At 46.1% G+C, this 72,089-nt stretch overlaps 2 long non-coding RNA genes across 2 annotated transcripts in view; one reads left to right on the top strand and one right to left on the bottom strand.

Annotated features, from left to right (window-relative positions):
- The first annotated feature begins 26,113 nt into the window (after positions 1 to 26,113).
- On the top strand, positions 26,114 to 34,725 carry LOC140844855 (uncharacterized). The gene is made up of 3 exons (XR_012123333.1): positions 26,114 to 26,196; positions 27,546 to 27,682; positions 34,591 to 34,725. It is a non-coding gene; the product is annotated as an uncharacterized lncRNA (long non-coding RNA).
- Positions 34,726 to 64,116: 29,391 nt separating this feature from the next.
- The window catches only part of LOC118970831 (uncharacterized), a 14,602-nt gene continuing 6,629 nt past the window's right edge, over positions 64,117 to 72,089 (bottom strand). The window contains exons 2-3 of the long non-coding RNA XR_005058980.2: positions 66,640 to 66,719; positions 64,117 to 65,107 (exon numbers count right to left, since the gene is read on the bottom strand). This is a non-coding gene — a long non-coding RNA (uncharacterized lncRNA). The remainder of the gene's footprint in view (positions 65,108 to 66,639; positions 66,720 to 72,089) is intronic.

Below are 72,089 nucleotides of genomic sequence, written 5' to 3'. Positions count from 1 at the left end.
TGCACACCTATGTTCAGTGCAGCATTATTTACAGTAGCAAAGATATGGAAGCAACCCAAATGCCCATCGATAGATGAATGGATAAAGAAGGTGTGGCACGTATACACAACAGAATATTGCTTAACCATAAAAAAGAAGAGGATCTTGCCATTTGCAACAACATGGGTGGACCTAGAGGGTATCATGCTAAGTGAAATAAGTCACATAGAGGAAAACAAATACCATATGATTTCACTTACATGTGGAATCTAAAAGACGAAGAAGTAGGCCCGCAGATGAAATAACAGACTGGTTAGCCTAGAGAAGGAGGTGGGGGAATGGGTGAAATTGGGGAAGGGGATAAAGAGGCACAGCTGCAAATTGTAAAGTAAGTTAGACACAGGAAGTAGAAGAACAACATACAGAATTTAACCAATAATATTGTAATATCTTGGTATGGTAATGGGGTAACTACAGCTACTATGGCAAACATCTAGTAATGTATACCATTATCCAGCAACTATGTTGTACATCTGAAACCAACATAATATTGTATATCAACTTTATTGCAATAAGAATAAATGAATTAAATTAAAAATAAAAAGACCCTCTGCCTGATGCCTTTCAGAGACTCCACTTTTGGTGTTTTTATCCCCAATTTCATTACCATTACCCTAATGTAAGCAATAAGCCATAAGTGACACCAATATAATCTAATCGCATGAGTCTGATCTAATGGGATCCATGCCAACTGCTCATTCTACCTGGGCACATCATTACCCATTTTTCCACAAAGACAGTGCTTTAGGAGATGTGTGCCATATAAAATGCAAGAACGGACAATTTTCTCCAAGGATCTGACATTATCCACAGACCACAGAAAAATTCCCGTAACAATTACAGTATAAGCATCACAAGGGTGGTGCGAATCATGCCCGGTTCCAGGGAGAGGCACCACACAGCTCAAGCAGGAGTTTGCTGACAGCCCAAATCCTGAAGCAGGCTGCTGGCTCGGGAGACTGTCCGCCGGGCTTCCAGGGAGGCCTCACTCAGTGAGACACCGCTGAGCTCCTGGGGAACTGGGTTCTCGAAGACAGGCTGCTGCCCCCACCTCCCCCTGAGGGCCCCCACCCCCTGAGGGCCCCCACCTCCTGAGGGCCATCCTGCCGCGCTCCCGCAGATGGGAAGTGTGGGCTCACAAAGGCCATGTTTCCCTCTGCTCTGGATGCCAGGAGGCAGACCAGCTTCCAGAGAAACTGCCCTAACAGACACCACGAGAGGTGCCTGGGAGGACCAGCGGGCGGGTGGGGGGAACCCAAGGGTCCCTCTGCCCTGTCTCCTGCGCCCAGGAGAACGTGCCTGCAGTAGGACAGGATTTAAGGATTTGAGGAGGTGGAGTAGCAGCGTGACTCATCCTGATTCAGCTCCCCAGCTATTCAGAGAAAGTTCTGCAGGGCCGAAAGCAAAGCCAGATTGCGAAAGAGTTGAGTGGGAGACCGGAAAGAGGATGGCCACCTTCCCTTTTCAGACGTGCTTTTTATGAAAGGACAGGAGGAAAGGGTGGGCTGAAGCTGTCTGTAAGGTGGGAAGGAATGAAGGACACTGAGGGGCAGCTGAGCTGGTGAGCAGCCGATGCCACGGGTCCTGCAGGGGCCAGGAGTCCAGGCCCAGGAGGAGGGCATTGCCCTGGAAACCGCGATCTGGGTAAAGCCTGCAGAGCTGTGCAGTGAGAGACCTGGGCGACCATACCCGCAGCTACTGAGTCAGAGGAGAGAGGAGGCCACGCTGCAAGAGTGGAAGGACTCAGCTGGCCACCAACTAGCCTGCCCTAAATAACTAGCAGCTTATTTAGCCTTTCTGGGCCTCCGTTCCCTCCTTAGCGAGTGAGTACCTCACAGCTGGCGCAGGGTTCCAATGAGGTTAGTCAATAAACAAAGAGCTCGTGAGACCTAAGCACTCGGCAGGGCATGGTTCTCCGCCGCCCCCTGGGGGTTTGGCCTTTGCGTGGAGTCGGAGGTGACTGCTTCCGGCTACTTGATGAGTTGAGGACCTTCCGATGCTGGTAGGGAGGCAGCCATCCAGTTACCACACTGATATTGTCTGGAGGGCGCTGGCTGCACAACCGACTGCTTGGGGGCTGCGTAAATCGATTGCATTTTGTTCAATCCTTTGCATTTCTCACGAGGCTCCCACCTGCTGGCCTGGATCCCAGGGATACCAGCTGCCAGGCCCCTGGAAGGCCCTTGGGCTCACTTCCACTCATGCGTGGGGTTCCTCCTGCCCCTGCTTTGCCATCAAGGCTATGTTGAGGTGAGACAGGCGCTCGGCTGTGCCGGTCCGGCCCTGTCTGCTGTACCCCCCAAGGCCTGCCCCCCCACTTGCTGCTGAGCCCTCAGCGGCACTTCATCGCTCAGCCTCTGCTCCTCAACCGGAACCAGCTTCCCAGCACAGGATGACTGCTGGGTGGAAGCCTGTGCTCGCAGTGCTGCAAGGCCATCTCCCCCAGGGCTGCAGGGGGCCTGGCCACTCCTCCGTCTCAGGGACAGGCTGATTTCCCTCCCTTTGAGTCTGGGCCAGGGTGCGATTTACTCCCGGCCATCAGAATGGGCCAAAGTGATGCCGATTACCTGGGGGTCAGCTCTGAAAAAATGATGCCACGCACTTTGCTGGTTGGGTCACTCCTCACAGGCCCAGGGCCAAGGTCTAGGCTCAAGCTGGCTCCAGTGGCACACAGCTTCTGCGCTTGGAGTGGCACCTTCTGTCACCACGCAGGGATCGGAGATGAAAGGCCACTCCGGGTGCTCCCTGCTCCTGCGAGCAAGCTCCCTGCATGAGCAGTCGCGCCTCTCAGAGAAGCTATGCAATACATTTTGTAGAATAAACGGCATGAATTTTAACTTCCTAATTCACAGTCATATCTGGTAAGGGATATATTCCTTTTATAACTTTTCTTTTTCAGAGATGTCCTGGCTTTCCACACCAATTTTTTTCAACACATAAAACCTAGAATTAGTTGGTCGAATCTCGGAAATTCTGTTGGGCTAGTGACTGGATCCCGTCTAACACAGATGAGGATAAGTAACATTGTCTATAATGTTGGGTTTCTGGTCTGCATCTCTTCTTGTCAGATTTTTCTTTTAATACCCATCAGCAGTTTATATATCATTTTCTTCATATAATCTTGTAATTTCTTATTTATCTTACACCTAATTATTCTTCTTCTGTCACTGCTGTGAATAAAATACTCCTTAGTATTTTCTGCCTGGGTTTTGAGCTCAGTAGTGAGCTATTGACTTTTTTGCCTATAACCGTTAGTTGAAACAAGCACACGTAGGGGCTGTAATCACAACACATTCGGTCTTGTCCCTTTACTCTCCATTTAACTGGGGAAGCTTCCCTTTGGCTGTGAATAAAAACCTGTGTGTTAAGAACTCACTCTTCTTGGAAGGCAGCCATGTGGCTGCTTTTAGTACAAAGCATAGTCTAATTCAGAATTCAGAGTAACCAGGACACTGACCTTGGTTAGAGGTCATCTCCATCCCTTGTCTGAGAATTCTAAATAGAAGGGCACATAGGCCATTCTTGACACACGTTTTTCAATTTGAAAGGAATGCTTTTAGCATTTCTCCATCTAGGAAGACATTTGTTCTATACTTTTCAAAGATAATACTTCACCATGCCAAGGAAATTTTCTGTTCCGAATATTTGAGTTAAAAAAAAAAATCATGATTGGGTATTTCCTCTTATCACGAGTTTTTCTGAATTTGCTGAAATTATATTGCTTTCTCTTTTGACTGATTTATGTAAAATTATATCAAGAACTTTTATAATATCAAGCCATCCTTGCATAACTGGTATACCTGCAAACTAAATGTGTTGCACCATCTTTATATATACTGAGTTCTGTCTTCCAATATTTTGTATCTACATGCATGAATTACATAGGCCCAAATATTCCTTTTCTGTGATGTCTTTGACTTATATTAGTTTCAGATTATGATGACTTTGTAGAATGAGTTTGGAAGTCATACCTCTTTTTCTATCGTCTGACAAAATTTACATAAAATTAAAATGACCTGTTCCTTAATAGTTGGGTAGAATTAGCCTGGGACAACATGGGACTGATGTGTTAAAATTTAAACTAGGGGAGCTTTTTGATGCAGCAATCCCAATTTTAGTAATCTATTCTATGAACATAAAAAGAACACCATATAAAGTTTTGTGCATAAGGATACTTTCCAACATTTATTTCAAGAGAAAACAAATGGAAACAATTTAAATGTTTGAGTAGTGAAATGGTTAACTCAAATTTATAAGACAACTATTGTAAAAGATTCACTTAACTCTCAATATGTGGATCTAGAAAGATGTCCAAATACGTTGTCAAGTAAAACAAGTAATGTTGCTGCAAATTAAAAAAGAAAGAAAAGGGGGTGGTCTGCCCCTCACATGTTAATCTATGTTGGCATGTGTTTAAGCAAAGAGCATTAAATTTATGCATGCATTTTGCCTGAGAGGATTAGCAGAGTGGATTAGTTAAGACCACACGCTCTGGAGCCAGTCATTAATGTTGAAATCCCATCACTGGCACGTAGTAAATGTGGCCTTGAGCAATTTACTAACTTCTCTGTGCCTGTTTCCTCACCTGTGGGAGGCACAGGGATGAGCATAGTGCCTAAGAATGTCATTTTATGGATTAAATGAATTAAGCTATATTTCTGGCAAAGGGTAAGCACCCACAAATAGTCATACTTATTATTATTGAAGCAATATTACTCAAGTTATTTATTATTATTTAAGTACTATTAAGTATTATTATTTTAAAAGATTGATGGGAGGAGGGGGTGGCTGGCTATTAACCATTTTTTAAACACATTACTGTAGTTTTTGAATAATTTCAATGAATGTGATTTACTTTTGTAACTGAAAAAAAATTAAATGGAAAGAAAAGTGGCCACTAACTGTATCAGGTATGAGAATGCTTTCTGGGAACAGCTGAATCTGTAGGCAGGCAGATAAACCTGGGGTAGCTTCGATGTTTCTCAAAACAAAGCATTAAAATGAGTCACAGCCTCTCCCTTAGCTTTTTATCATTCCTAAGTTGGAATTTGTATCATTCTTATCAAAAACCATCAGCATTATCATGCTCACTTCCTGGCACAGTAATTAGGAGCCCATAAAAATGAGCATTTCCCTTTCCTAAATGCTTGGCTCTGGAATGTCAGCCCTGAGCCACAATTCCTGACTTCAGGGTGACATGGCTTTTGGGACATGGCGATTGAAGTCAGAGCCCCGTGGCCTTGCCAAGTCACTGTAGCAGACGAACCTCCGTTTGGAGAATTCCTTCCCTGTGGGGGCTGCTGTGGAGAGTCTGCCCAGGAGATGATACACGCGCAGGCCTTCGCAAAGTGTCTGGCAAAGTGTCTTCCTCACTCGTAGGTGAGGAAGATGATGATGGTGGCTGATTCTCAGGATTGAAGTGGCATCCCCCAAAGTGGTAGATACAGCTACATAAAATTGTTGGTGAGAAGAGAATCCTAGAATAAAACTCCAGAAAAGAGTTATTAGAGTTTCACTTGAGCCCAGGTTTAGGACAGCTGCCTGGAAACACAGTCCTTGCAAAGACGCCAAGTGCCCCCGAGAGGAGAGCTTCCTTACAGGGTTATACACACTTTCTAACAAAGGATACAAGTCACCATGTCAACAGCCACCTTCTGCAGATCGGCACTTGCAGAGGTTGGTGAACAGGCTGTTTCTTTGATCATTACCTAGGCTCGAGGTGATTCAGTAAAACTGCTCAGACACTAGGCAGGTGTACAGTGCCTGCCCACAGGCCATAAATCAGGCCTTTGTGTCTAATGACCCAAGCGTGGAGGCCAGGCACTTCTCAGAAGCACATATTCTTAGCATTTCTTGACAGAATCTAAAACCTTCATAGTTCAAAAACATTCTCAACAAGACGAAAAGGCAAAGAAAAAAGAAAAAAGTGACTCAACGAAGCACTTGAGCATCTCAATCTCGGTAGAAAAAAATGCAAAATAAATACGAATAGAAGAAAATACAACTGGCTGACAAAAGCAATAGCGGTGACTCACCGCCACTCTCCAAACATCCGAATTGGGGGAATTTTCCTGAAATTTACTGATCTCTCGGCAGTTCCTTGCTTTCCGCTCTCTGAAGAGGACCCACTTTTAGAGAAGTCATTAGACCTCCCCCCCTTTGCCCTTTGGGAGCCAGAATTCTGCAGGAGGAGATCATCATCCCCTGCTCCTAAATGTGAGACTCCCCATACAGGGCCCACTCCAGGGAGGGTCTCTCTTGGCCATCTGTCCGTCCATCTGTCCAGCCTGTACTGCTCAGATGCAGAGAAGGATGCCGCTGAATTCTTCATCCAGCCCTTGGGTTGTTGGCCTTCCCATGAAGCTGCTCCTCCATTTTCATCTCTAGTAAGAACAGAGGTGATATTTTGGCTCTGTTTGCTCTGACTTCTGAAACTATTGGACTGAGAACAGGGCAAAGAACAGCTGTTTATTGGGCCCATCAGAGATCTCAGCCATACATGTGGGAGATGCCCAACTTGATAAATAATCAAATGCGCAGGTGGCCCCCGCCTGGCCACCTGTTCTGGCAGAGCCCTCCGAGGCTGGGCGGTGGCTGTCAGGAGCTTTCAGACCGGGGTCCTTTCACTGGCGGTTTCACCTCCGGGACTCCGCCCAGGACAGCGGTTTCTGGGCCAGCTTTCCCTTATCACATTGTTCAAAAGAGTCAACTTCAAAGCGGTCGATACACCCACCGCGGGAGAATGGCAGCGTCAGATGGACCGGCCTCAGAGGGACCGTAATAAGCCATTAAAAAGCAAGTCTAGGAAACGTTTCATAACATGCCTGTAATGTAATGTTAAGCAACGAAGTGAACCGAACATTATTAGCTAAGAATAAATCCAATTATATACTTAAGATTTGGAAGGAGATGGTACAAACTCAAGTGGGATTTATATCTCAGGTGTTGGATTGCAGGTGATTTCTTTTTACGCTTCTGTATTTTTCCACATTCTCTACATCATCTTCAAGGTGAACATACTTTATTAAAAAGAAAAATGGTGAAACAGTCTAAAATTAGCCCAGTATGAAATGGAGGCTAATAAAGGCTGAAGAAATGGAGAAGGTAGGGCAGTTGGCCTGGGCTGGTCGCTGGGGCCTGCCAGGGAGAAGGATGTCCTACACAAAAGGGGCTGCCTGTCCTAGGAGGAGAGGACAGTGCTCCGGGGGGGGGAGCTGGCCTGGGGGGACGGGGGCCCGGGCAGCCCCTGGCAGGGAGGAGAGGGCCCCCGGCCCCTTTTAGGGCAGGATGGTGCCCAGAGCCGGAGACACACAGCTCTCTGTCTCCAGGGTCAGGACCCACCTGCTAGAACGCTTTGTTCTGCTTTTGCCCTGCTGAGGACCCCCTCACCCTCTCCGTGTCCCGTGGGCCCACAGCCCCCCACTCCCCCCACAGGGTTCTGCCAAGCAGCTGGGCCTCAGAGAGGAACTTCCCCTTCTAGCCAGAAGGCGGCGCTCTGGTCCAGGGCAGGCTGCGGAAACTCCAGAGATGCCCTTTCAAGTCCTCATTTTCTCTTTCCTGTAACCTGCGGAATCCACGTAGGGACTGTGGGGCTGATGAGACCCTCCTCACAGGCTTCCGATGGGATTAAATCCAGCAGTTACACACCAGTGCTTGTCACCTGAAAAAAAGCTGCAGCTACAAGGGGTTATCGTTGCCTCGGTGCCTTCTCTGAGCTCTGAACTCTTGCTGATGCCCACGTCCCCACCCTTCCACTTCCCGAAGGTGGGCTGGCGTCGGTCTAGCTGAGGACCCTCGCCTTGTCTGTGACCCCTGCCCCGTCCTGCTCCTGCCCTGGGGGCTCTGGGGCCGGCTCCTTGCAAAAGCCTGCTGGACTCTGTTCCTGACTCAGTTTGACCGCTAGGCTGGGTTCTGGCACCTCTCACAGTAGAGGAAGGACGGCCTTTGGCCCCTGGTCCAGGTGCTCACGGGCTCAGGGATCAGCATCGTGAACCACGGCTACTATGACAGCAAATTGGGGTCAGGACCACGGAGAGGCGGTGTTTGCTCTCACGGAAGTAATTTCAGGATTAGTAGGTCAGTAGGTGAAGATCTTCCGGGCAGGTGGCCGCTTGGTGCCCTACAGTTAGCATGTGACATGCTGTACAGTTGGCAAGACGAGCCTCCCTGACCTCACCCTAATGGTGACTGCACGCGGTCAGCTCTGAAGCCAGGTGTGTGACCAGTCGGCAAACCTCATGCCCTGGACACCTTAGGAGGAAGTGGAGCCAGAGTGTGGACACTCCCAAACTCCTAAGACACTGGCAAGGTCACCAAGCCCAACTGCTCCCCGGTATGAACCCCTGGTTCCCAGGTGCCTGAGGCTGCTGCATGCGGGCCCTTCAGGTGGGGCTGACCTGCAGGTGCCCCGCACATACAGCTGGAGGGTGGCCTGCAGAGGGAGGAGCCCAGAGGCTGGGTGGGCACACACAGTCAGGTCACAGAAGCCATGCGTGCCATACTGGATTTTATCCGGAGGTGCTTGGGAGTCACCAAAGGCATTAAGCAACAGAGTGATGCTGTAACGGGGTCACTCTGGCTGTCTGCAGAAAAGGGCCAAAGAGAGGACAGTGTGGGAGGCTGTGCGATGGCTCTAAAGAGGGGTGGGCGGCTGCAGTGAGACAGTAATACAGGCACAGGGAACCGAGAAATGAGATTTGTGCAGCCAGCACTGCAGAGTGCCTCCTGTGGGTCAGATGCCTGGGGAAGGAAGACGTCTGGGCAAGGAGGGCTTGTACGCACTGCAAGATGCATGGAGACCAGAGACACCCTGGCAGATGTCAGGGGGAGAGGGGAGCCTGGACGGACACTCTCTCTGTGCCACCAGCTCCCGCCCTGTCCCCACCTCCATCTCACTGGCTAAGATAACAAGCACACATGGGGCTGTTTCCACCATCCATCAGCCAGCCCTGTGCCTCTACAGCTGTTGACAGCCATCCAGGGACTGTTCTGATGAAACCATAATCCTCTCTGCGCGGCCTGGACTGAACCGTACCAAGGTAAGCAACAGCCTGCTGCTCTGGGGCACAGAGCACTCGGAAATGAGTCATTTTTCTCTCCTTTGAAACAATGGCAAACTTCTACAGGCAGAACAAACCACATCCGGAGCAGAAGTGATAATATTCAGAGGAGCAGGAGAGAATAAGCACGGTGGCCCTCTCGCAATTTGGAGCCATGAATAAGAGGTGTGTTTACTTTGAAATTGCGACTGAAAAAAGACAAGTTGCGAGGACAGCAGCAGAGCGGCCGTCTCCCCTCCTTGGGGCTCCTCTGCAGAAGGAAATACAGGTAATGAACCATTTCCCAGGCGCTGCATGTAAATCCAAGTTTTCCTTTTGCTATTACCATGTGAAAGATCCTCAGTGAGGAAGATGAATCATTCAGGATTTTTTTTTTTAGCTTTTTATTTTGAGATCATTGCAGATTCACCTGCAGTTGTAAGAAATAACACAGAGAGATCCCCTAAACCTTGGGAAGCTCCCCCACAGGTAGCATTCTGCATGACTATAGTATGGCGTCACAACCAGGAAATTGACTTTGCTGCAATGACTCAGTTTTGAATGACTTTCAAAGAGAGATATTGTCACTTTTGAAAATATAGAAGTATAAAACTTACATATTTTAAAAAAATTTTAATTAAATTACAAGATAACCAGACAGGGAGAATATGCTTTTACAGTAATCCTAGCAAGGAGTTTATGTCCATAAAGTGGGCATTTTACCATTTATAAGAAAAACATTAAGTGGTCCTTAAAAATATTTTGATGGCCTGCAGAATTATAGCCAAGATGACTACAAACACTAATATCTAAGGAATTTATGAGGCAGCAGTACGTGAACTTATTTATTGAGACAGGTTTTGAGGTATGACTGTTTATGTCCGTCCTAAAGTGCTTCACCATTTTCTCTTACACCCAGGAACTCCCCAGGTCCTTCTAGTATTACATTTAATATCTTGTGTCTTTTAATGGATTCATTCTTTCAACAGATATTCATTGATCATCTCTTATGGCCAATTATTTTTCTAAGGTTAGATGAATAAGAATACCAGAAGAGCCATTTGAGGACTGACATTCTCATTGGTCCCTCCATGTCATCTCAACCGTAATTCCCCTTGTTTAGGATTCACTGTAGAAGCTTGTGTTTCCATCGGCCTCCGTACAGTCTCCCCACCCAACACCCCAGTTCATTTTCTGCACTGTTGATCTTTCCCACAGACACATCTGATGATGTGACATTTGTGCTTGAAATCCATCCAATGTCCCCATCACTCCACCCCCCTCTGTGCGGAACCAATCCTCAATGCCCTTGCGGTCCCTACTTTCCCATCCGCATACAGCCATCCCTTAGGCAGGAAGACAGACATGAGCGGCCAGAGAAGGGAAGGATTAGGCTCAAGAACAAGAAACTCCAACTGCTCAGCGGGGGGGGGGTCCCGCGTGAAGACAACAAAGGCAGGGAGATAACCTCCTGCCTGCGGGACCCGACCAAACCGTCCCAACCGGGTCCCAAGCGGGCACAATCGAACAAAACTAAGAACAGCCCAAACCATACCTCATCATAATCTCATTAAAATGGAATTACAGTTCTGCCCTCCTCCCCATGGGCTTTTCTGTGTGCGTTTTGGGAAGACGTGTGCACCAAGAGGAATGGGTATGTAACTAGAGCTGCCAATCAAATGACCTCACCCTGTCAATCAAAGAAGTGTCTCCGGCTACGTCGTGATAAATAGACCCTCCCCTAAAAGTTTGGGGCCTTTGTCTACCTTGACTCTAGCCCGCTCCTCCCTTGGAGTGTATTCGGAATAAAACTCTCACTCTGCTTTGCAACTGTGTCTTTGCCTTTTGATTCTTTGTTGCTGTGGGGACAAGAACTGTGGGGAACAGACGTGACCTGTGCCACATCCGCCTCCTTACCCACCCTCGCGACTGGCTCAGGCTTCCCTGCTTTGCTTGTGGTCGTCCCCGGACTGAGGATCTCCCGTGGCTTTTCGGCCAGAAAGTGTTCTGCTCATTAATCGTCTAGTCTGAGCATGACCTTTTCTGCCGAATGAGGGAAAGTAAATTCCATTTAGTGGGAGATTTCATTTACTCGCCAAATAACTACCCATTGATTGGGTTAATGTGCTGCCAACCGGATTTATTATGAGCAAAGAGGTGTTTTTGTTTCACATTGTGTCTTCACACCTTTGGTTCGGTGGCAGCGTGGATGGCAACAGTGATTCCTGGAGTGGTGCATGGAATATACTCAGCATTTTCTGTTTGTTTTATTAATCTCTCTCTCTCTTTTTTTTTTTTTTTTTTTTGCTTAAAATAAAAGTCATCTGAGAATTAGAAAAGTGTATAAAGGACAGAGCACCAAATATGACTGTATAACACTGCGAGATTTAGGTATATTTTCTTCACTTTTCGTAGTATTTTTATTTACTTTACACAGTTTTTACATATATACCTTTTAAACTCTAGTGTTTTTTTCATCTTAAAACATATTAAAATGTTTGAAGATTTTGACGCTGTGCTACTGTGACATGCAGATAATTTCAGAGTTGAGAACAATCAAGGCCCAAAAGACTCAGAAAGAAACTTTGACCTCCCACCCCCAAACGCATAAAAATCTTTAGGGAGAATAAAAGCTCCAGGAAGAGAGCTGTCACCTTAGACAGCATATTATAATGTAAACTAGGGGTGCTGACTGGGAGGGATGTGGCTAAGTCTGTTAAAATTCCTCTTGTGTTCCCTCATTGTTACTCTGTGGCCCAGGGAATATTTAATTATCAACACTTAATCTTTTCGTATTTCTGTGAGTTGCTTGGCTTTTCCTTTGAAGCCGCAGGCCCCCTGCCCCTTCTCCTTGGTTCAGAGTGACAACTATGCCTCAGTCTCCCTGAGGGTCTTTGGAACCCATGTGTATGGCTCCCTCATATGTATGTAATTAAACTCTGTTTTTTTCTTATTAATCTGTCTCATGTCAGTTAGTTTGATTCTTAGACCAACTAGAAGAGCATCTAGGGTTAGAGGAAATTTTTTCTTCCCCAAAACACTTAAATCTTTTGTCAATCTTGTTTATTAAAAAAAATCTTTTTCAGTTTGTTTCTTGGCTTTCATTTATTTTGTGATGTTTGCAAAAGAACTTTTATATAAATTCGCATCTACCCCTTTTTGATGCCTTCCATTGGTTTCTAACCTGGAAAGTCCTTTCTGCATCCAGAACACTAGGATTTGTTTTCTGTCACTTTCTTTTTTTTATCTTTTAAAAATAACTGGGCTCTGATCAATCTGCAGTTTGTTTTAGTGTGTGCTAAAGTTAGAAGTGGATGTTTCCCCAAATATCTTGCCAGTTATTGTATCATCCTTGATTGAGAAATCGTCCCTTTCCCATTAATGAGCGACAGCTTGTTTAACATATTAAATTCTGATCAGTTTCTGGCTGTTCACCATTCATTGATCTGCGGCTCCTGTTGGGCAGCTGCGTCTGGGGGTGTCTCCCCCTGTGCACTAGGTGGAACCTCAACCTGGAAGGCAGGGAGGATTCTTACTCTGACTGAGAACAGGTCAGAAGAGCGGAGGTAAGGAAGGAGTTCATTAAATCAAGAATAGTGTTGAATGGCATCAGCCATGCAGGGAGTAGGGGGCAAGGAAGAGCGGAGGGAGGAAAGGGAAGCTCACGGAACTGCTTGGCACAGGGAAAATCCCTTGCCAGCTCCTGAAGCCAGGGTCACCTGGTGTCCAGTGTCCGCTTGGATCTGCACAGCATGGGAACTAAGCCCCCTACCAACCCAGGGTTTGGGGGAGGCACAGAACACTTGTTGGAGTGAGATTATGTTCTGAGAACTTCCCAAAGGCAAAGAAAGGAGACTTTTTGGATAGGCTACTAAAGAGCATGATCGCACAGCTGCAGTCCCGTCCAGGTTGGTGATGGGAACTTGCAAGCCCACATCAGAGATCTCAGTAGCTTGCCTGCTTGTCCGGCATAGGACAGAGAGAGTGACGACTGATGCTTAAGTCTAGAAAATTGAATGAAATGGTGAGGTAACAAAGATGCTCACCACTGGAAGAGCGCAGAGACTAAATGCAGTAAGTTGAGCAGAGAGAAGACTTTTTAAAGCAAAGAATGCACTCGAAGAAAGGGGAGTGTGAGCCACCTCAGAGAGGAGGCATGCTTAAAGGCTTAGAATTCTGTCTTTTCAGGCTTTCAAGAATGGGGCGGAGGGCCCGGGGGGCGGGGCGTGTAGGCGTGACACGTGGGCTCATGATGTCTGTCTCCAGTGAGAGATATTATGTCATTATCCATAGCAGTCCTCTAGATAATCTGTAAGATAAAACGAACACAAGGAATTTCTTGATCCGGTTCTTCTCCAAGATAGTGGACACCCTCAGGCAGTGGGGATGTATCATTTAGGACTGCTCGCCCTGCTTAAGATAGGGTCGTTTATTGGCTGGTCACCACAGCATATATTAGATATCTTACCTCCCAATTCCCTGGTTTTTAAAATGGAATCTTAGCTTTAAGACTGAGTCCTTCTGTTCTTACTATACTATTTATATCTCAGCATTTCTCATCATAGGCAGGAAAAATTAATCGTGATGCTGGTCCCATGTCCCCGCCCACCTCACTGCTGCTGCTTCTACAATGATGCTCAAAATCACCTGTTTTAGGTTTGCCACGTGGCGTAAGATCCAGGAAGACAAGTTCTTTATTTCTTTCTTAAAAAAAGATTTTCTTAGGTATTTCTACTTATTTCCATTTCCAGTTTCATTTGGGAAAATTATTCATTTTAAAAAATAGAAGTTTTCATTCCAATACATAGCTGACTGTCTGAAAACAAAAATATTTTTCAGCTTAATTTTTAGTTTTATTTATTTGGCCCCTTGTATTTATTATTAAGGACATTCTTCGCTATTCTATCTGTGGGTGCTGCTATAAGTAGGATTTTTAAAATTATATTTTTAACTGGTTGAATGTTTCTAAACAGCAAAGTTACTTACTTTGCTGTACTTATGGGGGCTTAGTTATCTTACTAACTTCTCTTATTACTAAAATTTCAGGATCCCATGGAGACCTCTGAGGATCTATAGATCCCAGTTTCCTGATCTGAAATTCATGTCTATGAAAATATATCCAAGACATTTTATCAAGTGAAAATAAAATATGTTGCCCACATTATGCATAGCTTGATGCATTTTTCTGTTCACTATTAAATATATGAATCAAGGTACATTATCTGATGGGAATTCTATTGAGAAGCTGTAGGATTTCCTTCACTTTGTGCTTCATATACTTCTTAACTCTTTATTTAAAATAGGAAATATGTTACTTTTGTGATAATAGTTACCAAACTTTTTAAAAAGAAGTGATAATAAATATGTTCCCACAAACCCAAAGTCTGCCCTAATCTTGCATCTCATCTCTGATGACACCAAGCAGGGGTCTGCTCAGCCGTCCGACCCAGAGCGGTCTGACCGCCGGCCGGGTGCCTGTCCCTGGTGATTTCCGCCCCTCTCTCTGTTCCTAGCTCTTCATCTGTTCTGTGATAACGTCTTGCCCACTGACTACTGCTTGGCCAACTTCCTGCAGGCTGACATGGCCGAGGGGCCTTTGACCCTCAGGCAGGCCTGTTTCTCTGAAATGATTCCAACAGGCCGCCTGCAGTCTTGTCCTGACAACATGCTGAATTTCTCAGCAGTAAAAGCCCCTCCTGCTCTTGAAGACTAATGTATTCATTCATTATTTAGTAATGCAGAAAGTCATTCAGAAAATATTTTTATAGTACCTAGTGTGCAGGGGGTTCTGTAGAAACAGAGAAATGAGTCATAAAATTAAATAGAAAAATCCATCCAGCTGGGAATTAAGAAGCAGGCTCTTAACAGCTGCTATGCTGTGAATCAAATGAAAGAGGGTGTTTCTCACTAGAAAGCAAAGAAATAAATGAAAATTAAAATAACAATGAACTGACATTTTCTCTTGCCAGTGATTAAAATAAAGTGATAAAACTCATTGCTGGTGAAGATGTGATAATTCAGGCAACCTCTATCTACTGTGGGAGATCAAGTATCAAAAGAGGTGTGGCAGACTAATTTAGCAAGACACTAATTTGTGTTTTTCCCTTATGAATTTTTCATTTTTCCTTTAAAGAAAGTAGCCAGGTTGTGTTAGTGTCCTTGCTGTATAACACATATCACCAATTTAGTGGAAGACAAAACCCATTTAGTAGCTCAGAGTCCTGTAAGTCAGAAGCCCAGGCAGGGTTCACCTGGGGTCTCTGTTCAGGGTCTTACAAGACTAAAATTAGAGTGGCTGTGGGAGAAAACCCACTTGCAAGGTCATTCAGGTTAGTAGGAGAATTCAGTTCCTTGGGTTGAAGGACTGAAATCCCTTTTCCTTGTTGACTGCCATCCAGGGGCATTTCTGGGCTCCGAGAGGCTGCCCACATTCCTTGTCATGTGCCCCCCTCTGTCTCCAAAGCCAGCATTTTGTCTCACTCATGGGAAGTCCCTCTCCTGCTGTCTCCAGGAGCGTCCCAGTCTCCTATAAGGTCTCATTTGGGTCAGGCCTAACTGCTGAAAATCAATAAACAATAAAATAAATAAATGGAATGATAAATAAAACAGAACACTGAGTTCGGAATGATATTTGCCCTGTATGTTTGTGGCAGAGGATAACTGATCCATTGACCTTCTTACAGTAAGACAAAGATAGCCTGGCCCCAAAACTCTTGACATTAACAAGAAGCTGGTAAAAAAGGCAGCAGGACTTTTAGTAACATGAGGGTGTGGACGGGCTGTTGTTTCTTTGTCCTCTGCCTGTCTCTTTAAAGTTTCTCCATTTCTCCCCCTATACACACACACACACACACACACACACACACACACACACACACACAGGACTGGCAACTTGGCTGGCTGGCAACATTTGAAAGGCTTCCAGTCCCAGCTGTACGTCTCCAAAGCCCGGTGCAACCAAACCAGAACTCAGAGTATTTCCCTGAGCTCTGGGGAGATCCACAGAGGTTAAGCGCTTAGGTCACAAAGACGCAGGGCCTGTGGAGAAAGGGGAAGTCTGGGGGCTAATGCCTCGTGTGAGGAACCCAGCTTGGAAGGCATTTGGGCGATCGTAGATCAGAGCCAGCGGACTGCACCCCCCCACTTCCTCAGCAGGAAAGAACCCAGCTGACCGTGTGACGCTGGTGTCCACACTGTGGTTTCAGCAAATGTCACCGCAAGAAAACCAAGGAGTTTTACTTGGATTTTGGCGTCCTTCTCTGGAGGGCGCACTGCTCTCATTTCCAGCTCTGACATTAGCGCTTTGCTCTTGGTTCCACTCAGAGTTCTTCTTCTGCCCAGCCCTGCGCACTCACTCCTGCACCACCCCCTTGGACACCCCCCCCCCCACGACCACGTGGATATACACCCACCACATACATATCCACACAAGCAAAGTCAGCTCACAGAAGCACAAACACGGCAAACATTCCCACCCGTATACACAAGTGTCGACACCCTCAGGAACAGAAGGGCGCCATCTGCCCACATCCACACATACATGTGTGCATATAGGTAAACACACACAGTATCAGACACACATGCATACATATACACAGTGTCTACATACACACATGCACATTTCTTGGCAGAAATTCCAGCCCACCACGTCCTGTCAGCTACGCATGGGGATTTCATTTCCCAGCTGCTTTTGCACTCCACCCCCCCACCCCATTTCCTTTTGAAGTTAGGTGATCATAGTGCTGAAGAAATGACAACTGCCGCAAAGCCGCTATCAGCTGACTTCTGGGCTGGGGGATTGGGGCCCTGGCTCTCGACAGGGCCGGGTCAGGGACTTTGCCCACAGAATGGGTTCAGGCTGAAACCCCCTCGTGTGCCTTCAGTTCCTTTCTGAGCACTTGTTCCTCTCAAAAGCACCTCCCGTTTCCCCACCAAGCTCCTTGGCTGTCTCCATGGTGCTAGAAGCCAAGCAAGTCCCACACCCCGACGTCCCTGCACCCTGGGAGCCCAATTCCCTCCATGGGTCCCAAAACCAGGACATCCCCTCATACACAGCCGCCTTTCCGTGACGGGTGGGTTGCCACATGGTTCCGACATGGTCCTCAGCTCCCACCCAGATGCGTGCAGCATCTGGGCGCTGACATTCAGCTTCCCAGCTTCAGAGGACGGAGTCATCCTCCGCGCCCCAACTGGATGAGGCTACACTTGGGTTGGGAAGTTTAAACAATTATGGGTAGTTTTACATGAAGTATTCCTTTGTAAACACAAGAGTGAAGTTGGTGAAGCCCTGTGTCCTTGGGGGGCCCTGGCACAGGTTGCCATCAAGGGTGGGAGGCTGGACGTCCCCCCGATGGCCGTCTTCACATGGGCAGCGTCCCTGGAGACAGGCTCTCCTGTGCTTGGGCTCTTCAGGGACTGGCACGGTAACAATTTGTTTTGCAGAGGCAGTTATCAGGGCTTTACACGTGAAGATGAGGGTTCACGGGAGAGGTGCCCACACCAGGAACCCCATCTTTCCTCCCAGGGACCCATAAAGCATGTGCATGGCCTCCTCCCTCCCGCACACGTCCCCAGTGCCACTGCAGAGCCACCTGCAAGTGTCCCCTCTCTCTGGGAGCCCATGTCCCTCATTTCCAGCCCCGAATCCCAGCTCAGGGAGACAGGTGGTCTTGTGTATGCCTCCCTCTTTCTACATCCCAGAGCCCAGGACTGGGCTGGGGGCAAGGGCCACATGCCAGGAGCAGGGCCCCCTTCTGGGTTCTTCCTGTGCACACTCAGGCTGGCGGAGGGGAGCGGCACTCAGAGCCTCTGGGTCCCCATTCACATCTCCAGCGCTCAGGACCATCCACCCTGTCCTCATACCTCATCCAGGGCATAGCTGCTGGGAGCCAGGGCAGAAACCACGGAAAAACCTCTGAGAATCCTAAAACTCTGTAGCTTGAATCTTGTGGTTCCTGACCCCAGGTCTTCTAACCTGGCCTGGGAACCAGGGGTCTAGGTGTCTATTCTGGAAGTGCTCTCCAGGGCAGGTGGGAACCGGGTAAGGCAGGTGAGGTGCCCAGACGCAGAATCAAAGGAGGCAGCCACTCTCAGGGGGGATGAAGGGCGGGGTCTTGACCCTGGGGCTGGGGCCCCTTATGTTTCTTGCCCTGGACATCTCACATAAGTCCTGACTCTGCTGCTTTCTGGACACCCCGGTCCCATTAGAGGATGTCTCAGGGTGAGGGATTTGATGTTGCTTTTAGACTTTTATCTTTTCCTCTTCAAGGGGACAAGAACCACTTTAAAAGGAAGCCGCTCAGTTTCTTATAAAACTAAGTGCAGTTACCAGATAATGCAGTGATTGCACTCTTGGGCACTTATCCCAGGCAAATGAAGCCCCAGGTGTCCTTCAGTGGATGAATGGCTAAAGAGAGCCCGGCCCATTCATCCCATAGACCCCCACCACCAAAGGAACAAACCACTGGTACATTCAACACCTGGAGCGGATCTCCAGGGAAATACGCTGAGTGAGAAAGGGCCTCCCTGAAGGGTTGCACATGTGCGATTGCATTCTGTAGCATTGCCGACCTGACTAAATGACAGAATGGAGACGGTCAGCGGTTGCCAGGAGTCGGGGAGAGGGAAGTGGGTGTGGGGAGGCTGTAGTCATAAGAGACCACGTGCAGGGTCCTCGTGGTGTTGGATCTGCTGAGTATCTTGACCGTGGTGGTGGACACATGAGCCTATGCATGTGGTTAAATTTCAAATACGCACACGAGCACAAGTGAAACTGGGGAAATTGAGATAAAACCTGTGGATCAGTGTCAACAGCCTGGGTGTGAGGTTGTACTGCCGTGTTGCAAAATGCCACTGTTGGGGAAACTGAGCAATGGGTATGCAGATCTCTCCATATTGTTTCTTAGAACTGCCTGTGAATCTACAAGGATTGCAAAATAAACCAGTTAATTTTTAAAAAGGGAACTGCAAGTGTGTCCCCTTGCTCTGGGTTTTCTGATAAGCCTGTGCCCCATCTGGCCTTTTTTATCTTTGTCTTTGAATTGCCTTTATCTTATCTCCTGAGATGAGTGAGCCGATCTGGTGCAGCCGTCGCTGGTTGTGGCCTGGTGCTCCCTGAGGAGGCTCTCCGGTCACCATCCAGTGGTCACTCCTGATGCAAACACCGGCCAGTGGTGTCTAGGTCTGGGTTCCTGCCCAGAGCATCCCTGGCTCCCACCTCTTGGGGAGAGGGTCTGAAAAGCTTTTCTGGAGGCACTGTTCCCTCCACACACATCTGACGGGCACGGATTTATGGTCACGCATGGTGTTGAGCTTTACGGCTGGGCTGCTGGAACACAGAAGCCTGACTCAAGGACCCTGTGCTCCAGGACCCAGAGCAGAGGGGACACAGCAATCAGAAGTCTGCAACACTGCACGGTAATTGCTCCATAGAGGGGAGCCCAGGGTTGGAGGTGGAACCCAGCCTGGGATGGTAGCTTTCCTGGGAGGGAGATCCAGGCTGATGATTTAAGGAGAAAGTACCAGGTGAGGCCGCCCTGGGCTGCCTGTCTTTGCTGACTCACCTTTACATTCCTGCTTCCTGGTATCTTCAGAATCATGGGGAGACCCCTCTCCCCAGTGCCACACATGCAGGTCAACAGTGTCACTTAGCACTAAGCGTCATATGGCCTGATATGTCTCATTTGAGGGGTTAGGCACACTCAGCGCCAGAAATTATGAAGCTGGGGATAACGTCTCAGAGGGGCCAGCGTGAGAAGGCGGGGCCGAGAGCGAGCAGACATGCTTTAAAGAAGAAGAGGATTTTGGTTTTGATCATCTTGTCCCTCTGCTCAGTGAGGCGATTCACCAGTCTTCCCAACCTGTGTCCATGAAATGTAAAATCGAACAATCACAACAACAAAAATCCTCTGAATGTCATTTCGTAAATCTGTTCTCCGCCCTCTCGTCTGTCTCCTGACTTTGACAGCAATCCCTGTGGACACGGGAAGGATGTCTTTATGTATTCAAGGGCTACTTCATTGGCCCATAAACTGTCAGATCAGTCGCTGGGAGGCTGGTGATGACTTGGAAGCGTCCAGTGGCGGTTCTCAAACCTGAACGTACATCAGCATCACCTGGAGGTCTTGTGACCACACAGAGGGTAGAACCTAAGTTACCAGGTGCTGTCAATGCTCTGGGGCCTACACTTTGAGAAACGACATCTTGCAATTCCTGAGGGCACGGGTGATCCTTTTCACACAAGCTCCCTGATGCCTCATGTAGGCAGAACTGGTGAGTGGACAGAAAAGGGACAGGGACCAGCAGAACCCCCAAATGCATGTGATGACCCATGAGTCACACCTAAAATGTCACTTCCATAGTCAATGGCTCTCTGGACTTTTTCACTAAACCACTGTCGGTGTCAGGGGACATGAATAAGAATTCTAAACGGAAGCTGGGTGATCTGGTTTTGATCCGGACCCTGTTCCTTGCTCGCTGGCCGATCTCAGGAAGATAGTGCGCCCTCCTCACCGCTCGTTGGCTTTCTCAGCTTAAAATCCCTCTTTCACATGAAGGTCTTAATAGGATGAAATGCAATAAAATATATGAAAGCTGTTTTTCAAAATACAAGGTTTATTCCTGTTTGATTTCTGTTCAGCTGTCAGATCATACAAAACAAAACACCTGAACCGCGACCCTCAAAACCTGAGTTTCAAGACCTCAAACTTGACAGTTTCACTGAATTTAGGCAAAAGAGGGGGATCAGTGCAGGCAATGAAAGGGAGCGTGGCTGGCAGACAAGGCCCTCATTCTTCGCCTTTGGGAAGAAACATTGAGAGCAGCGGATGGGTTGCAGGCGGAGGGCATATCGAGCAGAATCTCAGAGCAGGGCACAGCTTATGATGCAGGCCGGCAGTTGCAGTGATATTTTTCAGAAATTGGCAGGCCCTAGTCCGCAGGACAAGGTCCCAGGACTTTGCAGGCCCCTCCCGCCATTGCAAAGCAGGGCGGGTGCCAGACATTAACCCCACAGGCAGTGGGGAGGCCAGCCTGGCGACCAGTGCTGGGTCTGCACCAGCCTAGGAGGACTTGGGTCCCTTCTGACCGAGATCAGAATTGGGGCCAAGGTGGGCCTGAACTGGCTGAAGGGCTACGGGGCGTGACAGATTAGGCCAAGGATCCACTTCCTCATCCTCCTTATCTCGTCCTTCGTCACGTGGCTGTGCAGCACCCCCTCTGTCAAAGGGGCGGCGTCTGCCTCCCCTCGTGTGGCCTTGATCACGAGACCTGCAGGAGGAGGCGCTGACAGTGCTCCAGGGTCCAGCCCGGCGGTCAAGGGATCTAAGTGCTTCTCCTGCCGCCATGAGAAGGATGCGCAGACAAGCCAGCCGGTCCTGTGAGGAGGCTGAGAGGCGTGTGGAGCAGAGCTGCCCCAGTCCCCCAGCCACGCCCCGGCCGGAGCAATGGCCCCGGATGGCGCTCCCCACCCCCTACCCCGAGCAGACATGAAGGAGTCTGGCTGAGATCAGCCAGTTCAGTAGAGATAGTGGCCAGTCCCCAGAAGGCCCACTGACTCATGAGCAACAGTAAGTGACTGTGTCACAAGCAACTGAGTGGTTTGGGCTGGTTTGTTTCATGGCAGTAGCTGCCTGACACAAGTGATTGCTGAGTCAGGCTTGGGGATACCCGGGTGGATCAAGACAGAATGTTTACCTGTAAGGAATGTACCGTCTGGCAGAAGAGGCGGTTGCAGCATGTGCGGTGTGACATGAGAGGAACTAGGTCGTTGTTGTAAGAGTTCAGAGGCACAAGGAATTAAACCTGCCTTGGACATGTAGTAGAAGGCTTCTCAGAGGTAACAGTGAGCCAGGCAGCGTGAAGACAGACGACCGGCTGCGCGCACCCTGCGCTGAACACAGGTGGGGTGCTTTCAGGTAGGACGGGAAGCGAGGGACACTGAACCCAGGGTTTGATTCACATGTGAACCAAGTGACTTCCTAGGCTCCAGGCCCCGAGAACACTGCCTTCCTCCACTTGGGCATCTTGCAGACGGACCTGGATTCCTCTAAAGGTGCAGTTAGATCGCCCACATCCACTGCCCCCTCCTGCTCGTGGGTCTTGCTGATGCAGAGAACCTAGATTTTGTCACTGAGCAAAGTAGCTGCCAGGAGCAAACACCGCCAGACCCACTGGGCACTGTAACAGCAAAACAAATGATCCTACAGTAACATCTGGCATAGGACTAGGGACAGGGGTGAAAGATCAGTGGCTTATAAATTTAAACTGTCTGCTCTGTGTCCTTCTGTAAAGTCTAGAAAAAATACCATCAGCTAAGATGCGCAAAACAGTAAAGAGCCTGCGATGTCTAAGTAATTGACATCTTTCTGCAGCTTTCTTTGAGTCTGTAAAATAGAGAGTTGCTGGAAGCCCAAAACTGCTGATCACAGGGAACAAAAAATTAAGCCCCGTTTGTGCTGACCTGACATCCTGGGAAGCAGCCAAGTGCTACGTGCAGGCTTATTGCCTGAACACCTTCCCGGTGGTCAGGCTTTCTGAACCAGGGGGTCGCACAGGTAAGGCAGGCCGTGGTGGGGCCGCGGGTTGAGCCCAGCTGCGCTGCCCTCCCTGGCTGGCAACCTATGCAAGTTTTAACTGCCCATCTGAAGGGGGCACTCTGACACGTTGCCACCCAAAAGCTGGTGTTATTTTTCTAGACTTTACAGAAGGAGACAGAGCACACGGGTTAGGTTTGTAAGTCACTGACTGGATTGAGAGATGTCGATCACAGTGTTACCATCGGTCACAGAAATAGAGCGTGACTCAGAGTAACTGCTTTCCTTCTTTTAAAAATGGAGAAAGCACAGCACAGACAAGTGACACTGCTTCCCCATCCCCAGGTCACATGGAAAGGCCTCCCCCAGTCTCCAAGCCGCTGAGGGCAGCCCAGGCTTGCTCAGGTGGAAATGCAAGTCTCTGCCGCAAAACCCAAAGCCCGCAGGCAGGCCAAAGGGCTCGCAGCCTGCAGAGGGGTCCCCTGCAGCCTGCAGAGGGGTCTCCTGCAGCCTGCAGAGGGGTCTCATGTGAGCGCCGGTTTCACAGAAGTCAGAGCAGAAACGATGTGCTGTCAGTCAAAAAACAAAAATCAAGCAGTGGCTAGAATGGCTCTTGTCAGTGTGCTGCCTGTCATTTCTCTGGTTCACAAAGGTAATTGTTAGTCACCAGGATAAGGTCACAGATGTGTTTCCCACACAGTCTCCCAACTCCAGCAAGGTTTCATGGGGCAACGACTGCAGTTTCCTGCCCCCGTTTTGCAAAGGGAATAGTGGGAAGTGGCAGGAATCTGGACAGGTGCTGAAGGCAGAGCAGACATAGTTTGCAAATGGTTCAGATGTAGGGAAGAGAGAAGAAGGGAAGGGCAGGATGGTGCCAAGGGTGTAGCCTAAGTGGCGTCTTTTCTCATTGCCCACAGCTGTGTAGGGATGCACTGTGACGTCTTCTGCAGCTTTTGTTAGCTGTAGACTTACGGCCAGTTACTCCTGCACCATGGCTACCTGGCTAGGAGTGTCCAGAGTGAAGTCCAAGATCGGCTGCAGTCCAGCTGGAAGCAGCTGATTAGCTAAGTCCTGCTAAGCACCCCGTAGAGGGTTCCCATCATCCACCCCAGTTGTTACCACCAAGGAGATGCTTGAGAGGAGAGACACAAGACAGGCACAGGAGAAGCCACAACCAGAGAAGAGGGAGAGGCGGCCATGCATTCCAGCACCTTTTTGAATGTGACCCACAGTGAGAAACATCTTTCATATCCTGAGCCAGCATGCACACACTGCCCCCCGCGAAGCTGCGTGTCACAAACAGCACATGCTCCTAGTACACGTGAAAGCCTCTGGCATGTGGTATTATCTTCTCTTACATTTAGCTTCATTTTTTTAAAGTGCCACTTGAAACCCACCAAATAGATCCTCTAACAGGTCATGAGCCCTGGTTTTGAGAATCACTCTTTCAGACAACACTGGACGAGAATATTTTTCCTGCCTGAGACCAGGAAGTGATGTCACTGCTTCAGAACCCAGGCACCGTGGAAAACTGCCCACCCCTGGGGGAGGTGGCAGACCCAGCAGCAGGTCAGTCCCTTTAGGAAAAGAGATGTTACTGAGCTTGCCTGAAGATTTATAAAATGAACACCCGGGAAATCTCCTGGCTTTTCTGCTGTGCCCCCAGGACCATGCCCTTGGGCTCCAGCTGTCACATCTCAGTGCCCACAGCGCGGTGGCTGTGGACTCGGATGGGGCCACACGAGCCACTCTTCTGGGGTCAGTGCTCTGGGAGCCCAGCGAGACACCTCGCGCCTATGGTCCCCTCTCGGGGTAACCAGGGAGCCAGCCCCTGGGGGGTTTCCTTGCCTTTCTTTAAGAGAATCTCTGTGGAGACACAGACAGAGGGCGACACAAATAACCAACAGGGAGAAAGACTTCAGAATAGTAGACATGGTGCTGTCTGGGGCCCAGGTCCACTGTGAAAGGGCAGTTTCAAGGTATCATCTTCTGACTGTCCCTTCTTCTCGTGAGGGTTCAGCAAGGTCCCCATTCTAACCCATTTTTATCAGCTACTCACTACTAATATCCTCGAAGACCTTAATTTAAGCTGTTTTTTTATCAGTCAAACTTACTATATTTTGTAAACCCTGATCTGTGCTTAGTATCTGAAGTCCAGCCTTTTTGATGGGCTCTCCTGTCCGTTCTGAGAGTCTTGAATGTGGGACTCTTTGGAGTCTTTTGGGTCCATAATTATATCAAAGCCAATAAAGGTAACTCTGTCTTCTTTATCTGAAAGCTATACCTCTTATTGTTTCTAGAACGTCTAAAGGTAATGGAATGTGGCAGGACTCCATTTCTGATTTAATTGGAAATGCTTTTAGCTTTTTACTGTTAAAGCACAATATCGCTTATTTAGTGTAAGATGCAGTCCTGAACTACATAGGTCCTTTAAGTTGCTTGTTTCCCTGATAAGAATGATTGTTGAGCTTTATTAAAGTGCCTTTTTGGCATCTGTTGATATTTTTTTCTGCTTTTATCTTTTAATTTGAAGTGTGCTATAATAGATTTATTACCGTTATATTACCCCTGTCTCCCTGGAATAAGCTTTCATTGATGTACTAAAGTATTATAATATATCTATGAGTTATTTGCAATTATTTTATTTAGCATACTATTAATTAGAATGTTAATGTAATTAACTCTATTCATAACATGCTATCTTTGGCAAAAGTACTGATATTAGAAAACAGGTTATTTCCATAAAAAATATCGTACCATTTCTATCTTTGCCTGTCAGAGTATAAAATATGAGAAGTCTCTTTCCTTGAAAGTTTTATTGAATTCCTGGTGAAATCTGAGTCTGGGGTTTGGGGAGGAGTGAATGCTTTATTTTTATTTTCTATTGTTTCATTTTCCTTAAAAATTTTTTCTTCATTATAAATTTGTTCATGTTTTGCCTAGATCAGTTTTTTTTAAATATGTGGGCAGGAAGAAATGTCTCTTGATTGACAGCTTGAAGTTCACTGATGTCTTATTTTGCCCGTTCTCCTCCTGTAGTTTATATCCACATTTGTTTTCATTTATGGTTTACATGTATAATTTTTCTTGATGAGATTTACCAACCCTGAAAGGATCAGCTCTGGGGCTTATATATCAATTACCCTTTATTCTTTTAATTTTATTTGTCTTTAAACAACAAGTGGATGAAAATATCCTTGGTGTAAAATATTTAAAGAACTCAGGAGTATTCAGAACAAGAAGGGGCCTTTCCCCCCCACTCTTCCCGTCCCCTCACTCCTGACCCACCCCACAACCCAGGGTAATCACAGACGGGGCTGGGGGTGTCTCCCTCCTGCCCTCTTCCCAGGCATTTCCAAGCACAAATGGTATTTCCTAACATAAATTATGGTTTACGCCATAGGAGTTGCTCTGATGGGCTATTTTCACTCAACAATACATTTTAGTGAGCTATTCATTTAATCAGTATTTATTCAGAGATAACTATGTGTCTGTTTCTGTTCCAGGATCTTGGGATACATATGCGAACAGAACAGAGCTCGCTGACCTCAGGGAGCTCACGCTCAGCTCTCCTTCCACGGCAGAGGGTGAGACACCTCATTCTTTCTAATGCATAACTTACTTATTCCCCCACTGCTGTCATTTGAATTTTCCCTCAGGAACTCACTGTTACAGACAAGGCTCCAGTGCATTCCTAGGGCATTCGCTGAGGGCACTGATGAATATTTCCAGAGGATGGTCTCTAAGAAACAAATTTGTTGAGTACAAGGTCAGCATATTGTAGATTTTGACAATGACTCGTTATTTTTTATTTAGGAGAAGTTCTTTTATTTAAAAAATTTTAATTTCCAAATAGTTAGGATTTTTTAACATTATTAGCTTTTTACTTTAATCCATTAGGGTAGAGAACCTTGCCATTTTCGGCAATTTATTTCTTTGTAAAAGGTATGCCAAAGGTCCTCCGGGCATGCCTGGGGCAAGGTAATAACCAGGCTGCTTGTCTCCAAGGGATTCCTTCCAAACCCTTCCGATGGGAGGAGCTTACTTTCTACAAGTGCTTCTCAGTTTCTGGATGCTTCCATTGGAAAGTCCGGGCCGTGCGACCTGTCCACAGAGGAGGATCCTTCCTTCCCTGCACCAGTGACCCGCCGCCGCATTCTTCCATGACGGACATTTACGCTTTTATTGCTGTACATGTTACGCTTTGGGTGAGGAAGCTCTGAGTTAGGCTGGGATGTGGGCAGCCTCCTCCCTTTCTTTTTGTTTTGCCCTGGAAACTGTTCAGGTAAATTGCTCAGGCTGGATTCTAGGCCGAACCACATCCCTCCACAACCTGTGTCCTCTTCCCTTTCATCAGTGGGGGCCTGCAGAACACCCTAGAATCTCTGCAATTTGCATCTGTCTTCGGACATGCTTGTGACCAGTTTTCTTTTGTTTTGTTACTGCTGTTTATTTGCTTGTTTGAATTCAACAAGTCTCTCTTCCCAGAACCTAATAAATAGATTTGTGTTTCTCTTTAAAACTTTTACCACACGGCATTTTGTGTAATTCTTGAAGCCAGGGCCTGGGTCTTCACTGAGCCGTGTGCCCTTTTGATGGTATATAAAGTCGTCATCTATAACGCTGCAAAACGACTTCACATTTCATTACTGGCCCCGTGTGTGTCTACACGATCTTTCATAGATTTATTGTGACCTGTTAATGTCTCAGGCATGTGTGTGATTCTTGCCAAAATATATTTTGTGTTTTACTTTGAGTTGAGGGATGCCACATTGCCTGGTACGTGGAAGCTCAATAAGGGAGAATAGTAAGATCTCTGGGGTGCAGATTGCTTGAATATAAAGCCTGAGTCCACCCCTTACTCCTGAGATCTTGATTTAATTCAACATGTGATAAATAGTCGCTGAGTGCCTACAGTGTGACACGATCATTGTAGGTACTGAGACCAGCGCGAGGTCCCTGCTTCATGGAGCCTGCCCCGCGGGACAGGAGGTGAACGGGAAGAGGGAGGGCGTGAAACTGCAGCAACACTCCAGTGTGTCGGAGGCGGTAAATGTGCGGAGAAATGGAAAGGTGAGTAAGGGGGGCTCAGCGGCAAGCGGCCTGCAGGGTCGCATAGGATGGTCGGAGTGGTACTTGAGCGAGGATCTGAGGGAAGGGAGATTGCTCGGCCATAGGTACGGCCTGGAAAACACGCCCCAGGGGAAGGGAATGCCAGATGCAAAGTCACTCTTATCCTAAACCCAGCGGGAAAACCAGGAAGGGAAAATCAGAAGATTAATGTAACTGGATCTGCATTTATTTAGAAGATCAAATTGTTATATCAGATAAATGAGATTTGAACTGCGAGACAGTCAGGGTGATTTGGTGAGAGATAAAGCAGAGCCATGACTGGGGCGGAGAAATGGGGACGGGCCTGCAGCATGTCCCGGCGACAGCCTTCACCACAGCGTCGGCGCTCGTGGCCAGCAGAGTCCTGAAGCCGAGGACACGGCGGTCCCCCAGCCCCCGGTTTCAGTTGGAGAAAATGGGTGACCGAGGTACCGTTATGCAAGGACAATCCAGACCCCCGGTGATTGCCCGTGAGCTCCCCCTTAACGGGGAGGTGACCCCATTCTAGTTCTATCCCAGTGTGACAAGGGAGATGTGATTTCGGTGTCTCGGCACGTTTTCTGCCCCACAATGTCCAGAGCTGGGGCAGGACCAGTGCGGTCGTTTCGGGGCATTGGCCGCCCCAGGTACGCTGAGCTGGGGACAGCAGAAGCCACCACAAAACAAGGATGGCAGCTTTGCTGGGTGAGCTTCTCAGTCTATCTCTTTACAAGCAGATGCCAAGTTCATTTTGTCTTAAGACTTAATTGCAGAGCTGGTGGTTAAAATATGAATGACCTGTAAGAAAAAAAGAGGAAGAAGAATGTGCCTTATTCAGACCCGACTGGAGGATGCTCCTGACAAACAGGACCTCTGGGGGGCAGAGCGCCTTGATGATGGGCGTGTAGGCTCCCACGCTGCAGGGCGAGCCAGCTGCTGCAGGTAGGACGGAGGAGGATCTGGAGCTTCTGACCCCCGTTGGATGTGGGAGAGGCAGTGGGAAGGGAAGAAGGGCCAGCAAGAAGGCGAAGCGTCGGGCGTGGCACACAGTGGGTCCCCCATGTGGCCAGCTCCCTGCATCTTCGGGAGCACCTGCAGCACCCATGACTTGGAAGTTCCCAAAGGAAGGAGCCAAGCTTCCAGACTGCGTGACACCCACACGACAGAGGAGGCCTGGAGGTGGGGAGCATCTCAAGACAGCAGACATGCCCAGGTCTGAATGCCAGTTCTGTAGGAGTCTCCGTTTTCACCCCAAACTGCAAAAATTCCACAGGCCACGGAATTTCATGGTAGCCAAGAAGGTTAGGTTTGTACCTCTTGCTGTTCCATCTTTTTTATTTTTGAACCATGACGTGAGCCTCTGAAATAGGCTTGCTGGTTTATCAGTTGATTTTTCTACACATTTTTCACAGAAATATTTTATCTGAGAACATCTGTTAATGTCGGGAACACATTTTTTTCCCCCCTAGTACTTGACTTTGCGCTTCCTATAGCTGTCAGATAAGCGTCGTCTCACAGATTCTGTGACATAGCTCAATATTCCTGAACAAACATCCATTATGCTGACGGCTGGAATCGTGTCGCTGAACGCAAAACGTGCCAGCTGTCTCCCTCCCTAACAGACTTCTTAATTACACGGGCTCAATTTTGCTGATATTGCCAGTAATCCGGTTCACTGTCACTCTAGAAATAAAAATGACATCACTAGGCGCCTTCTAAGGCTTTTCTAGTTGGACTGGTTTTTGCAGGTTCCAGATATTAAGATGGAAGGATTCGGAACCACCCCTCGGTCGGGGTGCTTCATCTCCCCACTGTCTCCTGCTATCCCTACAGTGGCACCCGTTTCTGGGAGCTTCCATGGCATTGGTCCCTCCCAACTGAGTTAATTAATTCTATTGTCAAGGTTCTTATTGTTAAAATAGGGTTATAGAGAGGTATTTGAGAGGCTTCATTTCTAGTGCTCAGAGTGTGACAAAAGGGCTTTCAGTGTTTCTCTCTCCAGACTTCTGTAATCCTGCTACTTAAAATCTCAATGACTAGTATATAAATATGGCTACATCTGAGACTTGTGTTTACATCTGTGGTCTTGGCAATTAGTATCATTCTTTTGAGAAAGATCATTGCTATGTTCCCCTCTTTTCTTGCTCTCTAAACAAAGGTTCTATTTAAGATCCAATAATCCTGTTTCTAAAAATTAATCCTGAAAAAATTCAACCAAAAAAAATCTGTGTGCATGAAACATGTCTAGAAAACTCTTTTTCGATACTAATGAAAAGCAATATTATCTAAATATTATTGCTTACAATTATCATCACAAAGGGCACCCAGATTATGATCTTTGTTAATATCCCACTTTGTTTTATGGGTAGTACATCATTTGCCACAATAACGAAGCAATGGAATTTTCCACTGCATATCATACCTGGTAAGACCAGTCACTGGTCACAGGGTTATTCCAGGATGATTAATTAATAATAAATAAGATATCACATTATTTACCATTAAGTACTTTGATGCCCTGCTGATCTAGAACTCCATGCTTATCACCTATTTGTCCCCACTGGGGACCGAACAGATGTCCCCTCTGCACAGCAGGACATGGTTCATATCTGCTTATTACTTACTGGGGCCTATATGCTCCAGATTTGTAATGAACACACAGACTGGCAGACTTTAGTCTCTTCTGTAATAAGAAATAGTCTCAGAGGAGGGTGAGCATGTAATTTCCTAGGCTGGACATCCATGGAGCAGGTACATCTTTCAAGAGGATAGAAGAAAAATGATCCTTTCAAATACATCTCTGCTGGACTATCACTTCCTCAGTACTTCCTGTGCTCTCACCTCCACAGACCCATGAGCAGTGCCAAAGACAGGCTAAAAACAAGGGGTGGAAATTTCCAACCTTGTCGAGCATTTCCCCTCCCAATACATCCTATAGGTGGAGTAAATGCCTAAAGCAATAGAATAGTGGCCAAGAAAGTGAGACAATATGCATCTGTTACAAAGGAGAATTATATTGACTCTTAATAACGTAGACATGGTTTGGGGAAAACATCAGCTGATACAAGCAGGAAATGAACTTCAGTGTCACTGTGTTTGCTAATATAAAAAACAAAAGCTGCATTATTTAGGTACTAATATGGTTTTTTATTTTCTCATGATGGGGTTCAGGATACACCACCCCAAAATATGGCAACTGACACATTGATATTTTAGGCTGAAGGAATCTGAGAAAACAGCAGAAGAGGTAAGGTCACTCTGACCTTCCCGTCCTTCTCCTCTGAAGGTCATGGGCGCTCATGTGAGAAGGGCATTCCCTAGATGGAGGAAAGGAGCATCCTTTTCACCAAAGACAAAGGCAGGCTAAGAAGAATGATAACAAACACTTGCACCAAACCCGCTATGTGCTACACTTAGCTCAGACTCCGTTCCAGCACAGCGTTCCATGGCCGCCTACTCTCCGTCAAAGCCAGCGCAAAGCCACTCAAGTTGAACCATTTCTTTAGATCTTCCTTTCCTTATGATGGGTCCTGGGCATGGAAATCTTACATTAAATAAACTTGTGTATTTTTTCCTATTAACTGGTCTTCGACAGTTTAATTTTCAAACCCGGCCAGGGACCCCAAGAGGTTCAAGGAAAACTTTTTCCCTCCCCTAACTTGTTTAATATTTAGAATGAAAGGGAAACATGATTTGAGATTTGGTTTACAATGTTTTTAAATGTGAGACAGAGCAATGTGAGACAAAATTAAGAAAATAATGGTCATTGAGCTTGAAAGTGAGCACACAGATGTTATCACATTTTCAACTTTGTGGTGTGTTTAAAATTCCCGTAATCAAAAGAAAATAAAAGTAGTGACTCCAGCTGGCTCCAGTTATGAGAATGAAACTAATTCAAAATCAGAATAATCTCGGGCTCAAAGCATAAATCAGAATAGTTCATGATTTTGTTGGCGATGAAAAATGAGACTTACTGAATTCTTTCTCTTTGTTCACATTACTGGTGGTGCCATCGGTTCATGTATTTTAATGCTAGGGACCTTTTTAGTGTTTGCACTGGAAAACGTTAAATTTTTCTTTAGTTTCTTTATATGAATCGAGTTATTCTTCACTTACTGTCTCTTTGACTTTATCAATACATGTAGATAATAAATTTAAATATTACTTAGTTCTAAGGGGATTCTTGGTGGCCTAAGAAATAATCACAAAAATCAGAGAATTACAGATTAAAAAATATTGAGTTTATGGACTCAGAAACAGAGAATAGAGTGGCGGTTGTAGGAGTGAGAGGGTGTGGGGTGCATGAAGGGGGTCAGAGGGCACAAACTTCCACTTATAAGGTGAATCAGTCCTGGGCATCTAATGTACAACGTGGTGACTATAGGTAGCAACACTGTATTATGAACCTGAAAGTTGCTGAGAGAGTAGATCTTAAAACACCATAAAAAGTGGTAACTGTGTGGGGTAATGAATGAACTAACTCACCTTATTGAGGTAATCATTTTGCAATATATACCCAGATCAAATCGTCACACTACTTGAAAACTTCCACAATGTTTCATGTCCATTATATCTTAATAAAGCTGGGGGAAAATTTGGAGATTATAGAAAATGAACAGAAAAGGCTGGTGCTTCCAGATATCTTTGAGAAAGTAACTTGGAGAAAGGACACTATTTGTTTGAGTTTCCTGGTGTCAAAGGCCAAGAGAAGAACACAGATTTTACTCAATAGCTGAAGAGGAAATCAGACACATTTATCTGCGTTTGTAACGAAACTATACCTCTGGTGAAATGTATCTCTAAAGATTATTCTTGGATATTGAGTAACATTAAAAGACAGCATTTCAGCTGCTGTTTTATCTAAGGCAGAGAGGCACAATTTAAATGAAAGCTTCCAGAATTAATTTTCCATGAAGTTTGTAAGCATACTATTAATTAGAAATCAGTAAAAGTGGTTCTGTGGAAGGTTAAGAAAAATATATTCCAGGCATTTTGTTTCCTGAAGATCTAACTGATATGAATAATCTAGAAGAATCATTAAGCCATATGCCCTGAGCTAGGCCATCATGCCAGGGCCTTGGTGAAGTCTGGGCACAGACTGGAGAGACAGGGCTGCCTTCTCTCCAAGGACCCTCTCATGTCCATGCTTTGACCATTGCTCTCCACATTGCTTTCCGGAACAACACCGGGTTTGTTAGACATTCCCAGTGCCCTACCAGAAAGGTTTCGAAGCCGAGCGCTGAGATGTCCTGGTCTAGACAAAGCTCAGTTTGTTTGCCTTTAATACAATGGGTGTGTTTTGAAAGTCCAAGGGGGCATAAAACTGACCATGATACCCCTCTTCCTCCCCTGCTTTTCCCCCCTCAGTGTGATGTCTTTATTATCTCTTTCTCCTCAACATGTCATTTGGGAAATGCTGGACTGTGGTATCTGCTGAAATGAGAGCCAAAACTTTATATAACAAACCCTCACATTCCGTCATTCAGAGCCAAACTGGCACACTCCTAAATTAACAGGGTAGCTCACAGCAGGTGCCTGATTGCCTGATTCATCCTCTCCCGTCCTCCCACTAAGAGACCCATGAAAACACATGCAAAATTGCAAAATTGCAACTGTACCAGAAGCTAAGAATATCAATTAAGGCTTGGCCCCAGACGGGGAGGGGCTTCTGCCAATGGTGGTGCAGATGAGGACAGACTGAGGAACTCTCATTAGCTGATGCACAATGTGGCTTCTGAAACAGAGCTCTGAGGTCAGACAAGAAGGAGCCAGGCCCTTCCCAGAGATGCCAGCCAGTGCCGGGCAATGAGCTCCAGGCAGGACAGGAATTGCATTCTGAGGTGAAGAGGGCCATTTCCTTCTCCCAGCCTCCAATAGGCTAATCTGTATTTTTTAAGGAGTGTACCCGCCAGGGAAGCAAGCTGCAATCCCTGATCATCCAGGAATATTCTTCTCTTCCAGGCAGGAAGGGCCTAGTTGGTCATCTCCCAACACCAGAAATGTGGCTAATGGCCCTCCCTCCAGCTAAGGCTCTGAGAAGGGAGCTCCGTCAGCACCAGTGTGACAGGGAGGGAGTGGTGGGGCAGATGCTAGAGTTTTCTAAAGCTAGCTTCATGTCCTTCCACAGCCAGGTTCTAAATGCAGTGGAAGGGATGTAGTTTCGGTAGATATGAAGTCAGTAAAAAGACATCAAGTGTTAGACAGAGGGTGAAGTATCTTACAACTTAGAGGTAGTGTCACTAAAATTAAAATTAGGGACATGATAAAGGTCTTCCCAGATGCTAGTGTAGTGATCATATTGCAATTTATAGTTGTATCAAACCAGCTTCTTGGATACTTCAAACTTACACACTGTTACAGGTCAATTATATCTCCACTGAAAAAAAATGCCCCTGCGGAAGAAATATATAGGATATGTATCTTCTAAATTATAGTAAGGGGAAAAAAAAAGATAGTTCATAGAACAAAAGACAGAAAAGAGAGAAAAACTCAAGGGTGCACAAAAAGAAGATGGCAAAAGTGAGAGCAAACATAGTTTTTGAGACAATTAACAAAATAGCTGAAATCTCCTTTTCAGAGACTCTAAGCCTGGAAGGAAAAGAAAATTTAAGCGTGTGTTGTTGTGATAAGACTTACCTGAGACAAAAAGACAGAACATGTTTTTTTCAATAAATGGACAAATATATGTTAGCATATGCAGATACTATAAAGCAGGATTTTCAAAAACAATACCAGACAAAATAGCATGCAAGGGAAAAAAGTATTAGACAGGCAAGATTATTTCAGATTGGTTAAGGTACAGTACGATGAAGCTATGATGGCCATAAATCTTTATGTGTCAAATAAAATAGCATTGACATAGGGTTGTGCTCCCTTATGTGCTGTTTCAGTTACCCGGGGTCAACCATCCAGGAATCAGACGATCTCCTTCTGACATGAGGTCAGAAGGTCAGTAGTAGCCACACCCTACATTCCCATGCCTACACCGCTCATCTCCATCTCATCACGTAGGTGTTACCGCTTACATCATCACAAGAAAAGGAAAGGTGAGTATAGTACATTAAGATATTTTGAGAAAGACCACATTCACATACTTTTTGTATGGTATCTTGTTATAACTATTCTATTTTACTATTGCTGTTGTTAATCTCTTACTATGCCTCATTTATAAAGTGAAATTCACTAAAATCATGTATGTATAAGAAAAAACATAGCATATATAGGTTCTCCACAGCTTCATACATCCACTGGGAGTCTTAGAACATATTCCCTGGTGGATAAGGAAAACTACTGTATTTAAAGCAAAGACTACTAAAAATCTAAGAAGAAATTCCCCATAAGAAATTCACTATAATTTGTAGAGGAGATTTTAATATAAACCAAGATAAGGTTTCCTTTGCAAATCAAGGAACGGACAGAAAATTTTAGGAAGCACAGAAGATTTGGATAATAAATTAATATGGCTGATTAAGGATAGTGTGTAAAATGTATATACTCATAACAAATGTACTTTCTTTCAAACATCTATGGGATATTTATAGAAGTGATATTAAACAATGCACAGGGAAACCTTGAATTACAGAAGTGGCCGGACTATACGAACTCTGTGATTAAACTGGAAGTAGTAACTAATATTCAGACAAAACAAAACAAAACAAAACAAAAATAATGGGAAAATTTCAAACACATTTCTAAACACCTTGGATTAGGAAGAAGAGTTTTTATTCCCAGCAAATGCTGAGAGCTGTAAATTTTGGTTGGTGATCCTGACGGACAGAGACCATTCATTGCCATCGACAAGCCAGGATGCCCATCATGAGAATTACGCTCTCTACGCTCTCAGATGGCCCTCGGAAATGCTGAAATGGTAACTTCTGTGCAAAGACAGACAACCCAGCAATATGGTGGGCATGCTCCGGCTTTTGCTAAAAATCAAAAACACAAAGGACATGACCCAATTGTTGACAAATGACTGTGAAATGAACTACAGGTGATTAAAATTTTTCTCTGTTGTGTGTAATTGTTATATTTTGGGCAATGAATATGTAGTTATACAATAAACGAGCAATCCGCATTTTTAAAAGAAAATAATTTAAAATTACAATTACGTCCATAAGGTGCTGGCTCTGATTCGGTTTCTCAGTACCCAGCGGCTTGGCCTGGGAAATCGTGCAAATCAGAGCCTGCTCAGGCAGGTGTGACAGGTCAGGTACACCCAGCTTTCCTCTCAAGGACCTCCTGTTACTTGGGCACCAGTTACTTCATCAGTCGGTGGCTTTGAAGACTCCTTCCTACCTAGCAGGGCAGACAAAATTAATGTCTGGCTTCCAAAATTGAATCTGGACTGAAACCAAATTAACTGGTGAAGATTCACTAACAATAGCCCTCTCCCTGGGAGGCGCCCTGGGGTGAACCTTTGATAGATTCCAAGGCTAGTCTGCCCCCCCTCCATCCACCAAAATGCAAATAACATGGGGCTTCTCTAAGTAAGACAAAAAGGGCGCTTGGCAGACCAGGGCCACCAGTGAGGTGGATGGGGCTGGGGACGTGGGTGCCTCACCGCTCAGGGACTGTGTGCCTTGTGGAAGAGATGGCGCTTTGTCTTAAGGGCACTGAGAACCTACGGAAATTTTTTAAGCAGAGGGGGAAGTGAACAGACTTATGTTTGAAAACTATCAGCACAGCTGCTGTAGAGATAATAAACGGCGAGGAGCTGGGCTGCATGCCTAGTAAGCACTGGGGAGGCAGGGGTTGGAGTGAAGGTGGAGAGAGAGAAAAGTGGATGAATTTAGGAAAGCCAGAGGGCACAGTGGTTCTCTACCAGGGGTGACTGATAGATTCTGGAGCCCTTTTTTGTTGTCACAACGGGGTGGAAGCGTTCTCTGGCCTTTAGGGTGTGTTTAGTTTTCCCCAATACACAGTACAGCCCCACCAGCAATGATCCCGGCCACAACGGCCACAACGCTGCAGGTGAGAAACCCTGGATTAACAGAAGCACGGCGGATGGATGCAAGGCGCCCGCGCAATGGCTTACGCATAGGATGGATGGCGCTGTGGGTCTCTGAGCTCTGAGACCTGGTGTGCAGGGAAAGCGGCTGCAGGGTGCCTCTCCGAGTGGGCTCATGGCTATCCTAATTCACCACTGACACAGGGCACCCATGCCTCTGTCCTCCTCTGGTCCAAGGAAGCAGCTGTCCGTCTCTTTGGGCCCAGGCCGGCACTAGGAAGTGTCCAATGCATATTCATGGAGTCTGGCGATGTGTATATTTACCTGTGTGCAGATGCTTACATTTCTGCCAGCATTCACAGGAATCTGGGGATGTGTTCCCACCGGGCAGAGAGAAGGACCAGAAAGTTAGGTGTCCATCAAAGACTTGCCTTTATTTTATGCTGCTCAGTTTTGATGGGCTTTTTAGGACGTGGATTTGTTCCTTTTTCAAATTCGTAAATCAAAATGTCAAATAAAAGCTAACAGCGTCATATTCTGGCTCCAAGCCTACCACCAAACTTTGGGGACACCTCAAAAACAGTTTCTGATATGAGGGCTTAAGAACCTGGCAAAGGCCTCAGTGTGAACAGAGGCTGTGTGCTTGAAACTGATCATCTGATAGACTCATGCTTAGGGAACCAGCCAAGCAAGCCAGGGGAGAACTATGGGACTGGAAGACGGTAATCACTGATATTTTAGCAAAAGTGTTAAGGCCAGCATTATGGGAAAAAGAGAAAGAACTCTGTACATTCTTACCATGGTTTTATGATTTGGCATTTTGTGTATCATAAAGAACATTCTGGGACTTGTGGGTATTTTGGACTCGCAAATGGCTAGACTGGGCTTGGGGCCCACCCCAGAATGACCTGGGGGTTCCGGGATCTCCTGCAGGGAGGCCCCCTGGGCAGTTTGCTCAATGAACTGATGTTCCCAGGAAGGATCGGGGAGTCAGGCACCCCCACTTGATCCAGGTGGGGAGGCAGAGGCTGTTGAGCATGGTCTGCCCTGCAGCTCACCTTAGGTCCCGCCCCGAGGCAAGGTGAGTGAGGGTGCTGGGATGGTTTCACTCCATCTCTGTAAGCAGGGAAGCGGTGTGCTGAGGTCCTGAACGAGCCTGGCACAAAGGTGGGTACCCCCTGCCTGGAATATTTCATCCCCGGCCCACCTCTCACCTGGAAAACTTGTCCCCAGGCCTCAGTCTCTCTTCTGTGGAGTCTCAGACCCCCAGAGTTGAGGCAGGCACTCCTCACATGTTGGAATTGCCCCCTGACCCTGGAGGGTGGGGAGGCCTGGTAGGTGCTGTGCTTATAGATGCCACATCCCCAGAGCTCCGTACTGCATTACCCCTATTAAGGAGTGACAAGTGACTGGAGGCACAGAGCCCTCCGTGCAGCTCGCTTGGTGTCTGTGAATAGCGGAGGGCACTGCCCCCCAGGAGACTGGATCCTCTGCAGGCACAGGTCCTTGGCACAGGGGCTGGCACTCCCAGGCCAGGGGCCGCAGGCATTGGCAGAGGGCTGCCCCTTGTAGCCCCCTGACCCTGCTGCAGCAGCAGCTTCTGGGCTCTGTGACCCTGTGGCAGCTCACAGCGTAGGACCTGGAAGGGAGGGGCCTTCAGGATTGCTGACAGCTGAGAAAGCCCTTTCAAGGGTGCCTCCTGAAAGAGATGGGAAAGGAAAGTTCTAGAATGAGGGAAGGAAGTTCCCAGAAGAATAGTGAGTGTAAGTAGAGTCCAAGTTTGACCGTTACCTTGATGCTGGTTTTCCCCATGGTCATGTGGCCCGGAAACATGGATCAGACCTCAGTCACCCCTTAGTCATATTTCTAGGAAATAATCCCTCCATGGGATAAATTGCAGCATATTGCCCATAAAACAGGTATTTCCTATGTCACAGCAAAAAGTTAAGTGTTCCTGAATAAAAGGCATTCATTCATTCATTCATTGACGATCAGTAATCTTTTTTTGATTGTAAATCTTGGACAAATGTTTTGGGTTTTGCTTTGTTTTGCTTTACACTGTTTTGTGGCAGAATCAGCCCAGAAGTCAGCATTCAAAAGAAGGCCTGAGTGACAGCCTCAGATCATCTAACAGGACAGCCTCCCCCAGGCGCTCTGTCCCCTGCAACCTGATTCCGCCTTCAGTCCTGAAAGATGCGACAGACAGTTTGTGGACCAGCCAGCTTGATATTCCAGACCCCTTGAAATATCTGCTTAGAGTAAATAAACGGGCTCCAGTTTCGAGTAAATAAATTAGCCCTGGGATTCATCAGTTGTCTTCCCCTTTAATTATACTGGAACCCTTCCTGGGGCCTCAGGGTTTGCTTATCAAAACCCCTGGGCAGGAGGTATGGGGAGTGGGGAGGCTGTGGGGTCAGCGCCTGGAGGGGAGGCGGGGCAGCAGGGGCACCGAGGGGGAGCCTGGCTGAGCCCAGGGGAGGCCTAAGGACAGGATGACTCAGGAATATTCCACAGCAGTCAGAGCCAGTGCTCAGAAGAGACGGAGAAAAAACCGTAAAGATGGAAAGAGTTCTGCTAACAGAACAGGAGCGCTCGGGGAAACGGGCCAGCAGGGGCTCTGGGCAGCACGCCTTCGGGTTTGTGCCACCACAGAACCTCACAACTGCCTGCTCGCGGGCTCTGCTTCCCTTCACGGCTCCACGATCACCCTCAGGCTCAAGCCCGGGACCGTGAGCTGCCTGGGCCTCTCCCTGGCTCCCACATCCGCCGTGCCAGCAAGTCCAGAATGGCTTTTAATTTAAACAAGGCTGAGTGTGCCCATGACTAAAATGCACACTCATTTCGCCTTCAGTCACCCTGGTGACACCGGCATCAATGTCTCAGTTTCCAGACTCCGAATTCCAGGCACCTGGATGGCAGAGGTCCAGCCTCCGGAACTGTCAGCCATAAACATGGTTGTGCAAGTGCCCGGCTGTGGCATTCTGCTACTGCAGCCTGGTAGTCCACAGACCGGTCTCTGCTGTCAGCTGGGTCAGTCCTAGAGGCCTCCACCTGCTCCTCCTTGGTCTCTCTGTCGTTCCTAACTCAGGGTGCAATTTACAGGGCCCCCCACCCTTAACCCACCACCAGACGTCCCCCTCCCTGAGGCTCCCCAGGGTGCTGGCCCCTCTGCTCCTCCCCGGCATAGCGATGGAGCACCCATTGTGGAGGCCTCCTTACTGTGGCCACTTACTGGAAAGCCCTTGTCCAATACCCTCATTTTCCAGGTGAGAGAATTGATCTACAGTGACAAGCTCAAGTTCACACACCCACGGGGTCAGTGTCATTCGACAGAACTCCCTCGCGGGTGTGCCACCTGTGCAGCTGACTCCTCGCTCAGAAGGACACTGTGCTTGGTTTTAAGGATCTGCTGTTGCTGTCTTGAAATTCCTAATGCATTTTGGACAAGAGGCCCCATGTTTTCATTCTGCACTGGGCCCTACAAATGATGTAGCCGGGCCTGTGGGCTGAACCAGGGTTAGAACTCAGGTCCCCTGAGCAAGCCTGGAGCATGGTCAGCACCTCGCCTGACGCCTGAGTGCTGGTGACGCTGAACCAATGCATTTCCCTGCTGTGATATTTAAAGCTAAGAGGCCGAGGCCGAGGCCTGAAAGCCCCTGATGAAGGACATCCCAGATTCCCTGGCTGCTGCATCACTCCAGCAAGCAAGAGAGCTGGTGCTTTTCCTTCCTGTAAAAACGCCCTCCTGGGACACTCGATTGCTATCCTACCCGGGGCTACAGGCAGCTAGTCTCAGAGTCACAGAAGGTCATTTTGGCATCAGGGCCAGGAAAGGAAAATAGGTCAGGAGAGCTCCAGAGGTAGGAAAGATGTATAGGGTGAAGAGATCCTATAAGCATTATGAGAGCTGCTAAAATTGGGAGATAGATGTTACAAGCCTAAAAAAATGAGCCATAAACCTCTCCACCAGCTTTGTTCCACATCTTTCATGAAAACTCCAGCACATGTGTCTTTTAAGGACACTGATGAATGAAGCACTACGCCTTCGTCTGTCCCAGTATAATGCTGCTTAGCTTCAGCAGGTCACTGCAGCCAAGTAGAAGGAAAGGGAGTCTTAAGTAGATCAGAATTTGCCACAAGGGGTACATTTACTTGACAACTTCATCTGCATAAATCCCTGTATCCCTGAGATGCCCGTTTTCTATACCTTGGACTGCACACTTACTCTTACTGAATTATTTAATTGGGAGTGAATTATGTCTCTCTCTGCAACGGGACCACCTCGCCCCAACCATCAAGAGCCCCTAACTGGACAGCCAGTATAACTCCAAGGAGGAAGAGGCCGGGTGGTTCACACTCCTGAGGCCCAGTGAAGGATTCTGGTCCAAGAAGTGAGCTTGTCATCCACAGTTCAGAAATTGTGATTTAGTTATACCTGTCTCTCAATTTTCACTCAGTCAGTTTAACCATCTGGGGAATAAGTCAATGAGAAAAATTAACAGTTAAAAGCATATGACCACTAATTTCAGAATAAAATGTCCAGAAAAAAAGTGAAGGTTCTTAAATGTCATGTTCTAGGTGGCCTTTTAGAAGACACCCACTTTACGTATGGGGAAAGGCACACCCTAAGTGGGGAGCACAAAGTTCTATAGGCACAGTGTATGGGATACAGTCCAGGTCTTCTGTTCACGTGGACATGAGGGAGAGAACCGCTGGGAAGTCAGGTACTTGGAAAGTGGAAAAAATTGCCTGGGGTCTACTTATTCCTTTCCAGGTCCGTTTGGATATTAGAATATTCTACTGCCTTTATGTTTGATTCCCATCAGCCTTCTATGCAGTCAGCCATGGAATGCAGCGGTGATGTTTCATTCCCGTGGAAATGTTCTGTTTTCTGAGGACATAGGGGTTCCAAGTGGGATTTGCGGTCTTTCCTCCCAGTGACCAGGAAGCCAGGGCCCACAGGCTGGGCTGCCAGATTTTCCTGACTCCATCTCAAGAAATGAATCCTGCTGCCCTGCCATCCTGCTAACGGCCCACAGGTTGTTCCACATTTTAGGGCCTGTGTGGACATCTTTGCACATCTGCCTTTAGATGGTTGATGGTAGGCCCGTGACAGCTGTCGGCTGACCAGATGGCATGTGGATAAAGAAAGAGCAGGAAGTCAGAGCAATGCCTGTTGAAGTCTGTCCTGGCCTTGGGCAGGGACAGGGTTTGTGGCCAAGGTCACACTCTGGCAGAACCACCAGAACCTCGTCCCCTGCAAGGTCATCCTGTGAGATGTTTCCACTTCATGATGGGCAGGAGGGCCAGACCCTGGCTTTCGGCAGCTCCAACGGGCTTGGAACACCAATCCCGGGGCAGGCTCTCTGCTGCCTCCACCTAGTCGCAGGGCCTCAGGGGAAAGGCACGGGGCCCAGGGAGCAGAGAGAAGCACGCTGGGTGAGGCTGCCTCCTGGGACACACCGTCGGCAGCCTGGCACCAGCCCCGGAGCTTCCACTGTCCGTAACTCTGTCCCCCAACTCATTTCCCTCTGCTGGGAGCCAGCACTTTCGGTAATGAAAATGCTCACATCTCTGGCTCCCAGAGTCCTGGCTTCTGACGCCCAAACCAGGGTGACTGGGGAAGGGGGCCTTGTACAAGGCTGACTGCGCAGGACGGGGCCTCCAGTCTCCTGGGACTTCTTCTCTGCCCCACTCAGAGCCTTGCCTTCAATCTAACCCGATGCCATGACGGAGTACCTGTGACTCCGGGCGTAGATGAGGGCGGAGGTGGGGACCTGGTGCCTGTCTTTGGTGTTCCGTGTTCCTCCTTCTGGCTGAGGATTCACAGCCATCCAGGGGCGATAGCACCCTGGTCTGTGAGGAAGCGGGTTTAACTAAAGTGTGACTGTGCTGCATGGGAGCTGCACGCAGGAATTGCAGTGGGCCTGGCAGAGCAACTGGTTCAGGGCAGCAGGGGCGCAAATGCGAATGTAAGGAAGGCATTGTTTCTTCAAGAGGAGATGTAGGAGAAAGAAGCCACTGTCTGACAAGGGAAGAGAGGAAAGAGGGCACACTCCCCAGACAGAAGCTTCTCCTCTAGCAGGGCCACCAGCCGGACGCCCAGCCCTGAGTTGCCTCCCCGATGGTCGGGCCCGAACCTCAGCCGCACAGGGGATTCTGAGCTGGCGCTCCTGGGGGATTCACACACTGGCTAATGTTACAGGCGCGCGCGTGTGTGAAGTGCATACACACACTGAAAACTAATAAATAAGACAAACACCTGTGCACCCCCCACCCAAATAAAAAGTAAGGTGTGATGGAAGGTGAGAAGTCAGGACTGCAGGGCTCCCTTTGCTTTTTTTAAACAGTTTTATTGCCTGTGTATGTATTTGTAAGCAACATATTGTTTAGTTTAGAAAAATGAAATAATAAGCACAAACGTATTTGTATAAAGAAAACACAGTGTTGCTGCTAGAACTGAGGACTCCTGGGAGAATGAGCTGAACTGTCTCTGAGTCAGGGTCTGACTTCTGCTTCCTAAGAGTTAGGAAGAGCCCCTTCCGGGGGAGTTAGAAGCAAGACCTCACATGAATCCTGGGAGCCATCTGGACTGCCCTCCTTGGGGCATCAGCAGGGTGGGCGAGGGGCGGGGTTGGGCGCCCGCAAAATGTGGATCAGAGCGAGTGTGCTGGGCGGTCCTTTCTGCTGCTAAGCACACCGGCTCAACTCCGGCTATCGGAAGGAAGTCGAGTCCAAACATTTGTACGGTAAAGTAAGAGTTCTCGAGTGGACCAGGGCCCAGGATACTGAGAGAAGAGCGGGAAACCTCATCAGCACTCAAGCAGGACTTGCCAAGGTGGGCCAGGCGGACGCAGGCATTCAGTCCTCAGGTGAGAGATGCAGGCGAGGGCAGCAGTGACCAGGATGCTGAGCCAAACAGGCGCGTCTGCAGTCACACAGTGCCAGCCTGGAAGTGCTGTCCGTCAGCGTACGTGGGCCGTGCTGGGGTCACCCCCAGCCCCAGAGGTACACAAAGCCTCCTGTTCCTGAACCTTTTAGAGTCACGCTGGCTCTCAGCTTTTTCCTGCCAGTTGAGAGTCAGTCTCCAAGGTCAGCTTAAGTCAGTAACAGCCACATGCAACTGCTGTCCCGTCCTCCAAATGTTGCTGTCACTCAGTCGGTTACCTCCTCTTGTGCCCAGCCGGGCCTCGGGATCTGTCTCTGTCTCTAACTGATCTAGCAAAGAGTAACTGGGTGTCGTTTCAGAGAGAAAAATTGGACCCGCAGAGTAGATCGGCCACCCTGGCCTCCATCTTCTCCTTTGACTTCCCTTTTCACCTGGCGTTGCGGCTTCAGGTGCCAGAGGTCTTCAGCCCGGGGCCCATGCAGCCCTGAGACTAGAGGAGAGGTTCCCAAGGGGGCCGGGTGCGAGGCAGGGGGGCGTCCTCTTCAGAGTCTGCTTCCTGAGCGAGCCTCCCTCAAGGACCCTCTCGGGGTGACTGCGAGGCTCCCCTTCCTGCTCTGTTTCTCACCCGCCTCGTGAAGGACGTGCCTCACAACCACCCCCAGGGCCCCCCGCAGGGGGGCATCTCAGTACGGGTGCTGGTCTTGAAAATGCAAACGGCTCTAAGGACTAGGTAACAAATTCCTTGACAAGCCAGGTGCTGGTTTCTAAATGATTGCTTTCAAGAAAATCATTAGTTGATTGATCATTAAAATTATTTTTTTCTGGACAAACGAGCAGTACCTGTTTTTGGCACATAACTCAAAAAGTTCAAGGCATTAGGGGTGACACTGTTTTTTTAAAAACTAAAAAATTTCTGTACAAGGGCAAAATTCTCAGTTTTGATAGCTGTTAAAATAAAAAAATAGGAATAGTTTCCATACTGAATTCCAACTCAGCTAGTAGCAGGACACTTAGACACAAAAACTCATTGAAAATTGAAGAAGCTTCATCCAGCTCATGAAGAGAGGAATTTCTGATAGCATTTCCTCCTTATGATGAATATTTACACATCGAAATCTGGAATCTACTTGCATTTTGATAAATTCTTGGCTACTAATAATTGTAGTGATAATGGGTCTAGAGGAAATTTTTGGCACCTAGAGTCTTACGGTCACAGGGTATTAGAAACATATTTCAGTTCCTGTTCGTGGGCACACTTGTCTTTAATCCAGAGACGTATAATCAATACAATACTTTCAAACTTAAAATGTTTTACATCAGATGAAATTCTGTGGCAATAGAAATATGAGTCCAAAGAGAAAAGGAGGGGTGCAAAATTGCCAACTTCTAAAGAAGAGCTTTATGTTGCTGGTTTTATTTTGGTGGATGATAGTGTGTATTAATTCATTGTGGTATTTGGGGTCTATTGGATTATTTAGAAAAGTGATGTTGCTATTTTACCTTAAATGTCAATAGTTAAAATGCACTGGAAATTTCATCTGTTGAAACTATTTAAACTTACAGGAGAAAAATGAATAACTTAAAAATATGTAAGGAGTGCATCAGTTTACAAAAGTCATTTGTTGCTACTAGTAGCACTGGATTGGGAATCTGGTCAGGGGCTGGTGGCTTTGAAGCCAATAGTAGCCAGACTTAGTCCCCACCAACGGATGTATTGGAAACTGAGTTCTACCTAAACCCTCGCTACAGTGCAAGTGTGTTTGGAAGAGGATGAACTTTGGGATTCTTCACAGTTGCCATTGTTTTTTAGGTCCATGTGAACATGTGGTTTCCAAGATAACTGAGACACGGTCAGTGCTGAGCTATTTTGCAGGAATCTCAGGGCCACCACCATCGTGGCTGTATCAGGAATGCTGCTCTCTGGGTTTTTCCAGAACCCTTACTGTGTATTCCTCATTTGACTGTTTGTATAGCAGGACTCATGCATATTGGGGAAGGAGGAGCTTTCATTTCCTGAGACTTTTTCATCTAGAGAGGGAGTTTCATCATCTTTCTGTTTCCATTTACTGTGGCTGATTCCTCACAACCTCACATTCTCCCTCTTCCAAAACTATTATATTAGTTTCTTACGGCTTCTGTAAATTAAGTATCCAAAATGGGTGGCTTAAAATAACAGACATTTATTGTCTTATCATTCTGGAAACTAGAAGTCTGCAATCAAGCTGTCATTAGAGCCATGTTATCCCTGAAGGACCTGGGGAGGATCCTTCCTCTCCTCTTCCTAGCATCTCACAGTTGCAGCAATACTCGGTGGTCCTTGGTTTGCAGCTGCGTAATTCAGATCTCTGTCTCTGCTGTCACGGGGCTTCCTCTCTGTGTACATTCAAATCCTCTTCCATCTGGGCATATCTTTTTTTTTTTGTATCATTAATCTACCATTACATGAGCAACATTATGGTTACTAGATTCCCCCCATCATCAAGTCCCCACCACATACCCCATTACAGTCACTTTCCATCAGTGTAGTAAGATGCTGCAGAGTCATCTTCTCTGTGTTGTACTGCCCTCCCCGTGCCCCGTCCCCCCTTACATTATGTCTGCTCTGGGCATATCTTTTTGTCTCTTTTTATATGAACACCAGTCATAGAGCATTGGGACCCAACCTAATGACCTAATCTTACCTTAAATACATCTGCAAAGGCCCTATTTCCAAATAAGGTCACTTTCACAGGTACTGAGTATTAGGGTTTCAATGTATCGTTTTGGGGGGATATAATTCAAACCATTACACGTTCCAGGGTATGTTAAAAACCCTTCCATAATCTACGTTTCCATCTTAGGCCACTAGAAAAAGAACAAATTAAATCCAAAGTAAGCAGAAATAAATAAATAAATATACAAACACCGAAATTAATAAAACTGAAAACAAGAAATCAATAAACAATGAAACCAAAAGCTGATTCTCTGGGGAAAAATATATGTAAAATCAATAAGCCTATAGCCAGTTTAACTAGAAAAAAGAGAAACCGCAAATTGTTATTATCACAAACATCTCAGGAGACATCACTATTGATCCCCTAGAAGGACAATAAAGGAATATTATGAACAACTCTGTGTCCATAAATTTGATAACCTAGATGAAAGGGATCAATTCCTTGAAAAATGCAATTTGATAAAACTCATACAAGAAGAAATAGACAATTTTAACAGGCCTATGTCTATTAACTAAACTGAATCAATAATAAATAACTTTCCAAAACAGAAAGCGTCAGGTCCAGATGGGTTCACTAGTGAATTATACCAAACATTCAAAGAAGAAATTCTACCAATTCTCTGCAATCTCTTCTAGGAAATAGAAGCAGAGGGAATAGTTCCTAATTTATTCTATGAGGCTAGCATGACCTTAAGACCAAAACCAGACAAAGACATTACAAGAAAACTACAGACCCCTACCTCCCACGCACAAACATGCTAAAATTCTCAACAAAATATTTTCAAATCAAATACAATAATATTTAAAAAGAATTGTACGCCATGGCCCAGTGGGATTTATCCCACATATGCAAGGCTTGTTCAACATTCAAAAATGAGTTAATGTGATCCATTACATCAACTGGATAAAGAAGAAAAATCACATGATTATATCCATAGGTACAGAGAAAGTACTTGACAAAATCTAACACACACTTGTAATAACTCTCAGCAAACTAGGAATAGAGAACTTCCTCAAGTGGATAAAGAACATCTATAAAAAACAGTACATATAGCATTATACTTAGAAACTAGAAGCCTTCCCACTAAGATCAAGAACAAGACAAGGGTGTCTCCTCTCACCACTGTATTCATACTGGAAATGCAAGCTAATGCAATAAGACAAGAAAAGGAAATAAAAGATATACACATTGGGGAGGAAGGAAAAACTGCAAAGGACATGGTTGTCTGTGTAGAAAATCTGAAAGAATCAGCAAAATAACTAGAACTAACAAGTGATTATAGCAAAGTTTCTGGATAAAAGCTAAATATGCAAAAGCCAATCATATTCCTACATTCCAACAAAAAATTGGAATTTGAATTAAAAACACATTAGCATTTACATTAGTACTCAAAAAAATGGAATGCTTAGGTATGAATCTAACAAAATATGTATAAGATCTATATGAGGAAAACTACAAAAACTACTGATTAAAGAAATTAAAGAACTAAATAAATGGAGAGAGATTCCTTGTTCATGGGTAGGAAGATTCAATGTTATCAAGATATCAGTTCTTCACACCTTGATCTACAGATTCAACTTAATCCCAATAAAAGTCCCAGAAAGTTATTTTATGAATATCAGCAAACTGATTCTAAAATTTATATAAGAGGCAAAGACCCAGAATTGCCAGTGTAATATTGAAGGAGAACAAAGTCAGAGGGCTGGTGCTGCCTGATTTAAGACCTACTATGAAGCCACAGTGATCAAGGGAGTATGATTTTGGTAAAGAATTGACATATATATCAATGGAACACAATAGAGAGCCCAGAAACAGATTCACATAAATATAGTCAACTGTTCTTTGATCAATAGGTTAAGGCAACACAGTGGAGAAAAGATAGCCTTTCAATAAAAGATGCTAGAACAGCTGGACATTCATAGGCCAGAAAATGAGTCTAGCCACAGACCTTACATTCTGACAAAGATTAACTCAAAATTGGTCATGTACCTAAACGTAAAATGCAAAACTATAAAGTTCCTAGAGATAACATGGGAGAAAATCTAGATGATCTTGGGTATGGTGATGACTTCTTAGATATAACACCAAAGGTATAATCTGTGAAAGGAATAACTGATAAACTGGACTTCATTAACTAAAATGTAAAACTTCTGCTCTGCAAAGACACTATTAAGAGACTAAGAAAACAAACCACAGACTAGGAGAAATTATTTGCAAAACACATGTATGATCAAAGACTGTTATCCCAAATTACAAAGAACTCTTAAAATTCAACAATAAGAAAACAAACAACCCAATTAAAAAATGGGCAAAAGATCTAAACAGATAACTCGCCAAAAAAGATATACAAGTAACAGGCAAGCATATAAAAAGATGCTCCACATTATATCACTGGGGAAATGAAAATAAAAACAAGATACCACTACACACCTACTAAAATGGCCCAAATCCAGAATACAGACAACACTAGGATGTGAGGTGAGGATGTGGAGCAACAGGAACTATCATTTATTACTGGTAAAAATACAAAATGGTATGGCCAGGATATCCAGCAATCATGCTCCTTGTTATTTATCCAAAGGAGTTGAAAACGTAGGTTCACACAAAAAGCTGCACACAGATGTTTCTAGTGACTCTATTCACAATTGCCAAAACTTGGAAGCAACCAAGATGTTCAGTAGATGAACGGGCAAACCGTGGTACATCCAGACAATGGGTTATTATCAGTGCTAAAAAGAAACGAGCTGTCAAGCCAAAAAACATGGAGGAAATTTAAATGCATATTAGTAAGAGAAAGAAGCTAATCTGAAAAAGCAGCATACATACGATTCCAACTGTATCTTATTCTGGAAAAGGCAAAACTAAGAAGATCAGTGGTCTTCAGAGGTTATGGGGAGGGAGGGATAAACAGGGAAAGCACAGAGAATTTTAAGCAGCGGGACTATTCTACACAGTCCCATAATGGTGGATACATGTCACTATAAATTCGTCCACACACCTACAATGTACAACGCCAAGAGTGGACTCTAACTATGGGCTTTCCATGATAATGCTGTGTCCGAGTTTCGTGAATTGTAACAAATGCACCACACTGGTGAGGGTGTTGATAATGGGGGAGGCTGTGCATGTGAGGGGACCAGGCACATACAAGAACTGTCTGCACTTCCACTCAGTATTGCTGTGTACCTAAAACTGCTCTAAAACATAAAGTTTATTTGAAAGGAAAAACATTTTCTCCTGCTTTTCAGTTTGAGGCGTATGCTTACCAGTATTGATTTGGCATTAGAAAAACAAGGATTTGAAGTCTTTATCTGCCCTGATTTGGGTAAGTTAATGTCTCTGAATCAGTTTTCTTATCTCTAAGGTAGAATTTAGTAGGATTGTACGAGTCTAGAATCTAGAACTATTTTGAGTTCTACATGAGCTAGTGTGAGTAGGTGATATTTATATAAAGAAAATCCTTTGGGAGACAGGAGTTCCTAAAGTTGACTTCCCTTCTGGGGAAGGAAGTCAAAATCAAACTCTCCTGTTTTATTGTTCGATCTGTTTCTATTTTAATGTGCCTCAGGGGGATACATTCTTATTATCATAATCCTTGGCTCATGACACAGTACACTTGATCCATGATCTCTTTTAGTTTCTTTATTTACATATACATCCTAAATGAGCACACATGCACTCTCCACCAGACCCAAGAAGTGGATAATCAATTGTAAATTACAACAAGCAGCGGGCTCCATGCAGCCCACCCTTCCCCAAAGCCCACCCACCATCCAGAACATCACACTGCTCACACCTTCCTTGGTCAGCAAACATATCAATCTTAATCCCCTGCAAAGAAAGTCTTAAGTCCTGTAATATAGTTTCTGCCCCACTGGGAGCTGCCATTCAGCACGTGTTGAATAAATGAACTGCCCATGACATGAGCTAATGCCCAATATGAGAATGTAATGTAATTTCTTTGACAAACACCAAAATGAAGGAAGGAGTGGTAAAGTCAGCTATTACAGGGACTTGAGGCAGTGTCACTACATCGACCAAGTCTAGGTCGTGCAAAAAGCATGAGCAGGAACGGATGCTTTAAAATGCGTCAAAGACACAGGAAGAATGGTGGGAATGGTTGGACTGAAACACCCACTGTCTCAAGGGAGTTGCCTAAAACTACGATTGCAAGTCAAGACATAAAAGAAGTATAAAACGGCATTGCTCCAGTTGTGCTCTTTGGGCTTCGTGCATCTGATTGAGCAAAGCTAACAATTGTTCAAAGCCATCTGGACTCGCTTCAAAGCTACCGTATCAGGATCATTATTGACAGAACTGTTGTTAACAAGCCTTCCAGGTGATACTTGCACACGCAAAGTTTAAGACTCACTGGTATACAGGAACCATAAATTCCTGACCTCCTATTTCCTGAAGACTATTTCTCCCCAACCTGTTAAAAATATCATTCACTAGGGCAAAGATAAAGATGCACCTGCCCTGAGGGGCAATTGCCAGAGAAGTGCCGGCCTGTGTCTGGGGAGAGGCCGGGGTGGGTGGCGGGTAGTTGGCTGTTGTTGTGCCTCAGCTGCCTCCGAGCTTCCCCAAACCTTTTCCTTATGGCTCAGGCACTACTGGAAGTCACTCTCTACCTTGTTCTGAGAGTTACAGAGAAGCACTTGATGCCATCAGTCATCTGCTAACCAGGCTGGCTTATTTCCTCTGAGCCTAGTTGCTCATTGTGTGAACCAGATAATTTTTAAGACTCCGCTCTAGCATCTTCACATGGTAGAAGCCATGTGATCGTGGAGAAAGGACCCCAGACCAGACCTCAGAAGACCAGGGCTCAATCCAAGCTCCAGCTCTTGTTAGGCCTCGGATTTTCAGGGAGTTCCTTAATTTACCTGAGCTTATTTATCAGTTTTGAGATCTTGAAATGAGCATAGTGAATTTACCATCCAGAGATTTTTATGGGGATTAAATGAGAAAATGTGAATGAAAACATTCTGAAACATTTGTATCAGCAAAATGTCAGGCATGGCCCCATGTTTGTGAGCAGAAGCAGTACCCCAGTTAGCATCCCCGGTGCCTCTCTGGGGGCACTTTGCTGTTCCAAGGGGTGGTTACTACTGGGGTAAAAGCCATTGTTCTAATGGGTCAATAGATGTGAACATTTGTAAGGCCCATGAGAGAGACTGCCAAATTGCCCTCTACAGAAATTATCTAGATTTACCTCCAGTCAGCCCTGTATGTGCATAGTACTTCCTACCCCTCGGGTCAGCACTGAGAGTTACGTTTTATTGTCATGTTTGCAAATTTGGTCTTGTTTAAATTAATGTTTCTTAAGTCTGCAGTGAGGTTGACATTTAAAAAATATGTTTACAATGTATTTGCATCTCCTCTTCTGTCGCATTTCTGTTCTAATGAGACAACACACAGAGTACTTGCACAGCATCAGTAGTATATAAAGGGCCAATGTTTTATTGAATTTCTTACTTCACTCATCATGCTTTATGGCATTTCTTGACACATAAAAAAATGTTTTTAATTTAATGGTAGTCAAAACATTTTAAGCATGAGATGTGTCAGCTAATATTTATAATACCATAGATAAATTTTTTTTTATCACATTTGCAGCATGAATTCACCCTCCCCCACTCCTTCCCCTCTTAGAAATGTACTTTGGAACAGTTTACATTACATAGATATTATATGTTTTCAATTTTAAAATAAGAGCCCCAGGTTGAATTGCCTGACCTTAGATTCTTATTAATAGGTAATGTAAACATGTTTCCCATGTATAATACTTAGAGATTATTTCCTGTTGACTTTATTTTCATAAACATTATTTTTATTCATAAAGGTTTTGAAATTTAAGGAAACATTTTAATTTTTAACCTCTCAGTCATGTTATCCCCACATTGTTCTTCTTAATTTTGTGCAATTGTTTTCTTTCATCTTTTCATTATATTTTTCAAATCATTTCTCCATTCCTTCAAAAATTATTTATTGAGGACCTACTAAAATAAGATGATGTTTTAGGTGTGGAGGATGTAACGGTCAACAAAATGGGCAGATTCTTAACCTTCATGATGCAAATAAATGCAGTCTAGTATCATGTGTTTTATTATTGTTTCTCAAAGAAAGATTTATTTGTCCAATTTTTCCCTTAATTTGTTATTAGTATGTACACTTGTCTTTATTATTTCCTTTTTACTATTTTCTCATATTGGTTTTTTAAAAATTTTGTTCCGACATCCTTTCCTGAATGTTTACTGTTTTTATTTTCATTTTCCGTAGTTAATCTTGAAGGAATTTTGGGCTATGAAATTAACCCTGACTATAACATTGGTTCCAACCTGTATGCTTTATTTGCAGTCATCTTTTAGGTTATACATTTAACTTCGGCTGATTCTAAATGTATTGATTTTTATGTTTGGAAATTCTTGCATTGCATTTCTTCCTAGCAAGCTTCTCCAAGCAACTTCCAAGAATGTATTACAGTTTTTCATGTTTATTTGTAAAACTCTTTAACTTGGTACTTTAAGTAGAGTTTATTTTAGATGACATCAGGTAAGGATTGAATTTCATTTTTTTTGTCTTTAACTTGCAAACCATGTTCTCAGCACTATTTATTAAGTAGTTCTCCTTTCCCCACTAATTTATGATGTCACCATTTTTCTTTATATTAAGTTCTTATATATCTTGTCTATGAGCAGTCTCCTTTATTTAGATGTGTTTATTTTTTAATTACTCTGAGTTTATAACATGTTTTAAGGGTTTCCTCATTACTCATTTTTAAAGGAAATTATTAGCTCTTCTACCTATTTTTTTAAAGATTACCTTTCAATATAAAAAAATACAACAGAAAATTGGTGGACTGTCATTGAACCTATTGCTAATTTTGGGTAAAAATTTCATATTTAAACACTGATAAGTTTTTCCATCCAGGAACCTGACAAGTTTCTCCAAGCCTCTCAAGTTATTTGTCTTTAGAGGTTTCCTGTGAGAAACACACTCACTGGTCCAAATTCAGTAAGTGGACATGGAGACAGAGAACAGTGGAGTGATGCTTTAATGGCAGTCCTGCAAGATCAGGGGTCTGGTGGGCAGACACACCTGGGGAGATCAGCGCGGTAATTTATCACCTAGCGTGCCAGTCCCTCCCCTGCTTCCTCATTGGCTGGGTACTACAGGGTTCACAGTCTTTCCCAGATGTTGACTAAGCCAGTTATATCTTTCCCTTACATTTGTCTTAATTTTATTGGTAGGTTTAAAAAACTCTCAAACAGGTAGAGCCAGGCCCTTACCAATACCCCCCCAAACCCCCACTCTCAGCCTGGGCAGCTTCCTGGCGTATTTTCTACCGCGTGGCCCTTTGTTAATACCTTACTGTTACAATGTTTAGACCTCCTGGTGGGTTTTACGCTTTTTCTAATATCCTATAGTTATTTCTTTTTTTTTCTTGAATGGATTCTTACATTTTTTTGGCTAAATTTATTCCTGGGTATATGTTATATATATTTGCATGTATACACAAAATATACATATATACACACATACACACAGTGGATGTTTTTCTTATCAGTATTGCCATTGATAAGAAGGTTAATAATCTGTTGATGTTTATTTAGTTATATCTCACAAGCAATTTCTTCTTTTAAAGTTATTTCTCTTACATGTCTTACTGCCTTGGCTACAATTTCTAGAGCAATGTTAAAGAAGAGGGTGACCATGGGCGCCCTTTCCTGGCCTTACCTCTAATGGGTCTTCCTAGAGCATTGCAGCTTTAATTATGATGCTAATTATTATTTTGACATTGATACTAAGTATTTTTAAAAGAAAATCGCCTTTCTCCCTCACAGTACAATATTATTTCATACTTCGGACATACTAGCTGTTGAGTTTCTGCTATGTGTTAACACTATAATGTAGGGAAGAGATCAGAAGGTCTGCAAAATGATGTTATTTGCCTATTTTCAAGCTAGAGCTAACCCCCTCATCTCCTGGCGAAATGAGGTCTGCACTTTGTTTCTCCAAATTTAAATTAACTCCACAGTAATTCTACCCTCATTAAAGCTGCCTTCCGTTGTTTTTGATTTGCTGAATCTGTCACATATGATCCCTCTTTATCACTTCTCATTGACTAAGACTGAGTTTTCCACATCTTTGCCTATAAAGAGGAAAAAGAAAAAAGAAGGAAAAGTACAAGGTATTCTCTCTCCGTGGTATCCACTCTCAGCTCCTTCTCTAACTTGGAATCCATCGCTGCTGCTATTACCGTGTCTGATGTCTTGAGGCTCAGCAACAGTAGAATTTGCAAGTCACAGAAGGTCACAGTTTTTATTTTCTCTTTCAGTGAGACTTGCCATTTATTGAAAAGGAATCTTTTTTTTCTGACGGTTGTGCAATTTCTTTTTGTAATTTGTAAACTAGAAATAAGCAGTTGTGCTGATTTTTATTTTGATTCTTGAGGACCCACAGAAAGCAGTTTTCTTTTCTACATTGTGTTCTCTGGTGGGGCAATTATTTTGTGAGTGGAATGTATGGATTTTCTTTTTAACTTTTAGTGTTTTATGATGTCAGTTGCTGCTTGCAAGTTTTTGGACAGCCACCTATCATCCTGCTGCTCCCCCGGTGGCATCTGGGTGCTTTCCCACCTTCTCACATCTGTGCCAGCCGTGGCTTGTAAGAGCCAGGGGGCCTCTTAGCCGTCATGTGGCCCACTATTTCCCAGAACCTGTCCAGGGGACTCTAATTTTGAAAGACGACCTTTGCCAAAGGGATCTAGAGGTCAAATTCACCAATTTGTAATGAACAGAGAAGTCTTGCGTTAAGAAGCGTACCTCACTTGTTTAACCCAGAGTTTTCCAAACATTTTATCATGTAACCCTTTCCTTGCCAAAGAACAGTATCAGTTCTGCAAAACACGTTGAAAAAGACACCACCCTTCCCTGTTCCTCACAGAGGAGTCTCCCCGGGTCCCGAGTGACTGGTGAACTGAAGCTTGTATCAAGGCACCATGCGAATCACCTAAATTATTTATAACTGTGCCTAGTTTCTGGTGCAATCTCTATGTAAATATAACCTCATAACATCTGTGGAGACACATCGCTCTTCAGTGTGAGTTCAGCCCATCTCTGCTCTGCTGTCTTCATAAACCGGGAGTCTTTCCGGGTGTCTTGGATCTCTGGGCTCTTGTGGCTGTGGACACCTGTGCTGATGACCTCACGCTTCAGGTAGCGTCCTGGCACCCGGTCAGCTACTCTTCTTATTGAGGGCAGCTCTGGCACAGCGTATTTCCATCCGGGGCCACTGCAGGCCCGTCGGGGTTACCAGCACCCAGTGATGCTGAGGCCAGTGCCCTGAGACATTTATCTAGAAGCACCCATTCCATTTTCTCCTCCCAAGGCCCAGGGCTGCACCGGTGACCTCAGCAAACCCACCTGCCAAAGGGCTTGGAGCTGTTTTCCCAGGAAGGAGGGAAGGGCTTGGCTCCTCTTTTATCCTCCTTTGTTTGATCTCCCTTTAATGGAGGGGGGAGAGCGGGGGTGGGGGGAGGGGACAGGGGTTGAGCACTTACCCTAGAGCTCCAGGTGGGGGTGGGGTTAGGAGTCCAGAGCAAAGCCATCTGAGTACAGAGAAAGTTAACAGCTGCCTGCGCCCAGGGGCAGGGCCCGGGGCCTGAATCTCTGTATCAGGGGAGGTTTGTCAAGGATCCTCCGCACCACCCTTCCAGGGAATTCAGGTTAAAGTGCAAATTCCCACAGACCCAGGAAAGGAGCAATTTTCCCTTAGGTGGATCCTGAGAACTGGATTTTTAAACAAGCCCCAGAGAAAGTGTGAGATGGTTTGTTTCCAGAAATACAAACCATCTTTTCCTTAATGGAGCCTTTGAACTCAGCTGGCAGATAGTATCTCCTGGTCTAAGGACAGGACCGGTGTCTTTTTCCTCCCCCCGCCTTTGCCCGCTGCTCAGTGAGCCACCCGCCCAGCCCTTCCTCCCTCCGACTGTCCGGACTCGGTGACCTCCTCCTCTGCTCCCAGGGAAACCCTCCAGCTCTGAGCTGCTGGGAGCAAACCAAACAAACACGGAAGGGCCGCTTCAGGCTGCTTCAAATAAGCTGCGACAAAGGGGCCCGTAAGTCTTCCTAGATCCCTTAGCGCCCGCACCCCTCCCGGACCTGGGGTCCTCCAACAGCGCCAAACAGCAACCACACAACAAAGAGAACCTCAGGCCCCTCCTCCTGCTTTTGGAAAAGGCTGCCAACCGGAGATTCAGTCTGGCCTCCCGCTGGCCTGGCCAGTTCACCTGCGCTGGCCGATCCCCAAACAACAGAGCAAATAAACAACATCAAGTTAGATTCTGGCTTCTTGAGAAAAAATGTAGTTAGCATTGTTTGATACATTCATAAACTGTGAATGCAAAAATATCTCCAGAATAACAAACAGGACTCCTTTGTGTGTAAGCGTATTAGTAAGACGACTGGAGGAGGATTTTGGCTTGTGGTATCTTTCTAAAAGAATATGCATGTTCCCTTACTTATCAACGCATAAAAACAAGCATTTGTGGAGCACTTACTACGTGTCATATATATAGTGTGTGTGCAACACACATACCACAGCGAACATTTATCAAATGCTTACTATATGACAGCCCCTGAGTAAAACAGTGTATGTGCTTATCCCACTTAATCCTTGCCACAGTGGGAGAGTTTTACAGTTGAGAAAATTGAGCCTTACAGTGCTTTGAGGTCACAGATTTATGAGCTTCTGAATTGGAAGTAAAACACAGCCTAAGTTGAACTCCAGTCCTTTATTATATAATATTCCTTATAATCTTACTGGCTAATACCTGTTTTCATAACCCAGATATTCCGTGGTCCTGGGAGAGGGAAGTGGTGCGAATAAATCACATTCTGGCGGTTCCCTACAGAGCTGGCCTTCCAGGCGACCTCACTGGGGGTCTGTTTCCGGGTCAGGAGGAGGCACCTTTCTGGTCTGAGCTCAGGCTACTGAGACACACTGAGGCTTCAGGCCACCAGTAAGAGGCTGCTCCCACGAGGGGCATCTCCGGAGAGGGACCCAGCAGCCCCCTCCTACGTGTGCAGGGGCCCTGTCTCGGCCCAGGTCTTCGAAAAGGACGTTGGATAGACTCTCCATATATAAATTCCATTTCTGTATTTAAATTTTCTCTTCTCTTTTCAGAAAGAATCTACAATACCAACTGCTTTCAAATCAAAGTGCCGCCATGCTGCTGACAGCTGGTGTTCTGGAGTCTGATTTCCTGACCCTGATTCGAGACCCTGGCTTTGCCCTCAGACCTCCTATCATTCCCAAATGCCATTAGCCCACGGCCGCCCCTTGCTGATGCCCTGGTGGGACCATCCCGTGTTCAGCTAAATTAGGTAAAGCGTGGCCTTAAAGGAGACGGCTGCCAGCAGCCCTGACTACGCTCCCCTCCAGCAGAGGGCCGGCTCAGTGGGGGCACTTTCACCGAAGAAATGAAGGCGAAGGTCTGTGCAGCCTCCGGCCTGAGGGATGTTGGTTCTTCCTATCAACCCCACGCGGGTTCTGTCCAAAAACACAGAGAGGGCCTGCCCCCTGCATGGCCACAACTGGCCCCGCTTGGAACATGCCACATTGGAAGTTGAGGGCTGAGAGCCCTTCGGTGCACAAGAATGACGTAACTTCTAAAGTCTGAAATCCAGACGCAAGTCCAAGAAAGCAGGGTGTTGTTTTTCACAGCATACCCTTTCCTCCAAGGTTGTGCAGAAAGGGGGCATGGAACCCTTGCACTGGGGTCGTGCTGGGTAAGCAAGGCCACACAGGGTTCTTCACAGTAGGACTTCCCAGAGCTTTTCCTGGGCACTGGTAATCGCAGGCAGAGCCATGCTGGCAGTTGCAGGATTTTCCAAATTTATTTGAGCATTGAAACCTTACGTGTGGGAGATGGGTGGTATGGGAGTGTATGGGTAGGGTGTGTGTGTGTGCCAGTGTCTGGGCTTGTGTGTGTATGCATGTGTGTGAGTGTGAGCGTAGTGTGATCATGGGGTGTGTGTAGCGTCTCCCAGGCACCCCACTGGGCAACGCTCTACAATAGAGGTTCTAACCCTAGGCTTGGACCCAGTTTCAACCCTTTTCACCCCAGTAACCCCACCTCCACAACTCATGCCACTGACACTCAGGAAATGGCTCCAGTATCACAAATACCTTAGGTCAGTTTTCATGAGATTCATAGAACGCCCCTGGGAAGGTGGTAGCTTTGAGGAATTTGCTTTGACTCCAAACAGCAGAGTGATGGTAAACCTCAGCATCTGGGTGGGGGGAGCCTGCTCTGCCCTGAGGTGGGAAAAGCAAGGGACCGACGAGAAAGAAGTTTGAATAAGGATCGATGGTCTGTGCTTCCAGAAGGAAGTGCAAACAAACTAGCTGCATAGTGATGTGCGGGGAGGCTCTTCCCCCAGACACTTCCAAGAGCCTTTAAAAAAAACCTTTTAAATGATGGCTTTGATCCTTCTGCAAAGAATTGTCTTCCCATCCTAGCCCGTGTAGCCACCTTGGAGTGTTTCTGATCCTTGGGACACCCCCGACTCTCTCCCCTGGATCTACCAGGGCACCAGGCTGCCCAAGCCCCGGAGGGCTCTGTTTATTTGCTTGTGGGGGTTTGCTGTCCTCCCTACTGCTGACCAGCCCAAATCACGCTGCTTTTCTAACCTGTGGGATGGGAAATGAAATCGCAAAGGGCTGGGGCGGAGCCCTGCTTAGCATCTGAGAATGCTGAGAACCCAGTAACCTGAAAGGGAATCTCAGCAGCTCCCTTGAGAAACTGCCATTAATTCTGTAGCTCCGGGTCATGCCAGAAACTCCTCAGGGAGGTTTAGTGGCTCATCCTCACTTCTGGTCAGGTTTTAGCAAACATTGGAAACTGCCAAGGAGCTCTGCAACCCACAGCATCTGGAAAAGTCTCTGCTGTGAATGCTGAATCTTATCAAGGCAACACTTAGTTAAGGAAGAACCTGGGCCCATGGGGTAGGGGGCAACTCAGAGAAGTTCATCACCATGAAAAATAATTAGGCTGAACTCTTGCAGAGTTGTGGGTGAAAATTAACGTTTCTTTTATTGACCAAGAAGTGCATCAGAAAACTTCAGGTTTAAATTATACTATCAGGTGAAGAATTGTTAAAGGGACAAACACTCAGATTTTCTGCATAGTGGAAAACTGCATTTTAAACTCTGTCTCAACCTGAAAGTGGCTTCCCTTTCATAAGAAAGATGTAGCTCTCCAGGATTCCAACCCTCCCTAGCAACGTAAGGAGGCCCATCCGAGATCTCCAACCTCACAGAGCAGAAACCTGCTGCCCAGTGCCCAGAACAGGCTCCCAGCCTGCTTTCTGCAGGAGGAGGCTGGCTTCCATGGTATAATTCATGATGATTCTGCTCTTTGAAGTCTCTGTTGCTGAAAAAGTGGTGTTTGAAGCAATTGCAGATAACAGCCCAAGCACAGTGAGAATGCCCTGCCCTTAGGGATAAGGCCTCCATTTGGAGAAGGCCCTCCCCACCCCTGCCTGGCCACTAGGGGTGTGGGTAAGGGCAGGACCAGTTGTGTTTACCTTTTCCCTAACTTGATGCAAATTCTTGTCCATGTGTGAAGATGACCAAAGGCTTGAAGGGGATTTGACTGTTTCAGGCAAATAGAACCTGTGTTTCAATGAGTGTGCCCCCAAAGCGCGGCAGGGTGGAGGCGTGCACCGAAGGGGCACCCAGACAGCAGGGAATAGTCATCAATCCTCTGACCCTCCGGTCTCCTCTGTGGCCTGGCAGGGGGTCAGGGCTCCTGCTGGAAAGAGGAGTACAAACTAAGGTTCCCAGAGTTCCCCTGAACGGACTACAGCAACACTTACCCAATAGTTTAGGAGGTCCATGTAGGATCTCATAGTTTTAAATTTAAAATGTTACTCCCCACTTCTGAGTGCAATTTTAAATATATAGTTTACTTGCTAATAGGCTTTTATTTTTTCATTACATCTTTTGAAAAACCTATAAATTATCCCACCCAGATGGTTTCAGTCATGAATTCTGGTGATTGTTACTCTAGCATGGGACTGTAGTGTTGTACTTATTATTATCCAATACAAATCCGAAAAAGAATGTCTCTGAATTTCATTCCTTTGAGATAGCCACCATTAATCACTGGTATACTTCATGCCAAAAGTTTTTTCAAAGTGTATGAAATCTTTTCTGTTTGTGAAAATGGTCTAGGAAGGGGACTTTAGAATTGGCTTTAGGTAAGTAAAAATAATACACATTAAAAAAATAGAGTGTCACAATCTAGATCATATACTGCATACGTAAGCTGCAATTCTCTTCTTGTTAACAACCTCACTGTATTTCAATGAATAGGTGTCGCTTCATTGATTAAACTAGTTCCCAAGATGGGCCTGTAAGTTGTTTCCAGATTTTTTTATTAATTAAAAACAATAATGACATGAGAGGTCCTCAAACCAATACTCTTGCATACATACTCTATTTTTCCACAAGATGAATTCCAAGGAGTAAAATTGCTGGACCAAACAATGTGAGCATCTGTCAATTCTGGTAGCTGTGCATTCTTTCTATTCCCATGTTGCCTTCCAGTGCACATCCCCCCCCCCCCCCACCCGCCCCGGTAGTTTTAAGTTCTCAGTCCTCTGCCCCCTAAGGGTTATCGTTCTTTTCAGTCCTTGTCAATCACAGGGGAAGAATGTGCCAAACAGCAACTGCGGTAATCTCCTGCGGTATGGCTATGTTTCTGTTTTATTGTCTTCCTCATAATTTCCATTAATTTCCAGATTCCCTACCATGATTATAAATTATTTTATAACTGATTTAAATACAGTGAAAATGCTAAGCAGCTTTCCCAATTGAGAGAAATTTCGACTGGGAATGATTCACGATTAGAAAAGGTTTCGTGCAGACTGGAAGGCAGGGTACTGTCTGCTCCCGGCGGATGGTGGAATTCCTGCACGGGCAGGAAGGCAGTGAGACGGAAGAGAACAGCAGAGACCCAGGGAGGGAGGGGGAGGTGTTGATGAACAGTAGGGAGCGAGCAAAGGTTCCTGTCCAAAGAAACGTCAGTAGCGCTAGGGTTTAGGAAGCAGTAGCAGCGTGTGGGAGAAATGGGCCTGGAAGACACCAGCCCTAAACGGCATGAGAAAACGAAGGCTTAGACACAGGGGCTAATGGAAGGGGCTAGAGAGGGAGTCCGTTGCAGCTAACGCTGTGAGGGCAGAAGTGTCAGATCTTCGTGGGGCAGCCTTTTCTCCCACTTGGGCAAAGTCGGCTGCAGTTGCCCTTTGCAGAAGAAGCTCTACAGGATGTAAGCAGGTTCCTCCAGCTCCGCTATTTGTGAAAAACAAATCTGAGCTTGGGAGGCCTGGAACACTGTGCAATTTCTTGTTTGAGAGCCATCACGCTCGATAGTGAAAAGAGGGTGATTTCAGCCACGAATGCCTTTTCCTGCAGAAACCAGGAACATCCAAAAGTGCATGTGTTTTTCCAGTTTCATGTCTAGACCGGTATTTTCCAAGGAGGGAAAGAAATGACAACTTTGGGGAACACACAGCAGAAGCAGCTGAGACCCTCACCCCTGGCCTCTCCTCACTCAGGAGAACCCGGGGTCCCGGAGGCAGTGCGGCCCTTCATTTTGACTTCATTTCTTGGGGCTGAATGCATTCCTCTCTGTACCCCAACCATTCCTCAACAGAGCCACGCGAAACGGCCCTGTGAAATGCTCTGCATTCATTTGGGGTGCTGACTCTCACCCTCCCGAGGATCTTATAAGTTTATTCTCCCCTCCCATGATCCTCACGTTTCCCAGCTTCTCCTAATTTCTCCATCACTCCCCCTGACAGAGATTGAGTAACTGGCTTAAGAGGATTGCTTTTTAAGGTCAGCCTTTGGCCATGAAAAACCAGTCAAATCACTCCCTTACAGCGACGGAGGTGGTTCGTTTCTCCCACAAGTTACATGCTGGCAGAGGGCTGGCTGTGGCTCCACGGGGTCTACAATGGGACTCTGGGGGGGCAGCTGATTTGGGGGCCAAGGTGTTCTCACGGCAGAGAAGAAAGCGCAAGAAAGCTTAGCAAAGCTGGCCTCAGAAAGTTCCACCTGGGAACTAGGGTTTTGCTCACATCTCAAGGCCCAGAGCAAGTCTGACCACCACGCGTGCTCTCAGGGTGTGGAATGCAAAGGAAACTCCACCAGCAAAGACGCAGGGGAGGGGACTGTAGTGCAGGCTGCACGTGGCCACAGCTGAGGGGCTGGAGTGGAAGCCCCACCCCCCAGGAGCCAGTGCCCCGATTTGTCACCTGCCCTCCTTGCAATAGTCCACGTGGGATCTCGGCCCACCTGATTGGAGCTCTGATCCCAGAACGGTGCCTTGTATTCCTAGCCTTTGGCTGTGATACTGTTCACATAACAAAAGGCCGCTTGGGACCACCAGGCTCCCACCCACAAAACATTATCCCTGGTTGGTGCCTCCGGGACCAGAAGAACCCTCTGGTTCTGGTTCAGCCTCTTTATGGAGGCATTCATTTGGGGTGCTGACTCTCACCCTCCCGAGGATCTTATAAGTTTATTCCCCCCTCTCATGATCCTCGCTTTTCCCAGCTTCTCCTAATTCTCCATCACTCCCCCTGAAGTCCTGACACACTTCGCAGTCAAGTGGCAAAGACAGAAAAGAGAAGAGGGCAAGTCTCTGCTGCACAGGGCATGCCTGGGAGTCCTCTGTAAAAGGGCGTGTGCCGGTGGAGGGGCAGCCCCTCCCACGTCTCCAGTGGACGGCAGGGGTGAGAGCTTATCTCCAATTCTGCCCTGTTTTTGTACCTTCTTCCATGTCTTATTAGCAAGAGTCAGTTTTAAGAGTTGCAACCACGAAGTCTGTGCAAACAAATTTTCTAAGTAATGATGAGAGGCCTAAACGGTTTCCCAAGAACAAAGAACAAACCCTGCTTTGCAAAATCAGCCTTCCGCGTGGGAGTCAGGCTTGTAGATTTCATTTGGAGATTATGAGAAGTCTGGGGTGGCTATCAAGGGGTCTGGCCATTTAACTCTTTGATGCAACAACCAATAGGTAACCAGAGAAAACAAACAAATACAGGATTGCTTTAAACAAGAGAGGCGATTTAGGCAACCCAGAGCCTATAAGAACAGGAGGAGGAAAGTACATGGGCCTCATCGTTTGCCTAGTATTATTTTTAAATTTGGCTTTGGTCCAAATTTCATATCATGTACAATCTAAATGCTATTTTATATAAACTTCGGTGTCCAGTTTCTTAAAAAACTTTGCATCAATAAATGTTCTTCATGATGGTTGCTTTCAATGGCTGAATAATTTTCCGTTACTGAAAAGAATTGCTTGCAAGTTCTGTAATTTGCTTAGCTGAGCCCCTAATGCTGGACATTCAGGTGATTTTTATTTTATACTTTTGCATTTGTAATTGTAATATATAATAAAAATTATATTTTGCAATATTATAGAACACTCTTATGAATGTATTTATACATTCTTGTTTGTGCATAAACATGAGCCCGTGGCTATCTTATTTTTTTTCAGGCAATGAAGCCCACCCCAAGATTCCCACCCCAAGAATAGGGGCAGAAAATAGTCCTGCATATTTACAAGAAACCTAAGAAAAACAATGCTGATTTTCTTGTATGATTTGGAGTCTGTAGGAAAGACCATCCCCTCAAGAGCACATGACAGTGCCCACAGCCCACAGCGGGGTATGTTATAAGAATAAAATGCAGATGAAAGTGCCTTTCATATCTCTTGCATGCAAGTTTATTTGTGGGATAAATGGATTGTTAAAAAAAACAAAATTCAACTGAGCAAATTTTTGAGATTTTATTAGCTTTATTCAATGACTTATAAACCAGGCAGCACCCAATGTAGCAGAAAGAAAGGAGCTCCGAGGAGCTGTAAATGAAGACTTACAGACAGAAGGGAGCAGGAACAAGGAAGTTACACTGGCAGGTCACACAAAGCAGGTTAAGGCAAGATGACTTCCTTTTAGGGGAAGGCAGGGGTCTATCAGGCAGGTCACCAAACTAGGGCTGATCACGAGGTTCTTGATAACTGATTTAAGATTCTATTTCTGGGACAGTCAAAACCGTGCTTGTGTCTCAGTTTGGTGATGACAGGTTTAAGAACAGAATGATTTATACTTTATACAAAACAGCATCAAAAAAAGATTGGAAAGAAATGTCTGAGGGTCTGAGGTTAAAAGTGAGTGTCCTGGGGTAGTGGGATTATGGACCGTATTTTCCAAGCCAGCTTTTGTGGAGTTTTTTGGAGCACTCTACATTTCCAATCATGAGCGTGCATTACTTTTATAAACCTCATGGGAAGAAACCATTAGCTTTAGAAATCAGAAAGGAAATGTAAGGGAAGAGTACGCTGCACATGCAACCAGCACCTTAAATGGCATCAGGAAATTGCAAACAGAAACACAAGCACTTACACAATTTACTAATTTGCTGATCACCGCCATGCATTAGACTTGGACTATTTTGTTCAAAGCATTAGCGCTCCTTCATGTAGTTAATGCAGCCGCATTAAACATTTATAGAACGTCTGTATTCCCAGGGCCAGTTTGTTTGCATTTTTCACTTGAGGAGCTGATGAGGCTGCTCCATACCCGCCAGGTGAGGCGGAAAGCCTGATCCGGGGGTGCCAAAAGCTGATGAGAGCATTAAGGCAGAGAAGTCCGCTCCACTTCGGTTTTTCCCCTTTTCTTCTCTCTCCCGTGGCGTTTGCATGGCTTGCCCTAGGTGTCGAGTTCTTTTCTTTTTGATTGTTGCTAATGCATTTTGAAGCTGCAGTTTCCCCAGGCTTCCTTAAAAACATACATGGATGTTGTGAGAGCAGTATTTTCAATTAATGCAACCTTTTTCACCCAATATTTTCAATACTTCTAGAATGGTTAATTCATAGAAAATATGAATTAAAAAAGATTTAAGAAACCAAGTTCTGAGTTTCTAAGTTGCCCTTCATGAAGAATAAATAGCACCGTGAAATTCAGCTACCCTTTTATACTTTTGTTTATGATTGCCAGATAAAATATAGGATGTCTGGTTAAATTGCAGTTTCAGATAAACAACAATTTTTTTTTTTTTTAGTTTAAGCATGTCCCAAATATTGCATCCCACTTCTCCCACCAAATGAAGCAGCCCTTGGCCTCCCGTTAGAAGGACCAGTCTCCAGAATGAAAGCTTGGTCAACACCTCATTACAGTTGTGAGGATCGGAGTAGATTTGGCAGTTTGCACATATAACTCTGTAGGTGTTTTTCTTTTTGGACAGGGTGATTTTCAATCTTTGGAGGCTGTTTGAAACTCAGAGAGACAAGGCTACTCTGTATACCACAATTCATCTTTCTTTTGAGATGTGTTCCCAGCTCCATGGTGGGAAAAGTGCCTGGGTCGGGGGCCCGGTGGATGCACAGTGGAGCCGGGAAAGAAAAGAGCTGGCATGTGACCACACCTGTACACCTGACTGTCAGTCAAGTGTAGGGACCAAGGGCAGGCTGCCCCAAGATGTGCCACTGCAACAGACAGATTATTTCAGAGTTGAGCACCATCAAGGCCCAAAGGACTCAGGAAGAAACTTTGACCTCCCACCCCTCAACTGCATAAAAAGATTTTAGATGGAGGAACTGCAGGAGAGCTGCCGCCATAGATAGTCCTACTATAATGCAAACCAGGGGTGGTAGACAGGGCTGGATGTGGCTAGGTCGGTGGACATTCCTCTTTGTGCCCCTTCATTGTCACTGTGTGGCCCAGAGAATATTTGAGTATCAAATATTTACTCTTTCACTTTCATGTGAAGTGCTTCTCTTTTCCTTTGAAGCCCCGGGCCCTAACCCCTTCTCCTTGGCTCAGGATGACATCCGTACCTCACTCTCCCTGGGGGTCTTTGGAACTTGTGTCTGTGGTTTCCCCGTATGTACGTAATTAAAGTTTGTTTTTTTTTCTCCTGTTCATCTGTCTTATGTCAGTTTGATGCTTAGACCAGCTAGAAGAACCTCCAGGGGTAGAGGAAATTCTTCCTGCCCAACACCAATTACTAGCCCCATAAAACATTTAGTGTTAGTAGCTGTCTTACTAACTGAAGTGGCTGCACTTAATCAGAGCGTCTGAGGGATGGAACAGAAGCAGCTCACACTGATTCACAGGCAATTAGACAGCAGAGATCCCGAGGAGGGGAGCCCCTGGGAGCTCGCAGGAATAGTGGGAAGCTAGAAGTCCCCTCTAACTTCTGGGTTACAGTTTTGAAGTAGATGGAACTCCGCATTTAAAGGATTTCAACTGCCTCAGTTCAAATCCCGTAACTATCCCGTCCTATCAGTGAGTTTACACAAAGAACTTACCTCGCCGATCCCAAGATTCCACATCTTTAAAAAGAGGATGTTGAAGTCGGGGTGGGAAAGTCCAGGTTATTTTGGCAGTTCTAATAATTAAATGACATAAAACAGATTAACAGGAGAAAAATAAAAATTCAGTAACATGTATACCTCCTGTATGCATGGGAGAGACCCAGGAAAACTGGGTAACGTCCCCATGGCTGAAGCCATCATCATCTTAAACAGCATCTTCAGCTCAAGACCGATGCTGTGGGGGTGGGGGTTGGCTTTGGGAGGCGAGCAGGAAGCGCACGGGGACGGAGGGCGCGCGGGGAAGACTGACTCCTGCTCAGTCTCCAGACACTCGGAGTCCGTCCCTCTTTCTGGTCCAGCAGGGAGACACCCTCACAAACGGAGATTTCCCTTATATGCGCAAATGCCTCTCACAAAAAGAGCAGCCTCTACTCAGTTTTCAGGGCTTCACCTGTGCCAGGTGTGTCTTATAAATAGCCAGCTTAAAATAATAGGCCAAAGAGGCATACTTGGGGTGGCAAAATTTGCTCGCCTTCATTAATATCTGTATCCAGGGGCTCCTTGAGAGTTAAATGAGGCAGGGACATGAGGCACCCAGGGCGGAGTAGGCGTTTCCATGTTTGTTCTCCTTTTCTCTGCTTCCACTACTTGTAGGAGATGAATTGGTGGGAAACAAAATGTTTGTAGAATCGGACAGCTAACCATGCCCACAGACACTGCAGCGGGCAATGCCTTCTTCTTTCTCATCACTTCCGAGCTGCAGATACGAGGGGAGAGGAGCAGAATGAGATCGCACTGCAGGTTTAGCTACACAGGCAAATGATGCAGCTTCCTGCACACCCCAGACCCCTGATCTTACACACACACACACACACACGCGCGCGCACACACACACACACACACACACACACACACACACAAGCCTGAATCGCCCATCATCAGGCCAACATTTGAAAAATAGTTCAGTAATTTGAAATTATTCACAGAAACTTTTTTCTCTGTTTTTGGCATAACCAGATAATCCAGCTACTTAATAAAGGACTTGGTGTTTTTGGCTTCTTTGAAACTGTAGGGGAGGAAAACCTTTCTTTCGACCCTTCCAGGGTCCGTGGCTGGCTGAGAACGAAGTTGAGAATGAACACAGATTAGCAGAAGGAAAAAACCCCTTTAAGTAAGTACGTATGCATGGGAGTTTGCAAAAATATGAGCCCCAAGGTGGTAATCAGATGATTGAGATTTATACTATGTTCTGAGCCGAGGAAAGAGAAGGCGGCTTGGGGTTTGGGGTGGAACGAGGCAAATCGTGGGCGGGTGAGGGCAGGAAGCACAGGATGAAGACAGGCTGCCTCTCGCACTGGTAAGAGTCTCTCAAAGGGAAGCCTTCTCTGGAGTAGCTATCTTCCTGGTATATTTACTAGTGGAATTCTTTTAAAAATGTTAATTTCTCTACAAAAGGGGGCATTTATACTTTACTTTAGATATTTTAGGTATTGTTTCAAGGTATTGTAGGGGGCGTAAATGTCTTTTCCTACATCTGCTGCTTCTCCACTGCCTTTAGCTCCAAATAATCCATATGCAATGTGGCATGTTTGGGATGGCATGTTCTGATCCCCCTCAAATCCTTCTAAATAAAACAACGCAAAACATACAACTTTAACCAAGCTTTGCTCAGAAATATTGGTATGCCTGCAATAAGGACTTCCTTAGGATTCCAGATGATCCCACCATCTCCTGAAACCCCACATAAAACTCCAAGAGCAGACATGCATCTACACTGTGGGTGACAGGCTGCTGGAGGGGTGCGTAGAAAATGCCACTCAACAAAGTCTTACTCCGAACGCTGAAAAGCTGGGATAACTCAGGTCTCTGGCCCTGTGCGGTGCTGCTCTGAGAGCAGACCTGACCGCTGGTGACCTCTCTGCCGGTGCTGCTGGGAGTTCCAGGGGAGCCGTGAGTCCCAGGAAGAATGGGGCGTCAGGTGTGAGCTCAGAACACAACACGGGGCAGGCAGCTCCGGCTCCCTGCCTGGCTCGGGGCTGGGGCTTCGTCCCCTCTGGGAACTTGGCACCTACAGGAACATGTGGTCACCCTAAAGGAAGGGGGGCAGGCCATGGGCCTCAGGTCTGGTGTAACCAGAAGCTTTGGGCAGGGACTGGGCAGCTTCTCAATTCCAGGGGCAGCTTTCCCTGCTTGAGGCAGATAGGAGCGTCCCGCTAGCCCAGATTTAACCCGAAATCAGAAACAGACACAACTGGTTGTGTCCCCAGTGGCTCTAGCCAGAAACAATTATCCACTTGGCTCATTAAAACAAGAACAAATGCTAATTGTTTCCGCAATTAGCCAGGTTTTGGTCCAGCCGCTGTGCCGCCTGGCTCCAGTCATGGAGAGGGGCTGGCGGGCACGGAAGAGGAGTTGAATTCAGCCCTAAATGGATGGGCTTCACTTCATTTTTCATTCTCCTCCTTTAGATGGGGAGTGTGGGGTGCAGGCCACAAGAGGAGGGGGCTGGGCAAGGCGGCTTTCACGACATTTTCTAACATTTAAGTACCGTGAGCTGTGGTGGGAGGGAATGCACAGAATCAGGGGCCTGAGATCTGGGTCCACAGAGTCTAGGGTATCAGAAGTCTCCTGGAGGAGAACAGAGAGGGGAGGCGGGAGGGGAGGGGAGGGGAGGAGCACTACTTGCTCAAAACAGCATTCTCCACATTTCTGGAAGTTTCCTGAGGCCCTGCCTGGCCCCTCTGAGGAGTGGGTGAGGCCCCGGGGCAGGTGTTCAGACTTGTTGGGTGAGGCCCTTCCAGAGAAGACCCAGGATATTGACAGGGTGGAGGTCAGAGAAGGGGTCCGGCGCCGCTCTCTTCCGAAGTTGCTCGTGGGATGACGCCCTAGCCTTTGCCTGAACAGCCCCCCTCTCCCTTTGTTCTGTGTCCAGGCCTAGCTTGATTTTCTATTTTCCCCAGATTTTCTGACGACCCCATTTTCTCCACGGCTGCAACAGACGACAGCGCACTTGAGCCCCCTGCCTTTGGAGGCGACACACTAACAGCAAACGAGACACATGGAAAGGATGTTAGTAAAAATAAATACGAGGCAAGAAATAACAAAGCTTTAAAAAGAAAGAACATAGGACAGGAAGAGGAAGGGCAGGAGGGAGACTTCTGTCGGAGGGTCCCTCTCCATGCAGTCACCCCACGGCAAAGACGACCACCCCATCTCCGCCTCTGCCTTTGGGCTTCGCCCGCCTCCCACATCCCACAGGGCCTGTCTGACAGGCTTATCCTGATACCCAGTGATTGATGACGGCGGAAATATTAATCAGCCCTACAGTATGTGTGTTACAAAAAGGGATGCTTGAAAAGTCCCCAGATTACGTTCCCCAGAGAGACTCGCAATGGCAGGCGGTCTAGAAAAATCTAGTAGTTGCTAGTGTCTCAACTTCAACATTTCAATGAAGAAAATAACAACGTAAATATTGAATTTGTACCTATACATGATTGCTGAGTTTTGTATTTCATGTCATTTTTATAATCAGGGAAGTTGTTCAGCAAAATGCACGATTAAGTACAATTTAGTTTTATACATTTAAAAAATTTTCAGGGGCAGATTTTCGCCACCACACTCGAAGAACCCAGCTTGCTCTGAAATTGTTCAAATTTGTTCAAACTTCTGCTGGCAACCGAGGAACCCATTAGGATTATCAGGGGCGATTTTCCCCTTTTACCGGTGAACTCGTGACAAACACCTGAACCCCAGAGAAGATGGATGGTCTTAGTGCCCGCTGGGGTGGGCTTTCCCCTCTGAATGACCGCAGATGCACAGACAAGGGCGTGGAAAGGGACTGGGGTTTCAGAGGGTAGCCCGTCCTCCAGGTTTCTAGGCTGGTGACTTCCTGGCTCTGAATCTGTGTGTTTGTCACTCCGCAAGCCCAGAAGCTCTAACCTCTGCTGGTTTGTAATCTAGGCAAAGCCCAGCAGCACAGAGATTTCAGCAGCACTGTCAGGAATCAGGAATGATTTCCCCAAGCTCCAGCAGTCCAGCCTCTCTGGAGGGAGCCTGGGTGGGATGCTGCCTGGAAAAGCACCCTCCCAGGCCAACAGCCGCCGTGACAGATGTGACCAGCGCTCTGCACTCCTTTCTGCTAAGTTGTGACAGGGCAGGAGGAACATGGCTCCACCCCCTCCACTGCCCAGGATTTCACACATTCCATTCTGATCCCACCCATGGGGCCAGCATTCCTAAGTGACAGCTCCTTAGGACTGTGTGAAAGTGAGAAACCACCCCTATTTTCTTGGGAGGAATTTCTAAGACCAAAAGCCGAGCAGTGGGGACCAGAGAATAGCGTCCTTTTATGCCGAGGACAGTGCCTCCCACCTGACGCAGCAGAGCCTCCTCTGCCGGGAGCCACCCAGAGCCTAGTCAGCAGTATGTCCTGACAGAGGAGGGTGGATTTTCAATAGCAGTTGGCAGGAGACCCATTTCTTATTTTAAAAGTAAAATGGGAAGAAGCCCTTGTATCTGGTGTGCTTTGGAAAATAGTTAATGACAAAAAAAATTAAGCATCCCAGGCATAGACTATTTTATTTTAACTTACAAGATACAAACAAAACTTACTGGCCACTCTTTTAATGTGAGAACTAAGTTCTTTGAGTGAGGTCTCCTCATTGGAGTTCTGCATCATTTTTCTTGCAAAACCACGTCTTTACTGCATCACGTAAAATGTATAGATATGATTTCTTTAAAGTGGAACTAGAACTGAAAAATACAAAGTATTATGAGGGTAGACTCCTACATTTTGGCAATATCCACCACACGCTCCAAACTTTCAGTCTTTTCTTGGCCACACTTGTTCAAAAACATTTTTAAAGGAGACTTATTCTTAACTAGTCTTTCCAGAGCATTTGTCTTAGTTGTCTTAGTTTTCATTGAAACAATAGCTCTTTTCCTTATGTACTCATATGTCATAGAGTCAGGTAGCATTTACTTAAATTACTTAATTATAGCCACAAATGCAACTGGCATAAACAGGTTTGTGGGGGATTATCAGAGAGGAGCCGCAAGGCTTGGGCTACCTGGAGTCTGTTTTGCAGAAAGTAGGAGAAAGTTGGTTAATTCTGCAAAGGTGGTTCTGGGAAGGCTGGTTGAGAGCACATCTGATGTAAAGAGTACAGTCGAACATAAGACTCCCCTGCCCCTGACCTTGTGTGTGTGCAGGATGTATAAACTTGCCCAGCGCTCCCAGCCTGCGGGAAGAGAGGTGGGTATGGTCACACGGATACGTACACATCACTCGCCGTGGGAGTCACTGGCCAAGGGCATCGTTGGCTGAACTAAGCTTGACCTCCTCCCTCAGGGTCTACCCTAGTTGTTGCTGGGGGTGCCGTGGGGTGTCTTAGAACATCTTGGGACTATTCCTGCTTCCTGTTTTCCCTGTTCTCTCCCAGAGC

This window comes from Manis javanica, chromosome 12, assembly GCF_040802235.1.
Source record: "Manis javanica isolate MJ-LG chromosome 12, MJ_LKY, whole genome shotgun sequence".
NCBI classification, from domain to species: Eukaryota; Metazoa; Chordata; class Mammalia; order Pholidota; family Manidae; genus Manis; species Manis javanica.
This window is presented reverse-complemented; position numbering and strand designations above follow the sequence as displayed.